Raw genomic sequence first — 60,411 nt, 5'->3', positions numbered from 1 at the left:
ATTCAATGCATATTTAAATATCCTATATAGTGAAAAAATTGGTAGAAAATAAATAATTAAAAGGTAAATGTGCAGAAGCAAATTTACCTCAAGAAGGTAAGATCATGAAATTTATTAAATAATGATGGGTGATGTTCAGGCAACTGAGGAACTTCAGATGTTTGATTAATGGAAAAAGAAGCAGAGCATTTCCAAGGGTGAAACAGTGAACAATTGAGATGCCAATAAATATGACAAGAAAAATTAAAATTAAGGGTGCATTTACTAATACATGTTAATTGCACCGTAAATCTAGATATCAACCAATTACATTGAAGTCTCCATACTTTTCATTAATTCATATTTCATAAATTATAGTATCACATTTAATTGGGTGTATTTTGCCATTACATTCCATGATCGATGCCAAATCTATAAGCAGGATGCGGTTTATAGATTTACCTTTTTCAGAAAAAAAAAGATTTACCTTTTTCAGAAAAAAAAAAGATTTACCTTAATTTCTAGAAATACAGATTTTTTTATCCAGAAATACAGGTTTATTTTTTTTAACCTATTCTCTCTTAATTTCAAAAATAATTTATCCAAAAAAATAATTAAAAGTATATTTTTATAACCATTTCAATATGAGGTTCTCACCACTATTATTAGATATAAATTTTAATTTATTTTAAGTAATATTTTTCTAAGATTTTTTCACTAAAACAATACCTTCTCAACTTTTTTTTTATACAATAATTTAATTTCTCCAAGCCCTCAACGCATATGAACTTCTTCATTCAGTTTTAGTCTCCCAATTATTTAAAATTGTTTCTTTGCCATCCCATTTGAGCACGGGCCGTTTCTGCTAGTATATATATATATTAAAGCGGAAGGGGTGATTTTCCAGAATCTTACTGTGATTCTATATGAATTGCACGTATGAACGATGCATCAAAGACAAGTGCTATGATCACTTCTCTCTCCTTCATTTTGCATGCATAACGCGTCACTTTTTTCCTCTGTCTTCCCGCTCTCCCTCTCATCTCTACCTCTCTTTGTGTCACTCTATTTTTCCATTTCTCTCCTCAGTTCACACCCGCATTCTCTCTCTCCTGATGTCAGAACTGAAGTCAATTTGCAACTCATACTTTTGTTCTTCGACTACTCGTTGCCGCCATGGTGAGATCGAGAGATCGATCCCAGCTGTTTCTTATCCTCCTCTCCGCCATGATTTTCGCCTCTATGTCTATAGAGGACGATGTGAAATGCCTTACTGGCGTCAAGAACTCGGTCGGTTTCCTTTGCAAGTTTGTTGGCGTCTCGTGCTGGAACGAGAGGGAGAATCGTCTCATCCGACTCGACCTCCCTACAATGAATCTCGCCGGGCTGGTCCCCCATTCTTTGCAGTACTGACAGAACCTCCAGGGTCTCGATCTCTCTGGTAGTCTTGGCTTCCAATCGTTTCTTTTTATTTCTTCATCTTCTTTTCTCTTCCCTGTGGCAAAAACAGGAACTTTATCCATCTTCTTCTTCTTTACTAATCTGAAAGAGTTGTCTTGGCTTCCAATCAAGAAGCGTCCACTGCTTCTCAGCTGCCAAGAAGATTGTCGTGATGGCTGCAAAAAGCATGCTCCAATCAGGTAACTAATTAATAAATGTCCTTGGTGGCGAGGACGGTGTATCACCTTCAGTCTTCAAGCATTCCATTGAAGTTAGACCAACAGAGGTCACATTGATCTTAGGAGGAGCTTGGGCGTTCACCTTAACTTGCAAACCACCAGAGGAAGCAGATTTTGAATTGATCGAATGAGTATCCAAAGTTTCCGAACCTCCAAGCATCATTGATGTTTTTGTTAAATCCAGAGATGGAGACGCCGCGGGGAAGAACGCCGAGGTGGAGAAACCCCAGTGATGTTTCTCTTTCGCGTTTCTGATCACTGCTCGAGGTTTCTTTTAGGCGTTTGAAGATTTTCTTTCTGGTCAATTCTGGGAAGGGTAGGTTTTTTCATGTGATTTAGTTCACATGCTCTTGCTTGTAGTGTGAAGACCAGATTTTGATTTGATTTGCTTTGATGACTTTTTAGCTGTCACAGTTTTGTTTATTGTGAATTGGTGCATATTTCTTGGTTGGGTTTTGTAGGGTTGTCTGGAGTTATTCATATTAGATCTGGTCCTGTTCTTTGCATCTTGTATCTCCTTAATTTTGTGTTTACTTTGTTCTCCGCTTCGTCCTCACTTTTAGTCATAGCTTGATTATGGGCTGAACTCTTAATTTTTCTGTTGTATTACTAGGTATGAGGTTCCTTTCATCCACTTTCCAAAATCAACCTTGTTGATGTGATGTCGTGACTAGAAAGATTGAATTTTTATTATGAATATTTTACGAAAATATTTTCTTTTCAATTTATTGTGTGAATTGTAGTTTCTTTCTTTCCTCAACTCTTGCCCTAATAGCTAAATAAATAATTGGCAACCTTCTCTGGAGTTAAATAGAAAAGATCAGGTTACTGCATAGTGCTAACTGCTTTGAAGCGAAAATGTCATTATGTGTAGTGTCATTCAAGATTGGTTTTTATAATCTGTTCATGTATACATGCATATGTCTTTTTTGAATATTTGGGAACTTCTGACAATGGATTTTTGTGGAGTGGGATTTCATTTAACTTCTCTGGGTTTTGCTTATTTGTTATTCTCCAAGATCTGTACTCTTTCATTAGAGATTTCCTGCCTTTTCCATCATTCTTGTGAAGTGTTATATTCATTTGGCTATAGTAGTTGTCTTAAGATAAGACGTCGATTTGAGTGTTTTGAGTGGTTTGGCTACAGCAATTTGAATTGCATTTTGGTCTAGACTAATTTGTTTCTGTTTTGAGATTTCACTTTTAGAAAGAACAGTTTCCCCCCTCTCCAGATGCTGTAGAGCATTAGTTATGCAGTTTTAAATTCATTATTGGATTCATAATGTAATGTACAGCTGTGAGTATTTAAAAGAGGGTCCTCTACTTGTGGAGAGGATCATTATGAAGCACCAATTCCTATAGTTTAAGCCACCTAAAAGTGTTTAGTACTAAAAAAAAGCCACCTAAAAGTGTTTAGTACCAAAAAAAAAGCCACCTAAAAGTGCACAAAGATTGATGCTTTATGGGAATTCCACTTTAAATTGCACAATTTGGATGTTTTAGATGCTTGGGATCAATTACCGGATCTATATGCTTGGATTTTCTCTATTTTTTCTCTCTTCTTTTTTTATTATCTAAGTGTTTCAGTGTTTGTGCTTGGATATACACAGGTTGCTAAGGATCCATCTGGCAAACAGATCAATGCACTGGAGCAGCACATAAAAAATCTTCTCTCCCCATCTACTCCTTTTTTCTTCAACACTCTGTATGATCCTTACCAAGAAGGCACAGACTTCGTCCGTTTATACCCTTTCGGTCTACATGAGGGTGTACCAACTGCTGTTTCTCATGGCCTTTGGCTCAACATCCCAGATTATGATGCTCCCACCCAGCTTGTCAAGCCTCTTGAGCGAAACACAAGGTGTGGTGTGGTCTTTTGCGTGGCAGAAGATCCCGATATGTACCCTCTTTCCATGATTGGTGTTTGTTAACCATTTTCTTATCTTTATCAGGTATGTCGATGCGGTTCTTACCGTGCCTAAGGGCACCCTGTTCCCTATGTGTGGTATGAATCTGGCATTCAACCGGGAAATGATTGGTCCTGCAATGTACTTTGGACTCATGGGTGATGGTCAACCAATTGGGCGCTATGACGATATGTGGGCTGGCTGGTGCACTAAGGTAAATCCATCTCTCGGTTCCTTCTTTTTGTTATGAGTTTTATTGTGATACTATGAAGCTAGCTCTTTGTTCTTGTATGAATTGTCTGTTTTCCTGCCTAATTAGTTATGAATTTCTCATGTTGCCTCAAAATGTGGCATAAATACAAAGAAAACTTTTGGCATAGAAAAATGTTGAAATTTTGTCCCTCTGGTTTGTGATTTTGTAGGTGATATGTGACCAGTTGGGGTGGGGTATCAAAACTGGTCTGCCCTACATCTGGCACAGCAAAGCAAGCAATCCATTCATGAACTAAGAAGGAAGACAAGGGTATTTATTGGCAAGAAGAGCTGATCCCTTTCTTCCAGTCAGTAACCCTTCCAGAGGAATGCACCACTGTTCAGATGTGTTACGTTGAACTCTCCAAGCAGGTCAAGGCTAAGCTTGGGGAAGTAGATTCCTACTTTGCCAAGCTAGCAGCAGATGCCATGGTCACATGGATTGAAGCTTGCCAAGCTACCTAATGGCACTGCATAGAGAATCTTGGTTAACGGTTACTACTATTTATCTTGGTAGTTGCCTCACTGTTGTATTTTCCTATATTTCTCTAAGCTTTTTTAGATGAGAGCTTGGAGCATTTTTTTTTTCTGCAGATGGATGCATGTAATTTATTTTTGAGTTTAGAACAATAAAATATTGGTTTTGGTATTGAAATTAAGTTTTTGCACCACTTGTTTGGTTGATAAATAAGACAATAACTAGGGCCTTGTCCTCCTCTCTCCAGCATAGTAGTTTCCTGTTTTCTGTAGGGTAGTCATTGCTCTGGTAAACTGGTAACGATGCAGAAACCTCTATCATTGTGATCCACTTGTTGGAGAGATTAACTTGGGAAGTTGAAAAAAGAAATGAGACTTCTAAAATCTATAAGTTGTAGGGGGTATTCTCCCATGTCAATTGTAAGTTCCAAAATCAAATATCAAAACCTGGTTTGAAAACAATTTGATTTTTAAAACAAAATTACAGAAAACAAGTTACTGGTTACACGTGTTTTTGCTTTTAAAATTGAAGACAAAAACGTGTTGTTGAATTTCTGGTTTAGTATAATCTGTATTCAAAATCTGTTGTTGTTAAACAAAACCAACACAGTTGGTTCAAGAATTTGCCTTTTTTTGCTGATGTGGCAATTTCAAAAACAAGTGGAAACAAAAACATTCGTGTTGCAGAAAACCTCTTTAAAAAGCAAATTTTTAGGACAATTGTCCTATGAAAATATTCAAAACAAATTTTTAAGACAATTGTTAGAATATTTATCGGGTGCTTATTGATGATTGTGCTCACAAAGCTGTGCCTACTGCTGGAGTCTGGTTTTTTATTTATTTCGCTGATGTAGGTTCTACTCCGAAAAAAAACATTTCACAAAGAGAAAGTTTGTACCATTTTCTTTGAACATCTGATACTCGAATACAAAATTAGAATGTTTGTTTTGCTGGATGTGTTAACTGCCCTAAGAATAGGGGTGGCAAATGGTTGGGTTGGGTGTGGGTTGAGTACCAACCCACTCATGTTGACCCACTGACCCATTTGCCACGTTAGGGTCACAACCCACTTTGACCCTGACCCACCCCAACCCATGCTCCATTTGACCCTTTAATTCAATTATGACTTTTTTTTACTTTTTTATATTTTAATTATATAAAAACATACAATTATATATTTCAATTATAAAAAGATAAAAAAAAAACATTTTTTCCAAATAAAGATAAAAATGCATAAAAACACATTAAATGGCAAAAAAATATGTTCCTTGTAAAAAATCAGAAATTGTAGAAAAAATAGAAATGATAAAAAAATAAAAAAAATTAAATAACAACATCAAATAAAAATTATTAAAAAACATAGAAAATTAAAGAAAATACAAAAAAAAAAATTGCAGGAAAATGCCAAATTATAAGTGGTTATTAAATCATCATCATCACCATCTAAGCCTTATCCGAATATTTTATACACACACAGCCTGATATAGACCCAACTTTTGGCACATGGAATATCCTAAATGAAGTCATGAATATTTATTTTTACAAGATGTTTTATAAAATATGCAACCTTTGAAGAAGCTAACAGTAGGTGTGTTCACGGTTTGGTGTACCTAATTTTGAAACTGAACTGGTATGATCGGTTTTCGAAAAACCCGTAATTGAAATTGATCGATTAACCAAATGATTGGTTTGGTTCATCGGTTTTTTGGTTTTTTAAGATTTACAATATATACTATAAAAGAATATATAAATAGATTATAATAAAACTAAAAATATATGTATATATAATACTATATTTTAAATAATAAATAATATATTATACATTATAAATATATATTTATATAATGTATATTTATTAATTTATAATATATAAAAAATATAAAATATATGTATACCAGTCGATTCGATTAACTATTGGTTTTCTATATTGATTAACCAAAACCGAACTGATACCTTTGATTTTTTAAAAATACTGAAACAAAATCGAACCAACCGGTTTGGTTGACCAAATTTTTTATTTCGTCGGTTTTTCATTTTTTATTGCTCACCCTAGCTAATAGGGCCATTAGAACCTTGCATAATCAATATACTTTGCGTGGGGTGAGTGAGTTGTATTGCTATGATGTGCCTTAGCAATTTCTATTCATGTTTTACATTTCAAGGGATTGGGTCCTATCCAAGTCAGATATATTGATGCCTGATGGTGAATGGAAGCTACTTGCTTCCTAGATTCCTAGAGGACCATGTTAATTATAAGAATTGTGCATGAAGAATATTTTTGTAATAGAATAAATTAGTTAATTTTATAATCACATATATTATGTATTTTTCATTTTTTTACTCTCCCAATTATTCTGTATCTCTCGCCCGTGCGCCCCTCGCTAGTTTTCTATTAAACCAAATATAATCTTAATTTTTGGGCTGGCTTTGATTGATTGTTTTATATTTTTATCTGGTTCATTTGTTTGGCATGGTCCGGCTCATCCGGCCTGATATCATTGTTCACGTATAAAAAAGTGGACATGGAGGGTGTTCTCCAATATATATGATTAATGTTTCTTAAAAATAAAATAAAAACAGCTTCCACATAAGCAGAAGTAATATTTGCAGGCTTAATAGATCCAATACAAAGGCTTAACCTATTTTAGCTTTCTAATTTAACCTAATTTACCCCTAAAATTGACATTTTGGTAAAGCTATCTCAAAAAGGCTTCTCCAAGGCAGTTCAATCAACGCAGAAGACTTCCCAAACAGCCTCCAAGGCTTTATTTCCCGGATGGTCCGGGTTTAAAAAATGGCAATTTCTATGATGCCGAAAGGGTTCTAAATTTAATGTTTTATACCGGAAGAATTTTGACCAACTAGAACCCGCTATTAATTTGAATTTTAATGATTGGTTACCACTTCTAATATATCAGTTTGCTTTTTTTGTATCATAGTCCGATTCGTTTACTGCTTTCTTCAACTGGTTATTCATTGGAAACGTTTAAACCCAAGATATTTGAAACAAGGATAATTTCCCAATTCTGAAGTTCTAACCTTGCCATTGTTTGAATAAATAATTTTACCAGAACAAACCTGTTTTTATTTAATCTTTCTTTATTATAATTTCTGCGGGCGCCCCTCTGAGATTACAGACCTCTCATCAGCTTGTCAGCATCTTCTGATTATTATAAAAAGAAAAAAAACAGAAGCACGTGAGCCTCCATGAGACTGAAGTTTGTAGACCAGGTTGTATATCCCAATCCAAACACAAGTCTTTCAAGGATCCCAGCTAATATCCTCCTGTATCCATACATTTGCTGGACCTCAGGATCAGTGAATATTATTTTGTGGGGGTAAAAACTAAAAAGAAATCTTCCTTCTTGCTTTAACCTATCAATTTTCAGTTATATTGAAGTTGGACCTTGGCAGGAAGAAAGTCCTCGAAAAAGGGTTGCGACTAGTGAGCACAGGAAGTAGACGGTCTGTGGAGAAAGAGAGAGAGATGGGTGGGGAAGCGGGAGATGAAGGAGTAATGGCCACGGATTTCTTCTGGTCATACACAGACGAGCCTCACGCTTCGAGAAGACGGCAGATTCTGTCTCAATACCCACAGATCAAAGAGCTCTTCGGGCCCGATCCTTGGGCCTTTCCCAAGGTATCTCCATTTCCTTTCTATTTTAGTTGTTTTCCCGATAATGTGAACTCGTTTTCTGTTTGGTTAATTATGAGCATTCTTATACTAGCGATTCGTGTTGGGTCTTAAATCTTCTCTGTGTGTTAAAAGTTTGATCTTTTTTCTCTCGTTGATGGTCTTTGTCATTCTGTTCATATTATTTCCTGGGTCCTTTTCTTCCTCCGGTTTTGGTACTTCTGTTTTAGAATATGGTTCTCGAGAATCTCAGATTCAGCTTCTGTGTTATTTTACCTATATTATCTGATCTTTTCTGAAACCCCATGTGAATTGATATTTTAATGTTGAGTTTTACAGTCATTCACTTTGGTTTTATCTGCAAATCATGTTTTTTGGTCTAGACCTACTTCAAATTTCATGCATTTACTGTTTTTTTTTTTCGTTGCTCTAAGTTGAGAGAAAATGGAGCTAGAGTTAGTTCTGAACATATCAATTGGAATCGATTTGCAGTATGAACTGGCATGATTTGTCATATGTTGTATTGTGGGGTCCTTCCTCTTCCATTCGGATCTAATGATTTAAGTGATTTCTATGTTTGGTTGATTTATTGTATGCATCAAGTCTTATCCATATTTCTGTTCGGATCCCTGGTTCCCTCCTGAAGTTTGATTATTTTGTTTGTTCGATCTTCATTTGGTCGAAATTTTTTCTACATTTTAAAAATTCTACGGGGAAGCTTGTAGGGACTGTCACACTGAGGCGTGAGAGAGCAATTTTGATAAATGATTTAAAGATTGAACTGTGAGATCCATTGTCTATTGATCTAGCAACCCAACTTAATTCTGTTGATTGGCTTTTGAAATGTATTTTCTCTTTATTAGTTGTTCTAGTCTCTGGGAAGTAGATCTTCTTGTGTTGTTTCTGGTGATAGAAAAGGCGAATCTCTCCATATTTGGAGATCTTATCTAGTTGAAAAATATGGTGTTATCTACAAGATTTACACACTTCCTTGCCCTCATCTTTTATGCTGCTAGTTTTTGCATCCAGCCCTGTTTTCATGTTTTAATTTATAACATTATCAATATTTATCAAAAAAAAAAATTATAACATTATCAACTTTTTCCTCAACGATATTAATGGCCATTATCATGAATCTGGCCATAGTTGTCAAGGCAATGCCTAGGCGACAAGGCGCCCTTGGAGGCTTGCCTTGCCTAATCGCCAAGCAGTTTTTTATAGCGTGTTATAAAAAACTTTTATATTCTTAATCTTTTTTGGTTATAATTATAAAATAGATATTTTTAAACTAAAATATTCATTTTGTGTGTTTATATACTAATTTATTTTTATTATTTTCTTATTTGTTAGGGTTTAATCAACACCAACATTGCTAAATGCTGTATTGAACCTTCAAAGACTTCAAAACCTGAACCAATAAGTAAGGAAGAACATAAAATGTTGTCTAGTCAACACATTTTCTTCTTTTTCTTTACTAATTTTGTGTGTTTATATACTAATTTCTTCTTCTTCTTCCACCTTTTCTTTTCTTCTTTTCCTATAACAGAAATAGGGGTTTAGCCCTTATAATTTTTGAATTTTCTTTTCTTTCTTCCTTTTCTTCTCATGAATATGTTGGAATATGTTGATTTTCTATACTTTAACATGAAGTTTATACTTTTCTTATGAAAATTTTGGATAGTTATTAAGGAAATATGATTATGGAACCTAGGGAACTACCCTAGGATACATACTTTTACTTGAAAAAAAAACAAACATCGCCTAGGTGACAAGGCGCCCCCCCTGTCGCCTAGCCTCGCCTTGGTGCCTTGAAAACTATGAATCTGGCCTATGGATAGACAGGTTATAGACAAATTTATCTAAACAAATGAAGGTACGATTGAAGTGCATTTGTTTCATCTCTCCAATGAAATGCTACTTTTGCAGGCTAAAGTATTCTGAATCCAGCAAACAAAGAGTGTTTTGAATGCTGTAATTTAATTGCAGCTGAAGAAGTATTGATTGTGGGGATTTATGTTGTTTCATCAGCTACATCTTTCATCTGTTTGGCTTATTGATTCTTACACTTGATACTCTGGTGTTGCAGATTACTGTGGTTGTTTTGCTTCAGCTATGGACTGCAACTTCCCTCTGCAATGCTGGCTGGTTAAAAATTCTAATAGTTGCCTACTTTTTTGGCTCTTTTCTAAATCACAATCTCTTCTTAGCCATTCATGAGCTCAGTCACAACCTCGCATTCTCCACTCCGGTCTACAATCGCTGGCTAGGAATCTTTGCTAACCTCCCTGTAGGCGTTCCCATGTCGATTACCTTCCAAAAGTACCATTTGGAACACCACCGCTTTCAGGGTGTGGATGGCATTGACATGGACATTCCCAGCCAAGCTGAAGCCCATCTTGTTACAAACATCTTCACCAAGTCCTTATGGGTCATCCTCCAGCTCTTTTTTTATGCGCTGCGCCCCATCTTTCTCAATGCAAAACCTCCTGGTATGTGGGAGTTCACCAACTTGGTCACCCAGCTTGCTCTTGATGCTGTTATGGTCTACTTCTGGGGTTGGAAGTCTCTTGGTTACATGATCCTCTCTACATTTGTTGGAGGGGGGATGCACCCAATGGCAGGGCACTTCATTTCAGAGCACTATGTCTTCAAGCCTGATCAGGAGACTTACTCCTATTATGGGCCTCTGAACCTGCTTACTTGGAGCGTTGGGTACCACAATGAACACCACGATTTCCCAAGGATTCCTGGGAGTAAGCTCCACAAGGTGAAGGAGATTGCACCAGAATACTATCAAGGTCTCAACTCGTACAGATCTTGGAGCCAGGTAATTTACATGTACATCATGGACCGGACTGTGGGACCATTTAGCAGGATGAAGAGAAAGGCGTCCAAAAAAGATTTTGCAGTCAAGAAAGATAACTAGTTGCTGCCGTTGTTGATCTTTTACTTATTCTTTTTTTTTGGTTTTAATTTATCCCCTTGTCTTGTGGGGGTTGTTCTTACCAAAATTCTTTTTGGCTTGTACCCTTGTACTATTATTTAGGGGTCTGTAATTTGTTTCTTTTTTTTACCCTTTAGATTGAGGAATATTTCATCCATTAAGTGAACTTTTATATGCCATTGAAGTGAGGTCAGGCATCTTACTTTATCTTCGTCTTCTGCCTTCTTTTGGGAAAATTACTGATGATTATCCTGTACTTTGGTTCCAGTGATAATTTGGTTCCAGTGATTAACCACTTTGTTAATCAGTTGTTAAGTGACATTTGAAAAGTCAAAAATGTCCTAAGAATGTCATCTAATTCTCTTTATCAACCATCCAAACATCAACAATAAAATGAGTAGTCTCAAATTCTAGATTTTTTTTAATAGTCACCAATTTTTTTTTAACAGAAGATTTTAGGATTTGGGACTATTCAGTTTTTTGGCAACATTTGGATGGTTGGTAAAGAGAATTTGATGGCATTCTTAGGGAATTTTTTATTTTTCAAATGTCACTTAACGATTAATTAAGGAATTGTTAACGACAGGTACTGGATTGTCACATTTTAAAAGTTCGGGTACTGGATTATCACAGTTTAAAAGTTCGGATACTGGATTGTCACATTTTAAAGTTCAGGGACCAAATTGTCACTTGAACAAAAAAAGTACAGTATACTGATGAAAATTTTCCCTTAAATTAAAATGACCCCATTAACAAACTCTTCCTATTTTCGTTTTTTTTCCGGGTAATACACTCAAAAGGCTGCTGCACCTTGGGACACTGAGGACCCAGGCCAAAAATGCTCACGAGTGGCAATCGCTACATCAGCTGTTCAATTTTTGTTGACAGAAATTTGACAAGCTGTGGAGCGCTCATGCTTAATGCTCCATTGTCCATACCATTACTAACGGCATCTTATGAATTTTCGGTACCGTACAAGGTCACATCTCTTTGTCCAAGATTTTCATTTGGGTGTTATCACAAACAAGTGGAAGATGCGAAATTTTATTAGACCCATGTAGGGGCAATGCCAGTGGTACATACATCAGACCAAGGTTCAAAGTATCGATATTTATCATTCTGGGACCCCTCCAATATGCCTCTACAGTGGATGTATCGGGGGTCTGACCAGTTTAGGGGGTGGAAGAGCTCTAAACCAGCCCCCCTGAACCAGTTGCAAAAATAAAAAAAAAAAACAGTATCAATTCATCCGATACACCAGTGGGGGCATATCGGACATATCAATATTTTGAACCTTGCACCAGACTGTAGTGGACGTATTGAACTGTATCAATTGTCGCTCCCTTTTTTCATTTTAGTTTAGAGAGATAGGTTTAAGGCTTATCTATCCCTAAACCGGATTAGACCCCGAAACACTCCGTAGAGAGATAGTTCTCTCTCTCTATATATATCTCGGTTCTCAGCCGATAGGGCCGAAATTTTGCACCTTGGGTTGTATGCTTGTTCAAATTCATTGAACATGTATTTGTCCTTTCGTGATTTAGAGGTCATTGACAAGCACGGCCGGTCACACTAGCATCGGTCCCCATCAAGACGCTGTTCCTGCATAGTTGTGTACTTGTGTTATAGTCTACACACGGATCATCTATGATTCAAATAAATAGATTTTGCTCCTTTTAAAATTAGGGCACAATGGCTTTTAAAGGTTAACTATTCACCAAAATGGACAAGGCCAAAGGCCACTGGCACGCCTCTTTTTTTTTTTTTTTCTTTTCTTTTTTTTTTGTTTTTGTAAATTTTTGGAAGTTTGATGAAGTGGGTACTACAACTTCATAGGAGATTAATTTGGTTACGAGATTGGGCAGAGCATGTTTCAAACACAACAGTTTCATGGTTCTGGACAGGGCCGGCCACCAATTAGCAGCTTCACTGTTAATTCCATGACTGCCAAATACAAGCACTGCCCAACAAGTACATAGAATACTGGAGGGTATTCTGTTTTTCCAGAAGAAACTAAACTACAGATATGATACTCCGAATCTTGGCATCCTGCTTCAAAAGGGCCTTTTGACCACGCCCCATGCAGGAGTTGGTTCGTGAATGCACAGATCACAATATTAGCTTCAGACTAATTACCACACTTACGGATGCTCAGAATCCTTCTAGCAATTGGCAAGTTAGGTGTTCTACGATCTAAAGGATTGCTGTCATTGTCATACGCAGAAATACAAATTGTCACATATACACCTTTGAAGCTATGATTGTTAAAACAGTAAAGCTGAAAATGTACAGAGATCGACTGTCTTCAGAACCTTGGTAATTCATGAAACAAATCTCCTTCAATTTCACATGCTCCAGACCATGAAGGTTCCGCTACAGAACCTGTCTTTTTGCACTTTGACAGCCTTCCGTTCAAAAGTCTAAACCATTCGTGAAGCCACTCTTACTTGTTTGTCTGACAAAGAACACATGTATGAGACGAGAAAATGAAATACTTGGATAAAGAAAGCTTTGGGATACCCAAGATTAACCAAAAAAACATTTTGGCTGAGACCAAAGACATCTTTATTTCTCACAAGTCCTTACATTCCAAACATCATTCTTGGGAGCATACTGGGGATTTCCAATCACATATGGAGGTGGATGAACAGGATTCTTCAAGAGTGGAAGCCTGGCTGGGGCATAATCATCATCACTATCACAGTAGCTTCCTTGATCTGGCCCGAGAGCCCTAAGAACCATGGACAATAAGATTGACAACCCCTGTACACAGAGAGTGGATGCTATCACCCAGTGTAACATAGATGATGTGAATGCCATTTTACTCAGGATGAAGTAAACAGAAAATGTACATGATGAATGCCATTTTACTTATAGGATGGTACATCGATCACAGATAAATTTTTAGACCTTTTTCTACAATGTTAAAATTCAAAATATATGGACTGTTTTAATAGTATTTACTTTGTAAGTGTCCCCAAGTCCATATTTTTGTCAGAGTCAGACACCAGGATGTGCATCGGATTCTGATTCCCATGTCCGCTGGTCTGTGTCCATGCTACACTGTTATACCTCATTGAAATCATTAGACATTCTTTTTTTTTTGACCATTAATCATTCGATATTCTTTGTTACCTAGTGGGACCAAATGAAGGATTGAAGGGTCATTCCTACGAGTATTCATAGATGACATGGGATGTAGGTTTTATGATGCATGGAAATGTAAAATCTGGCAGTAAATGATGAGATGAAAAAAAACATTGACGAATAAAAAAGCTATGTTTGTAACCTCATAATCAATAGGAAATTACAAGACCTAAAAAATATAGGGTTATCATTTTAAACTCTTCTTCACTTTTCTAACATTCCCCTTAAACTCACCCTGACTTAGTGATACATGGGGTTCAAACCTTGGAAGCAGCCAATCTGTATGTGCAAGGGTAAGGCTGCGCATATCTGTCTCTCCCCAGACCCTGCATTGGCAGGAGCCTCATGCATAGGGCTGTTGCCCTTTTATATACCTTCTTGTCAAGTCAACATTAGTGACCATACAGAAGCGGAGTTGAATAGAGGTGCATGTTGTAATCTTGCAAATGCCATTTGTATTTTAACAGCAAATGTTTGACAAGGGGGTCTCTGGGGGTTATAGAAAAGTCGGGGCAAGTTTAATAGAAATCAGAAAGGGAGAATTTCAGTTAGCAAGCCTAAAATATATTTGAGCCAAACAAACAATGGTAAAAAAGGAAGAACCTCAGAAGCATTTCCCAAGAATCTATAAATTACTGTAATCCTGTACATGTATGCCATAGATTTTTTTCCCATTAAAAAAATCTGTGCAAAACTTGGTCCACAGTCAATTCCTTTGCACTGCTACCACATGCTTAATGGCTTCACAATTAAAAGACTGATTTTACACCTTCTGAATTTAAAACCCCAATTCCTGTTTGAACACCATATTACTTCCACTGTCTTAAATGAAAAATATGCATTTATTTACCTGTGTGCACACAATAAACAAGCCTATCCACTTGCAAATGTCAAAGTTTGATTTTATGAAATCTTTGAACTCATTAAACTCCCCTGTAGGATCTTCTGGAAAATCCTGATGCAGAAGGAAGACATTCCAAACAAGTATCAACATGGCTTATCTTATGGACAAGAGAGACTGTATAGAAAGGAAAACAGGGATTTGTAAAGGAACCATACCTCCTCCCAGTGATTGTTTAGAAAAATATCTGCAGTCACTGCAGCCTCCAGTAGGAGAAGCAAAATGACAAATACCATATACTGTGCCCATTAAGGTCAGCAATAACTGATAATCAGCACAATAAAGCTTTATGAAGTTGAGAGAATTCATGTTTCCTTGAATTTGTAGTACATAAAACAAATTACTTGTCTGTAAATTGCTTTACCTTGGAAACAAATGTATATAAAACAGCAGAACAGGCATAAATAGTAGCCTTTCCTTTCAAAAGTTAAATTCTCGCTGGACTAACTAAAATAATATAATAACTATTGAAAGATCAAAATACAAAATAATCAAATATATTCTAACCCTGCATATTAAAATTGGGCAATTTATCCCCATTCCATTACATTCACATCTAGTTTGGACAGTGATCAAACATGAGAACATGACAATTAGATTAATTTAGTTTCTTGCTACTATGTTTCACAACCCTTCAACAAGGACCATGATGAACCAGTTTGACAACAATTAAAAATCGTGGGAAAGACAAAATGTTTCTATTTCATGTGGATCAGATTGGACCACTGTTGATTGTGTGGACAAGGACCAGGATATTTGCAGATTATAAGAACTGGAAAATCTCCAGAAGAATGTTGGATATTTTGAAATATCACAACTATAATATACTTCTTAATTGTACTAATTCTGTTCCTTACTTTTTTAAAAGTTTCCTCATGGATTTCTCCATGTCTATGTGTACAAAATTGTGAGAGATTATAATGAAATACATACCATTTTTGATAAAAAAATACACACCATTTTCTCCCTCAAAATTTATGTGAAGAATTCCATTTATCTCATCTCGTTCTTCCAGAGTCCAGACAGATGCCAGGCTTTCAATAGGAAGTCATTGAAGCTTATCAACACTTCTGTAAACCTCAAGATTCCTGGAATTCTCTTATGCTCAAAAAATCCATATAGACTTCATAGTCCATTACTAATTCTCTGATCTCTCAAGTAACATAATTCCACTTCCAGTTGCATGAACTCAATTAGTGACACAGGAGAAAAAATGGTTTTCAAGAATTAGAAAAAAAAAGAGAGAAAAGAACAAATAAAAAAGAAAAGAGGCAGCAGCAACTAGGAAAGATTCCTATGATGAAATTAAATGGATATCAAAAGTACTAAATGCAAAACAATATATAAAAGAGAACTCTTGAATGGAACCAGGGATCCATCCAAGAAAGTAGCAATCCCACCATCCTTATGTGGATAAGCTTTCACCCACATACTGAAAATTAGAAGATACAACATACAAAAATATCTCCAGTCAAAAGCTTAAAATGATCATGTGTGGCAATAACATTGGACCTAGTAGTGGGTGCCAGGTCCAAACCTGTTGTAACCGCACCACTTGTGCATACAAGGAAATAAATTATTATTGTCTAATTAGGTATTAGGGCCAAATAACAGGTTCGGCAATGCTGCAGAAACCCATACTCCTTGAAACCAAGTTTGTACCACTAGAAAACCTAGAGAAACAATTAGTTTATAACACTTGTAATTCAAACATATAGGTAGGAAATTCACAAAATCAATTTGACAACCTACAATAATACCTGAAACCAAATTTTATATAACCTCCAAAATTATCAGCATGCATGTTGTAATATTTCAAGAACCAATTAACACGATTCTATGTAGGGGTGGGTGATCATGGGCTAGACCAAGCCAGGCTCTGGGCCTATGCATACATATATGTGTGTATGCTATATACATAGTTACATACTATACAATACAAATTGTGGGCCAGGCCAGGCTGGGCTAGAAATGATAACCCCTAATTCAATGCAATGTTGTACTTATAACTATAGGCTCTCTACCATGTACATAGCGCACATGCAACAGTAAGCAGATTGTAGATCAGTGAACCAAACAAAGCCCTGCTGTTATAAGGTAAAATTTTCAAAGGTCATTACCCAACTGGATACAATCCTAACCTTTGGCAAAAAGATTACTGCCAAATATTCCGATTTTTAAGATAGAGATGTAAGGTAATCAGATTTAGAGTTTTAGACATTATCTTCATTCAGGAAATGACCATTCACAAAATGGTAAATACCAGAGCTTGTTGAGATCTTGAAGTGATAATTTAGACAAGGCAAAATGACCTGTATAGTAAATACAACTAAAGAAGCATAATTTCCTAATCAGAACAGAATAATGGAACTAAACACAGTTCAGAGAAGCAAGCTACTATTTTCAGCATTTAATGGATAAAACAACTAATTCAAAATAAAAGAAAAAGAAAAAGAAAAAGGATACACAACAAAGGCAATGGCCATTTGCGGTCTCTGCAGCAATATGACCAGAACATGTGAGCACGCACAAGGTGATTCCAATGCCAAGAAAAGCATAGATAAACCTGCAGTTTTTGAGAGAAAATTTTCAGATTGACTTAATATTACAAATAGATAAAGCATTTGAGGAAAAGAAAATGCAGAAAATGAAGAAAGCTAGTAATTTTCAGCAGAAGAATACCAAATCAAATAAATCAACATCTGCTCGGAGCTAAGACTACATGCACAGCCTGAACGACGGTATAGCATACTTCTACTATTTTGGGACAAAGAAACTAGAATGGCCTACTTTCCTTTTAATCAACCAGCAACTGAAGAATAATTTATCTATTCCCTTTAAAATCTGAGTAAGATGGTCGCTGTGATAAAATGCAACTCATTAAAGAAACAGAAAGCAGAAATTGCATATAAGCATCCAAAAGCAACCAATTCCTAAGTCCTAAAAGGAATGAATTAATAAATTCACTTTCCTTAAATCAAGCAGCATTCCAGTTACAAAGATAAAATCCAGACACGGCGAGAAAGGCAGAAAGAAGATTGCTTAATGGAAAGATGCTTTACCATGGGGGAGAATTGGAGTCCCCAAGAGAAAGCCCACCCATGTGCTTATGCCAAACCCTAATCATCCACAGAGAGTACAAGATCATTGCTATTCCAACCATCCCAATAACGGAGTTTGCGATTTTGAGGAGAGATTGGAGGCAACTCCTTATGATACTCCCCATCGATGCTAAACCTCTCAAGTCTCAATCAAGTAACACCTGCAGAAGCCCTATTTCATGATATTTTTTTTTTTTTTTTTTGAAGAAGAAGAAGAAGAACAAGAAAAAACAAGAAACCCAGAGAAAGGAGAGACAGGGAATCACTACTCCACTATCAAAACCTCTACCTTTTAATGGATTCAGAAACTGATAAAATCTGTGGTTGTGAACTTCTTGGTGTTTAAGCAACAAAAAGGATTCAAAAGAAATAGATCGTTTTTTAGTTTTTCTAGATGATTGAATGATTACAGAACAGCAAGAAAAGAAGAAACTTGGAAAGATTTTTAACAAGTAGCTAAGAATAAACCATCGAAGATTTTATTCTTTAAATTACAGATTCTTTAGACGCCAAAATATTCAAACCAAAAAAAAATATACTAAAAAAAAATGGAATAGAATTTAGAATTTAGAATTTAGAATTTATTTTCTATCACTGGCTGTCATGGCCGCCTCGCTGGCATGATTCATACAAGTAACCGGATTTAGTCAGTGTGCAAAGCCCGTTGCATTGGGAATATCTCCGTAATTGTGTCACCAAGATTTAAAAAAAAATAAAGATTTTTATCTACCAAAAAAGCTTTTCACAATCTTCAGATTCTTAGTAATCATTTGAAACCATATCATTTTTTACACACCACCACTGTACAAAAGGCTGTATAAACAGCGTAAGAATTTTTAGGCCCAAAGTATAGTTAGGGTGGGTGGCGGATCGGAATTGATGCTAATCGATGGATTGACTTTAGTGTATAGAGTGTAGATTTTTGAAATTTTGAATATGAGTAATTATGAAAAACTCATCATGAGTTTTCTGCCTTTCTCTTAAACTCGCCATAATTTTTTAAAATGTCTAAAATTCATCATGTCACTAATTTGATATTAAAAAGACTAACGACTATTAATATATTACTATTTTAACTTTCATAAAAAATATAAAAAATATACATATATTTTAAGATTCAGACATGTAAAAAAGGAAAAAGTTCAAAAAATATTTTCAAATATAAAATACATAAAAACACAAAAATTGCAAAAATATAAAAAATTATAGAAATTGCACACAAAATAAAAATTATTTTCAGATTATAGATATAGAAATTGAAAAGCAAAATCAGAAAATAAAAATTGTAGAAAAAACACCAAAAATTATAGAAAAACACAAATTGCAAATAAATAACAAAAAATATAGGACACTTTATAGATTATAGAAAATAGAAAAATGTAAAAAAAAACAAATTATAAAAAACATTAGAAATTATAACAAAACACAAAATGTAAAAAAAGAAAATTGAAAAATGAAAAAGACCCTTTTCCTCTAACTCACCATTCAAGGGTGATTTGGTCATAAAAATTGTTATTTATGCTGATGTGGACACCTCTATTAAGAAACATTGACGGTGCACTAACGGAAAGTGAGTTTTGGAAAATAAAAGCTTACTGACATGGTGAGTTTTAGATGTTTTGAAAAATTGTGGTGAGTTTAAGAGAAATGCTGAAAACTCATGGTGAGTTTTAGTCAATTCGCCTTTGAATATTTATAGCTCTGCAAAATCAAAAATCTTCATTGAATCTGTCTGTACTTTTATGCAACGAGGCATCTGTTCAAGAAAGACACGTGTGCGAAATAAATTCCCTATAATACCAAAAAAGTAGGGTAACTAAAGGGAAAAGTTGATAACCCATCAACAATCAGCTAGGATTCTTCCAAATTTACGAAGTACAATAGCGGCATCATAGAAAATCTCTCTCCCATGTCCAAACAGTTTATTTGGTTAAAAATCGAATCGAATAAATTGAAATTTTTAAAACTAAAATTTTAAATAAAAAATTGAAATGAAATCGAAACTGAAATTTTTAGTTTGGTTTTCAGTTATTTTGATTAAAATCGAATTTCAACACTATATATATTTTAATATATATATATATATATATATCATATATTATACAATGTATATAATAAATTATATATTTTAATACATAATGTAGGTACATGTTATTCACCATGACTAGGGGTGGATTCGAGGTGAGCCAAGCCGAATAGTACTTGACTAGAGCTCGACTCAAGACTGTTCTACAAGGCTCGAGCTCAAGCTCGAGCTCGGTTCGAGCTAGAACCTTGAGCTCGAGCTCAGTTCGAGCCAGAACCTTGAGCTTGAGCTCAGCTCGAGTAAAAAATTCATAAGCTCGAGCTCGATTTTGAGAAAAAATATTTTATAAAAATAAAAATTATATATAAAAAATTTTATTTATATTTAAAATATTAAGAATTATAATATTTTTATTATATATTAAATATCAAATATATATATATATATTCGAGTCGGCTCACAAGCCGAGCTCTAGTAGGCTCGAGCTCGGCTCGTTTAATTTAATAATCGACCAATTGAATTGGGCTCAAGCTCGGTTGAAACCGAGCTGAACCGAGCTCGAGTAGCTCGTAAAAAGCCCGGCTCGTTGCCACCCCTAACCACAACTACAATAGCCTAGAAGGTGCTAAACCAATGCTACAAAAACACCCACAACGAGTTCATAACTCATCACAGATTTGTAATAAGCTCAAAGCTTGTACAAACTTGTGATGAGCTCAAAGCCTGTACGAGCTTGTGATGAGCTCAAGGTCACCATAGACCTGCAATGAACTCAAAGGCATAGTACCGAGGATGAACTCGAAATCGCCATGGATCTGTAATGAGCCCAAAGCCATCGCAAGCCTACAATGAGCTCAAAGCCATCACGAACCTACGATAAGCTCAAAGCCATCGCAAATCAGTGACAAATGAAAAAATATGACAATTGGTCGATGTCACTCGTGACAAGACACCTAGTAGGATTAAGAGAGATACGTAAGACTAGCACCGACATCATCCACGCCATGTCAGTTTAGGATACCTACAAAAGGAAGTAGCATACGTGTATTATGAGAATCCTCAAACAAAAGGAACCTCATCCTGGAGAGATCTCATAAGGCACCTGGCGAAACCTTAGTAGTGTCCCCTTGACAAATGACACCGAATCAAAGATTCCCTTTCCAAGTGGGAATCAAACTCTTTTGACTCCTTCCTTTTAGGACCTCAGGATCTCTCCCTATAAAAGAAGACGTGAATCATAATGAACGTACGACTCTCTATCAATACCTTAGCCTACCCTTTGCTTCTAGCCTTCCTTCGTCCTTCAAAGAGACCACCGCACGTAGCCTTACCACACCACTCACATTAGAATCTCTGGTTATCCCTTGATCACAAAGGATGGTCGTCCGTAGCATCAATCTTTCTATTTTTCCCCTATTCCGAAAGAGCAATCCAATGAACACAGAAACATCAACCCAGAAGTCGGAGACTAGACCTGTTAGGAGTCCGCTGAACAGGTTGACATTGGAATCTTATCCAATAAAGTGTATGACTTTGAGGATTGTTTCGACCAGCTGGAGCAGATGCAGGCTGAGATGAGAAACACCCTACAAATGCTTCTCCAAAGGACATCGGCAACCGAGCATTCCCCATTTACCCCTGCTGGCCCTTCTGCATTTGTTCCTATTAGCCACCCCGTGAACTTGAACCCCAGTATAAACAAGCATCCTCCTAGAACCAACCCCGTGCCTGTGCAAGACTCAGCACAAAAAACTCGTTTCTCCGCCATTAAACAACCCCATGTAGTCCCACAAGACAACATGGTGACGGAGGCACCCATAGCCGCATTGAATTGAAAGAATATGTCCAGGGATTAATGGAAGAAAGCCACAACAAAGCCCAACCCGCACTTGTACTCCAAAAACCCTATTCTAACCGCATCTTATACAAACCATACCCCTCTGGCTACGTTCCACTGCAGTAGTGGCCTCAGTACGACGGGCAGAAGGGAAATCCGCAAGAACATGTTAACAAATTTGAAGATGCATTGGGATCATTTGCCTTGGATGGAGATCTAAAAGTGAGAGAGTTCTCCAAGTCTTTGACCGGACTGGCATACACGTGGTTCGTCAATCTGACCGCGGGGAGTATAAACTCTTGGGCAGAGTTGGCGAAAAAGTTCATTTCCAAATGATTCACCTTGGAGCGGAGTTTGATGATGGCAGACCTATGCAACACAGAGCAGCGTGCCGGGGAGGACCTCTTGGCTTATGTCACGAGGTTCTAGAAATTAACTCATTCAGTCTTCGATGAGCACGTGACATAGAAGAGCTTCATTGAGAAATGCGTGCAAGGAGTGCACCCAGCCTACAGAATAGGCATCGAAAATATTGAAGTTGAGACCTTCAGTCAGCTGTGGAAGTGTGTAGAAAGAACAACATGCATTGTCATAAATACCACACCTCATTCAGTCCTAGTAGCATCACAGTATACAAGAAACAAAGCGTACACCATCGACTGAAGGCCTCAGAGCACCAAGGGGCCTAACCAGAGACCTTATTATCGTGGCAACAAGTAGAATCGGCGGAATGGCCCACTACCTCCACCCGTCCCCCTTTCACCTGTAGAAAAAGTGAAGTGATCATGATAAAGAACAAGCTGGTGGAGGAGCATGTAATCGGCTTGCCACCACCACCACTCGGAGTTGACCCAAAGAAAGAAAGGCATAGGGGAGGTGGTGCAATTACCACCAGTCACCAAACCACGATCTGATGGACTGTTTTACCCTTCGACGGTTGTTCGTGCAGAAGTGGAACAGGATGATTTTGTCTAAAGGAAGTCGAACCAAGTAGAAACCAACCCCCTCCCCACAACATCCCTAAGGAGGCAATATCAATGTAGTAGGAACATCAAGAAGCGACTGTCATGTTGATCTAGCGGTTCAAGCAAAGTCTAGACCTGCAGCAGTTCCTCATTAAGCAAGCAGCTAGCGCTACGACACGGTGACTTACCATCAGGGCGCTAGTAGAGGCGTTCAAGAGGATGCTCGAGCCTCAGCGCATGGACAAGTCCCATGTGGATTTCACCCCAAATGATATGCTAGCCACAGACCCCAACCACAACCGGCCCTTGTACATCACGGCCAAAATAGGGGGATATGAGATGCGGTGCTCGTTGATCGATTAGGGAAGCTCTGTAAACCTGATTTTCCTCCACACCTTGAAGCTGATGAACATATAGAAGGAAACCGTTAAAGGGCTGCCCATGGAACTTATTGACTTTAATGGTAATGCATCCGTCATAGAGGGGTCAATTGAGTAGTCGGTGGCTATTGGACCGTTCTACATCAACCAGGAATTCCAAGTGATTTATGGTAAAATAGCATATCATGCCTTGTTGGGGCGATTGTTGATACACAACTTGGCACTGGTCTCATCCACATATCACCAATGCATAAAGGTCAAGCACAGAGGTCGCATTGTTAGAATCCCATCCACTCGTGTCCCCTTCGACAGAACGGAGACCCATCTCCACGAAGCAATCTATTACACAGAGCTCACCGAGTGGTGTGTCCGGAAGCGTGTTGTTAACCACTTCAAAACACCAGTTTTAATATTTATAAATTTCTCCATCTCTCATAACAATTATAAACGTAGTAAATGGTGAGAATAGGTCGTATCCACAGGGAAGCGAGGGAAAAATCGTTACAAACTTTAATTCGGATAAAAGAACACAAAGGGAAGTTGTAGAAACACAAAAGTTTAATTAATTAAATTGGAATTCATTAAAAGTAAAATTTGAACACTACTAAAAGTGAAAAGTGTAGAAAAATAAAGAAATAACAGAAATAAATAAATAAAAGAAACTAATTAACTTTAGATCTCTCCTTTGACCCTCGAACTTCTCGAGCTAGGCCTTCCGTCTTACTTGGCCGAATTCTAGATCTGTAGAAAAGAAAATGAAAATTAAACTGGATAAAAGTAAATTATAGAAAGGAAAAAAGCAGAACTGGAAATGAAAGAACATAAATTAAAACTAAAGCTAAAGAAACTAGTTGGGATCCGAATCCAAAAGTGGCAGTAGTGGCTTTGTCGAATTGCAAGCAGCCGTCATGCTGAGACAGCCTTCCGTCTTAACTGGGGGCAGAATCCAACCCCTTCTCAAGAGCCCTTGAGTCCTTTTTATAGAGAAATGTGATTAAAACTGGGATTAGAGAGTAAGAGGGGGTGGCAGCTGGGTTTTAGCAAAAATATGGGTGCCCTAGGGTTTAGAATGAAGGGTTAGGATGGTTCTAAGGTGATCCTAAGGCTAAGAAGAGAAGGGAAGCGCACCCAATATTATGTAGGGCTGAGATTTGGGTGCCCAAAATTGGATGGTGGAGATTTAGGCGCCTAGGATTGAAAGATGGAGATTAAAAGGAGTGGATGGCTGAGACAGAGAATGGAATAGAGGGCTGAGTGAAGGGATGAGAGATCCATCCTATGGACGCCCAAAGATTGCGGAATAAGGGGCGAATTTCAAAAATTTTATCTCTCCCTTCAACTGGGAATCGTATTCCCTATTTAGAAAATCATATTTTCAAGGATCAATCTTGAACCATAAACTGAACCAGATCTGAACCAAAAGGAGTGGGAGAGGATAATACCTGATACGGAGAAATACTATCTCCCAATGGAGGTGTTCACGCCCAAGGAAGGATCCAAAATCAGCTCCCACTGAAGATGGCGCAGTGAAGGATGGAGCAGAATCAGCAATGTTCTTCAAAAGAACTTGACCCTTCGCAAGAATCAACTGGACGGCTTGTGAGTACAGCTCCAATCAATCTTTTCCCAAAAGATTGTAATCAAGATCCAATCTTGATTGCTCCCAAGAACTGGAGATCGAACTGAAGGAATGGCAATGGCAGGAAGGTGGCGGCAGAAGAGAATTCGCAATATGCAGGAAATCTCTTAATCTCTCTTTCTTAAAGAGAAGAATGCTATTGATGTTATTGTGTTCTTCAAGGCTGCCGCCCCTTCCCCTTTTATAATCTTAAAGGGGTTCAGCTCCTAATCAGATTAGGAGTTGCTAATCCAAATCATATTTGGGTTAGAAGTCCTTTAGTGATAAGGGATAATCCTTATCTTATCTGCAGATCAGATCAGCTGTCTCCTAATCTAATTAGGAGGTTTCCAGATCTAAATCTTATTTAGATCTTGGACTCTCTGAGTGGATAGGGTCTAAGCCCAATCCTTTTAGCTGACCCACTTCAGAATTCGCCCCCTTTAAATGACTGATCAAATCAGCCCAGTTCGAAATGGGCTTAAGGCCCATTAAGGTTATGTACTCAAAAAACCTTCCAAATTGCTGCCCAGTTGGGCTTCCTTGTATGGCGTGGGACCCAAGCATTGATCTACACATCAGTTACATGGGTTCAGCCCAGCCTTTGTTACAAGGCCTGGCCGAATGCACTGCTGAAGACAGTGTACCCCCTGAAACCCATCAAATGAGCTCTATGGGCCCAACACTTACACTAAGTGGTCCCTGGGCCAAGCCACCTTGTAACACCCAGGGACTGTGGGCAGATGCAAGATTAGCCCATCAGGCATTATCCTCAATGGTCTTACACTTAACCTCTCAGCCCATAATGATCATACACTGCCCGACAAGAGAGGACCTCTCCCTCGGCTGCAAGGAACAGTGTTGCACTCTCCACTCATATGGATCCCGGGAATTAAAACCTTATTGCAAACATTTTGGAAACCATAATATATATACTTTTATATCTTATATAAAATATATTTTGCAAAACAAATCTCAACGGTTGAAATCGGCTGCCGGCAGTCTTGGTTTCCATCAGTGAGAGTGCATCCCCGATCATTACCTTTGTCCGACAAAGGGGCTGATCCTGTCACTATGATCACCCACTCAGATGAATTCTCGGACTGTCCCAACATACCCAGGTTTTGACCCCCGCTAAGGATCTCACTGATTGGTACATCAAAGATAGCCCAATCCGACACCTAGTGCAGTATCATAATCGAGTTTAGGGGTCGGGTGTAACTTTCCAGTTTTGCCCATCAATCTCCAAGGTCCAGGGCAATACTGGAAATTTGGTCCAGTTCAAAGATTCAATTAATCCTACACTGTATGTGCCTAGGGTCTCACCCTGGCAGCTGAGACAGGCCACCCCAACCGACTTGGTGGCACCACAGTGTCAGCCTTGTCAGGATAGGTCTCCCCAGACCGACCCACCGGCTATGAACATTCTAAACTAACACGAGTCTCAAGTGTCCAGTTTAAGGGTATTACACAGAAACATACCAAGGGAACATGAATCAAATATGTATCTTTATTCATTTACAATAAACTCATAAAGTACATCATTCTGATTGAAGCTAAGGGCATACAAAACTGTCTAACAGCTCCCACTTGCACTTAGGTCCAATCAGGTACTAGCCAGAGTCCCATGCTTTCCATGTGTTTCTCAAACACTTTCTGTGACAGTGGCTTAGTCAATGGGTCTACCACATTCTCCGCTGATGCTACCTCTTTACACTATCCTCCCGTAGGTCCAGCGTTGTCATACAACGGTGGAATGGGTGATGTGCTGAACTCCAAATTCAGGAATGAACACCTTCATTCATAAGGCAGCCTCACTTACGGCAATGCTTTCGGCTTGGGTTGTGGACTATTAATTTGCTACTTAGGACCCCTGTTTGCTGACATTCAGGAAACAACACACGATCCTATCGTGAAACCATATCCAGATGTAGACTTTCTATCATCTGGGTCTGACTGGAAATCGGCATCTGTATACCGTTGGATCTGTAGTGAGCTACCGTCAAACACCAGACAAAACTCTTTTGTCCTTCGAAGGTACTTAAGTATGTTTTTCACAGCAGTCCAATGTTCCTGCCCTGGGTTGGCCTGAAATCTGCTTACTACACTCACTGCCTGAGCAATGTCAGGACGAGTGCACAGCATGGCATACATGATGCTCTCTACGGCAGAGGCATAGGGAACGTCTTTCATGCCATCAATCTCCTCAGAAGTCTTGGGAGACATCTTCTTGGAGAGAGTGACTCCGTGCCTGAAAGCAACATTTCCTTTCTTGGAGTTTTCCATGCTGTATCTTTTGACTATTTTGTCAATGTAAGCAGATTGGGATAATCCTATTATCCGCTTCGATCTATCTCTATAGAGTCAAAGACCCAGTATATAGGAGGCTTCTCCAAGATCTTTCATGGAGAATTGCTGCGAAAGCCATACTTTCACCGTAGTTAACATTCCTACATCATTCCCAATGAGTAGAATGTCATCTACATACAGAACCAAGAAGGTAACCTTATCCCCACTGTACTTCCTGTAGACACAGGGTTCATCCGGATTCTGCTCGAAGTCAAACGATTTGACAGCAGAGTTAAAACGGATGTTCCAACTTCTAGAAGCTTGCTTAAGCCCACAAATGGATCTGTTAAGTTTACATACCATGTTTTCCTGACCTGCAGCAATGAAGCCTTGCGGCTGCTGCATATAGATATCTTCAGTAAGATCTCCATTCAGGAATGCAGTTTTGACATCCATCTGCCAAATCTCATAATCATGGTATGCTGCAACAGCTAGCAAGATCCTAATGGATTTAAGCATGGCCACAGGCGAAAAGGTTTCCTCATAATCGATGCCCTCTTTCTGAGTGTACCCTTTCGCCACCAGACGAGCCTTGAAGGTCTCAACTTTACCATCGGGGCCCTTCTTCCTCTTGTAAATCCATTTGCAACCGATTGCTTTTACCCCGGAGGGCGGATCTACTAGAGTCCAGACTCCATTGGTCTCCATTGAGTCCATCTCTGCCCTCATGGCCTCCACCCACTTCTGAGAATCTATGTCCAACATAGTTTCCGCGTAAGTCACGGGATCCTCCTCACTAGTCAAGGTTTCCACCAGGTAACTATTCTGGTCATAACCATAACGGACTGGTGGCCTGGATGCCCGAGTGGATCTTCTAAGTTGGTCACTACCTGGAACTTGTGGGACATCTCCCACTACTCCTGAGCTCTCCTCATCAAGAACAACTTCCTGACGATGGGTGTCCAGGATATAGTCGGTTTCCAAGAATTGTGCATTTCGACTGCAGAACACTTTCTGCTCACTTGGGTCATAGAAAAGGTAACCTACAGAGCCTTTTGGGTAGCCTACAAATAGGCAACAGCTGGTCTTAGATTCCAACTTGTCTGCACTCGTTCTTTTAACGTGTGCTGGACAACCCCAAATCTTCAAGTGTCTGACACTTGGTTTCTTTCCGGTCCAAAGTTCATATGGAGTATTCGGAACCGATTTGGTTGGAACCCGATTCAGCACGTAAATCGCAGTCTCTAATGCGTAACCCCAAAAGGATGTGGGTAACTCTGAGTGTATGAGAAGCGACCGGACCATATCTAATAAGGTCCTATTCCTCCTCTCTGAAACACCGTTAAGTTGTGGTGTAGCAGGAGGAGCTAATTGTGATACTATCCCATTGTCCTTTAAGTAGTCCCTGAATTCGTCAGAGAGATATTCGCCACCTCGATCAGATCGAAGGGCTTTAATTTCTCTCCCTAACTGTTTCTCGACCTCTTGTCTAAACTCTTTGAACTTTTCAAAGGATTCAGACTTGTGTCTCATTAGGTACACGTAACCATATCGTGAAAAATCATCTGTGAAGGTGATGAAATACACGTGTTGATTTCGTGTCCTAACACTCAGGGGACCACATACATCAGTATGTATTAGGTCAAGTGTGCCTGTACATCTTTCAGGCTTACCACTAAATGGCCGTTTCGTCATCTTGCCTTGTAGGCAAGGCTCACAGGTGGGAAGATCTTCTACAGCTAGAAAATCCAAAGGACCATCCTTTACCAACCTTGTGATTCGGTCAACACCGATGTGGCCAAGTCGGTAATGCCACAGACACGTGGGATTAACTGTATCACGGGCTCTCTTCTTGGGGTTTTCAACCGACGTAGTTTCGGTTATGTTAGTTTCTAGAGAAGGATGTAGAACATAGAGACCGTTCTCTAGTTCCCCATATGCGATGAATCTGTTATTTCTTTTAATAGTAATCGTATTACTAAAGAAGACAGAATAACCATCTGCACACAGTTTTAAGACAGAAATCAAATTTCTTCTTAAATTTTGTACATAAAGACAATCTTTCAGTACAATTATTCATTCTCTAAAATATAATTCCACGGTTCATATGGCCGCGGCTACAACAGTTGCAGTAGTCCCCAAGTAGAGTGTGACTTCTGCTTCACTCAGCCTTCTGCTTACCTTGAACCCCTACAGTGAGTTACACGCATGAGTTGAAGCCCCGGAGTCAATACACCAGGACGCAGAAGCTACCAACAAATTGGTTTCTATAACACAAGTTTCAAAGTTACCTTTCTTGGATTCCAGGTAGGCAGGACAATTCCTTTTCCAGTGGCCGGTCTTCTTACAAAAATGACAGGCATCTGATGCCTTGTCCTTCCTCTGTTTCTTGGGTTTGGCAGCCTTTTTCTAGGGCTTTCTCTTTGCCTTCCTTTTCTTGCCCGATTTGCCAGTTTCAACAAGCATGGCAATGGGCTCATCCTTTTTAATCAATTCTTCGGCCCTCTGCAACATATTGCTGAGTTCCTGCAAGCTGACGTTCAGCTTGTTCATGTTGTAGTTCATGACGAATGGATTAAAGGATGGAGGCAGAGAGTTGAGAATAGCATCGATCTGAGTTACCAGATCCAGCCCGGATCCAAGAGCCTCTAGTTCGTTGATATAGCCCATCATCCGGAGACAATGGTCGTGAACTTGTTGGCCCTTGGTCATCTGCGCGGTCATGAACTGTTTTAAGACCTTCTGCCGAGTAGAACGATTTTGTTCTTCGTACATTGTCCTAAGACTGTCCAATACGTCCTTAGCAAGTTCGATCTGATCGAACTGCCTCTGAATTGGATTGTCTAAGGAGGCAATGATATAGCAGCGGGCAAGGGAGTTTTTCTCCTCCCATTCTTGGTATTCTCTTCTTCGGGCCTCAGAAGCCCTATCCCCCGGACGATCCGGGGCAGGATTCTTGGCTACCTTGTCCAATTTCTCAGAGGTGGGGTAGACTTGATAGGAAAGATACACTCTGGCCTTTCCACACCTGGTAGACTTGATAGGAAAGATACACCTGGCCTTGTCCAACACTCTGGCCTTTCCACACCTGGTGGGGTAGACTTGATAGGAAAGATACACCCGCCCTCCAGAGGTTATTGCTTCATCATTATGCCTACAGATTACTTTACAAAATGGGCGGAGACCATACCTTTGAGAAGAATTTATGTAGAGAACATTGTGAATTTCTTAAGGAAACACATAGTCCATCGGTTTGGAGTCCCGATGAGGATACTCACGGACAATGGATTATCTATCAAGAACTAGGAAGTCTGAGACTTATTAGGACAGTATGAGTTATGGCTGGGAACATCAACAACCTATTACCCATAGGGGAATGGGTAGGCAGAGGCAACTAACAAAACCTTGTTGAAGATGGTAGTTGAGAACCAAAAAGACTGGGCCAATAAGTTGCTTGAAACACTTTGGGCTAATCGCAAAACAATTAGGAAAAGCACACGAGCAACTCCATACTCTCTAGTTTATGGCTAGGAAGTAGTCCAACCGACAGAAATACAAACAGTGTCCGCTAGAGCAGCTTACACAATGGAAAAGCGTTTTTAGACAGACGAGATGAACTAGATGCTTAGCGATAAATTAGAATGCATAGAGGAAGCCTGAGAAAAATGACTTCACCAGCAAATTAAATACAAACAACTCATGGCTTCCAACTTCAATAAACTAGTAAAGCCTTGAAAATTCAAAGAATGCGACAAGGTACTTAAGACAACACTCTATGTAAGACAAGGTAAATCAACTAGAAAGTTTGCTGCTAACTGGGTTGGACCATATGTGATCCAGGAAGCTCACCCGACTGGGTATTATGTACTAAAAGATATAAACACAAATGAACAAGATGAAACAGTGAATGGTTACTAGTTAAAATTATATAATGAATGACATGTAATTTTTTTGTCTGATTATATTATATTCCTTTTGTATATGAGATTGATGAATTATACTATGTTCCTCTTGTACATGTGATTGATTGCAAATAAATGAATTATACAATGTTCCCTTTGCAATTGTGTAATTACTGTTTAATTTATCTTGATTTACTAACCATGTCATATGCCCTGGCAACCCTGGGAAGGGCTTAGCTACCCCAGGAGCGATGCCATATGCCCTGACAACCCCAAGAACGATGTCATTTGCCCTGACAACCTTGAGAAGGACTGAGCAACCCCAGGAAGGCCTTGGCAACCCCAAGTGTGATTACAAACCCTAGCAACCCCAAGAAGGCCTTGGCAACCCCAAGTGCGATTACATACCCTAGCAACCCCTGGAAGGCCTTGGCAACCCTAAGTACAACTTTATACCCTGGCAACCCCAAGAAAGCCTTGGCAACCCCAAGTGCAATTACATACCCTAGCAACACCCAAGAAGGCCTTGGAAACTCTAAGTGTGATGACATATCCCAGAACCCCAAATGTGAAAACATACCCTGTAAATCCCAAGAAAATGTTGATATTCCCAAGTGCGATGACATAGCCTAGCAAACCTAGGAAGGTTGCAGCAGCCCGAGGACTCTAGCAACCCCAGATGCGATGACACATACCATGGCTACACTAGGAATGATGATATATAGCATAGAACTTGGTATTTCCAAATGCGAAGACATAGCCTAACCACAACAAGCACACTCGTAATTGTAATGAGCAATTTACATACCCCGAAACAACCCTGGCACCGGTTGCCAACAACGCAGGTGGAAACATAGCAATTCCTAATCACAAGCCTAGATAACTCCAAGAACAACTAAACAACAATAATCGAGGCATTAACAAGACGACAACCCGCCACTCACACACAAAACATCATCCCTCTAACTAATCATAGCTTGCGATAGCATCACATATCATAATCAACACAAACACCTCATCATAATGATGAAATTGCAATGACTTGAAGAATTAAATACGATAAGGCCTTCTAATGCTTCAAGCAACACCAGATTATTATCAACACCAATTAGGCACTCTGGTGCTCCATAAGTTATGGCCTCACAGTCAAGGCACAAACCCAAAGTAACGATTAGGCACAAATAATTGCCCAAAGTAGGCCAATGGGGGCTCAGGCCACAACCTAAGAAGATAATCACACCAATGAAGAAGCCTACCATGGGCCTACTAATAATACATTCACCACAATAGTTCCCATGTAAGCAGAAACCCATCGCATATAGCCCAAGAGGGCAACAACTATCATAGAATCAAAATAAAGGGAAAAGTAACCAAAATACATTAACCGAATAACAAAGGATGCTCACAGAAAGTATGAATATCATTCTTTTCATCAGTTTTTTTTTTTTTTTACAATATAAATGTAGAAACATTCTACTCGTCGAACCACTCCTTCCTCATTAAAGTTATTTTCTCCAAACTTTGTCGTTGTGTTTGGATGTCTATAATCTCTTGCCCCTCCTCCCGAAGTTGCAATAATACCTATTGCCGAGCAATTTCATCAATTAGAGCCTTTAGTTTCTCTTTGGTCTTGATGATACATGCCTGAACAACCTTCAGGCAATTGCGGAGGTCACTAGAGGCTTGCGTAGTTAGCGGGATGGACTCTTTATGACCTGCCTTCCAAAAGACATGTGCCATATGAGCCACCCTCTCCTCAATTCGGCCCATGTTGAAGCCCATTACAACAAATGATGCACATGTCATCAACCACTGCTCAAACAAAGGCTATGAGAGCTTGTCTATAGACTGGGACATGATGGAGTTCATCTGACCCACCACAGTATTCAAAGAAGCATTCATGACCACAGGCAGGAACTCAGCAGTAGGCAACCACCCCTTCTGAATGATTAGGGATATCGTGTTAGCCATAGTATGTGATACGACAATCTGCTCTTGCTTATGGACCCTTTGAACCACGACTAGATCAGACACCGAGAAGCCAATAGGCACAAGCTCCTCCCTCTCATATTGATCCTTCAACTCTTGGCGCAATAGTTCAAGTTCATCAGCGAGAGATAAATCCCCTAGCTATGCAACTAACTCAGTAACCTCCACTTGAACCGACTCGAACACAACCTCTGGATGGTCAGGAGGCTCCACTGCAGCTTCGAACGATGAGAGTTGTACTACTGGAACATCTTCGTGAACATCAAATGCTCCATGATCAGTAGGTGTGGTCTCCTGCTCACGCTCAGACTCGCCCACCAAATCCCTGGGGGGCTACTCAAGCTCTACAACAAAAGGCTCTTGCTCTTGCTCACAATCAACAGATACGACATCCCCGTTATGAGCAACAACTGTATCACCCACGTTGGGTGATTGCTCCTTGGGTGACTCTCACCCTTCGACAGGAGGCTGAGGAGATTTCAAATCCTCCATTAAATGCCTAATCATAGGCATCACAAGCACACTAGCCAAATCGACATTTTACACTCCCTGTGGCAAAATGAACAAGGCATCATGAACAAATTAAAAAAAAAAAAAACATATCAAAGGATTGAACATACAACCTACTTACACAGACCTCTTTATTATCAGTGCTCTTAGGTGGCACTTGAGTGGAAACAGACTCAGGGCAATCTTTCCCAACTTTCACCTATTTCAACACAAAAGACTGCAACCGCACATTTAGTCCAGGAAGATAAGAAAATACTAATCGAAACACATATTGAATAAAAAACCAAGCACACTCACAAATTCTGAAACCTACGACTCCTTTCTCCGAATGCAAGGATTGATTTTCTTCACCTGTCCATTGGTAACAGGAATTGTGACAACGATAGCAGGAGCAACTAGAACCGCTGATTGTACCAACTCCGCGACAGTCTTCTCCCCCACGTTAGGCGAAGGATTTGGGAGATCCTGAACAACATCCCAGAAAGCTCCTGTGAAACACCTTTGTCAGCAACAACCTTTTCTTCTTCTGCTTGGGGCACTATTAGATATGGTCACCAGATCATTGATGGGCCCTGGTACCATGGGCCAAAAGAACGAGCGATCCTTGCCGCTCTACGCTTCTTATATACAACAGGGTGACTACTCTCACCCTCCTCAACAATAGGCCGCTTGCCCTTGCAGTCAACGCCCAAAGGCCCCTACTCTTCCACAGCCACCTGGGCTACCCGGGGACCACTAATTTCCGAAAGGGCCTCTCTAGCTTGCTCAACCACATAGCCTGGTGGTGGCCATTACATGTTGGGGGCGAGGCTTAGTCACCATGAACATTTGCAACCCTCCAAGAAGAGCACATAAATGGCCCAAGAGAACGGAACCATGAACTTCTACATGCCTAAAGTCGGCCAGCGGAAAACGAGTGATACTAGGGAATGCTAGGCCGTAATGACGCTACCATAAAACATCTTCACCCCCTGACTTTAGAAACTACGAGCCCATGTCATCATATCCAAATTAACGAAGGAGATGATCAGGACGATATGTCATAACTTGTGCTTCTCCAGCACGACCGAGCCGAGATAAGCGACCACACTAGGTCACAGAATCAGGTGCACAACACGAATGATGGGGTTCTCAGCATCCACAACACACTGCTGGTCACCTCCCTCAGGTACATTAACCCCAATGCAGAACGGCATGGTGTGACAGACTGGCTGAGAATACGGGCGCAAGAAAAAACTATCCAAAGAAGAAAACCTAAGTTCAACCTTGGCGACCCCAAACTACTTGTCCCTCTTGGCGCCGAGCCACAGCTTCCCATGATTGACATTAAGAGACACATCCTTTATTTGGTCACCCTCTAGAGTCACCATGTTGACAGGCATGCGGGACAATCGGCGAGGAGTGACGCTCAACTGAAAGTGTTCACAAATGTACATAAATAAGAATGGGGCAAAAACATAAGATGAGCGATGCTTGCAACTCAGGTCCATGATCTGGTGGACTGTCATTCACTTGGTCATAGAGATAGCCAAGGAACATGGACGCTAAAGGTAGTTGATGACCGCCGACTGCCAAAACAAAGAGAGGAACCAAAACTGTACGGAGACCATAGTCAGGATTGCTAGGGAACAAGAACCATGATACACCATAGAGGATAAGAGCCACAAGGTGGCACTGGTTGTCGGCCTTTCGAACCATAACATCAATAGAACTCTTACCTTCAAACCAGAAAGAAATCCAGGCATCAAGAGGCCACTTCCCATAAGCAGTAGACTCATCGATTTCCTTAAAAATATTAATCTCCTCCGCCAATTCTACGTACAACTTGAAAAGAGTGTTGGGGATAGACTCAGCGTATTGGAGATGTTGGGCAAAAATAACACCACCCAACAGAAGTGCAAGTAGGGCGGCGACATCCTCCATAATGATGCCAAACTCGCTGAAGGCACCAACAAAGGTATGTGTCCGATAGCACCAGTGGGTGAGGAGCAGCATCATGTAACTAACTCCTTTTCTGCCGAGGAGGTTCAAAAAGCAATCCACGAACTGAAGAAGTCCAGCGTTGTGGAGCAATCGACAATACATAGGGTTCTCTAGTATGAAATGCACCCATGCCAAGTAATTTAGTAGTGATTTGGAAGCGTCTGTCTTCGGTTCATGGAATAAAGAACATGATGCGCTCTACACGACTATACAAGCACATTAGCTCCTTCGCTTCCACTGTGTCATATTCACCGTCCTTCCCCCGAGACACCAGCATTGGAGGCCAAAAACCGCTCCCACGATCAACCATTTTTGTAGAATCATACTTAGAGAGTAGCTTGGCGGTGTCAACATTCCTCACGAAATCCAAGAAAGGACATTTAGACTTCACAACCTTCTTTTGACCACAAGGAGCCATTGACAAAAAATAATGGAAGAATCGAAGAAGGAGAATGTTAACAGGGAAACAAAAGGAGAAAATGAACACACACAAAGGCACTAACAGGACTCGAACAAGAAAGCAAAGGCAAGCATAACAAGGGACCGAATGACATCCTTTTATAGAAACTTCACACGAGCTTGGTAGCCCAAATGGCGTCGTGATAGACTGAATGAAATGATTATTCGTCATCCACTGTTGCACAGCCGAAAAATTGGTTGTTACAATTCCACTGTTGCCCGAAAGGGTGGGACACCCGACAGACAAATTTAAATCAGTGTCACATCATGAAGCGCCAACTCAATTAGGTAACCTTCAATCCTAACATTCACACGACCCATTACACATGAATGCAAATCGACAGTTATATGTGAAGCATGATGAAGAACATGCCACACACATAGTGGTCGACCATATGCCATAACACAACAAAAGAAGAGGAAGGGACAAACTACCCTCCAACAGACCTCCCAAGAAACCAAAGCACATTGAGCCAAGCATGCTTACCAACACACATGGAGTCTAAAAACCTTGCCCAGACAATTGAAATGCCTAAAGTATTTCCTGATAGAAAATGCTCTACCAAAAAGACAGGGGGATGAAAATCAAACCATAGCCACAACTACCCCTAACAAAGAACCTCTTGTCAAGAAACAGAGGGGACTGGAAATCAAAACACTAGTTAGAAACTATCTTTTAACAAACTACTTCCTATCGAGAAGCAGGGAGGGTGAAAACTTCACCAAAAGATCAAAATACTGAAATGCTCCTCGGTAGAAAGCACTCCGTCAAAAGACAGGGGGCTGCATATACCAAAGCAATTGACCCCAATAATCAACATAGCCAATGCCAAATCTCATAGACGAAACAAACAACCAAGCGGAAGGCGGACTCAAAACAAGTACCCCCACATGTCACCCAAATAGCATCAAGATACATAAAAGACATGAATGCTTATTGATAAGATCACACTTACTAATAAGTAGGGGGGCTAATAATCTACCCAAATTAAAAATATATGTACACACAATCTACCACGCACCTTAGCTAGGAACAGGAATACTCATACGACCCAACCAAGTGAGCAAACATTTATAACCAGGAAACCCTTGTCGGAAACCATAAAGGGTCACAAAAACAAGAAACCATGATACTCATGATTCTCCACACTAATCCTCTAGTCTTAAAACAATGAGCCCAACAAGTGCAATAACCCCTTAACTCAAAACAAATCCCTCACCCTACTATAGACCTCCAAAACAAACCAACAACACAAATGGTTATTGATAAGCTCACACTTACCAATAAGTAGGGGTTAATTGTAGGTACATGTTGTTCACCTTGAATACAATAGCACATAAGGCGTTAAAGCAATGCTACAAAAACACCCGTGACAAGTTCATAACTCGTCATAGATTTGCGATGAGCTAAGAGCTTGCACAAACTTGCGATGAGCTCAAGTTCACCATAGACCTACGATGAACTTAAAAGCTTAGTTCCGAGGATGAACTCAAAGTCGCCATGGATCTGTGATGAGCCCAAAGCCATTGCGAGCTTGCGATGAGCTCAGAGCCATCACAAATCAGCGACGAATGAAAAAATACGATGATTGGCCGATGTCACTCATGATAGGACGCCCAGTAGGATTACGAGAGACACATAAGACTAGCACCGACATCATCCATGCCATGTTAGTTTAAGATACCTACAAAAGGAAGTTGCATACGTGTATTATGAGAATCCTTAGATGAAAAAAAACCTTGTCTTGGAGAGATCGCATAAGACATATGGCGAAACCTTAGTAGTGTACCCTTGATAATTAATACAAAATCAAAGATTCCCTTTTCAAGTAGGAATCAAATTCTTTTGGCTTCATCCTTTCAAGACCTCGAGATCTCTCCCTATAAAGGGAGATGTGAATCATAACAAACATACGACTCTCTGTCAATAGAAGCCTTAGCCTACCCTTTGCTCCCAGCCTTCTTTCATCCTTCAAGGAGACCACCGTACGTAGCCTTACCACACCACTCACACATAATATAATACATAATAATATATTTTATATATATTATATGTTAATATATATTATAGATAATAAAGTTCCATTAATTCGGTTTTTTCGATTAACTGAATTTCTAAACCTGAAAACCAAAACCAAAACCAAAATTTTTTATTCGGTTTTTTGGTTTTAAGTGAATAATGCTCAACCCTACTCCCATTGGAATAGCCAAATTGGATTGCCCTTCCCCAATCCTTTTGAATACAGTCTCCTTCATCCCCGGACCCTCTGCTCAGACTAGACTTTTGCATCTCCTTCCTCACTCACTTTCCTCTTGGCTCTTCTCAGTCCTGCAACTCTCATGGACATTTTACACACTTCGTAAATGGTGCCTCGTTTAATTACTAGAACAATTCATCTCTTGCGTCTTATTGTTTGGTTGCTTTGCTAAAAATTGAAGCATTGTTGGGTTGTTTGTTGAAATGGTAGAGAAAGAAGGTCGAAGTTAGAGGTGAAAATCGGGTCATGCTGCCCTCTCTTGGGATAACTTGGGGGGTTGGCCCGGCACGATCCACGACCTAAGCCCGTGCGGGCATGTGCCATGCCATGCCGTGCTACAGGCCGAGCTGGTCCGTGGGCCAAGCCTTGGTCTAGGCCGGGTCGTGGACTGGGACAAAGCTATTTATTTAAAAAATTAAAAAAAACTTAAAATTTTAATTTTATATGAAATTTGATGTATACAATTGCTAATATATACAATAATTAAATAAATTGATATAATAAAATTGAAAATAATTTTTTATTTTATTAATATATTATATACTATATATTATTATATAATTATAATTTATATATATGGGTCACGGGGGGCACGGCCCGCTTGTCGTGTCATGCTATCCTGGCCCGTGGACCTAAAACCCCAGGCCCAGCATGTCCCACATGATCATGCTGGGCCTGGCATGGCCCGCATGCCGTCATGCTGGGCCATGTCGGACCGCGGGCGGCACGACCCGATTTACACCTCTAGTGGTAGTGGTGCTATTTGGATAGACTTCTAATTTTGTACTTTTAAAACTATCAAAGTATAAATCACATAAAATACTTTTTATTTTGGTATTTTTTTGCTTTGAAAACCGTGTAAAAAATTTTGAAAAATATACTTTCCAAAACAGAAGTACATTTTCTGTTTGGCAAAAGCATGTTCATTTGTACTTTCCGTGACGATTTTTGGTGGTTTTGGGGTCTGAGACCAATGACGGTAGTCCAACTCTAGCAGCGGCAAGTGGAAGTAGGGTTGAGAGTTTTATTGAAGCGTGGTTACGTGTGTGACCACCCGTTCGCATAAAAATGAAAGTACAATTTTGCCAAAAGCATGAAGTATAAAAAAATGATTTTGTACTTTTACGGTTTTTCATACTTTTAAGCAAAAAGTATAAAATACACAATACAAACGCTATATCATGTTTTTCGAACTTTTATACTTTAAAAAATAAAAAAAAAAATACTTTATACAAATATATCCAAACAAAGCCGTAATATTTGCTAATTCTCTTCTTCCAAAATGCAGGGCGGAATTGATTTGCGAATTAGCATCACATGACGAAGTTGGGTGTTCTGTGACTGTGGCACCTCTGCCCTAGTACATCAGCTCCCGTGGTCATCCACATCGCCGTCACCGCCCGGAATGGGAGAAATAGCTGTTGGAGAGAGGGATTATTTGAATCGTGAGGTGAGTTTTTTCTTTTTACCAATTATTAATATGTTATTGGTTTATATAGAATCATAGGAGTCGCCTTGGTGCTGTGGTGTAGTGGTTATCACGTTAGTCTTACACACTAAAGGTCCCTAGTTCGAGCTTGGGTAGCATCATTTTAATTATATTTTTTTGTTTTATTTTTCAAATCACATCTCTCAAGCTGGCAATTAAACTCCTTCTAAGGTTAAGGTTAAAATGGGTAGACTACTGAATCTGTCTTTAAGAACGAACTTACACCTCTCACTAAAGATTGGAGGTCATTATACAAAAACTCATTGAATTTAAATCCTCCCATCTCATATTATAAAAGCCCCATCTCTTCATAGAAGATACATTAATCATGGTTCAAAACATTATATTTGTTCTCAACGACATTTACCCAATAGAAATCTTCAAAACTGTAAATAGAGCTTTTGCCCTAAGCAGAAACTCACCCTCTACAGGCTCTACTAGGTTTAGTAGTAGGGGTGTAAATGGATCGAATTCATATCGGATCAGGCAATATCCGAATTTGATTCGATACCTGATGGATATTGAAAATTAATTTCCGAATTTGAATCTGATTAAATATTCGAATATTCGATCGAATTCGATTAATTAATTATTTTAGATAATTAATAAATATTTTATTGATATAAAGTATATAAATATATAATTATTTATATAACTTAATTATATATAAATTATATAAAATATTTTATATATTATATATAAGAATTAAATAATCGGTCGAATTTAGATATTTATCGAATCGAATCAGGTCATATCCGAATTTGAATCCGATTAACTATTCGGCATGAATAGGATATTCGAATTCGACCGATTAGATCTTCGAATTATCTGAATTCGATTCGATTGTGTTGAATATCGAATTCGAAATCAGATTTTCGAATACTATTGACACCCCTATTCAGTAGTGCAATTCGGGCCGGTTTAGGTTGGGCTTTTGTCAAAGTTTCCGAAGTAGTGTAAAATGCTAAGTTGGACCAATTGGAGTTGCACCCATAGTAGTTAGGTTGGACATCTTATCTAAAAGAAAGGCTATTACCCAATATTGATCCTAGGTTGGGGTCTTTGGAAGGATAGATTGAATACAGACACAGTCTTAGCTATCTATTTGGGGGTTTGACTATGATATGAGAAAGATATGGTGTCTAAAAAACTTCTGACTAGTCAACTGAATTCATATACGTGGTAGCCAATCAGGTGTTATTTATCAAAATTCATGGGTGGATTTTGACTGGTCAAAACTCTTATGGTACCATGTCTTTCCTACATCATAGATTTTCCCTCTAATTTGGTTATATAGGTAAGAATGGTAGTTGTGGTTAGGAAAAGAAAGGAAAGGCTTGAGTGATATTGCAAATGTCAATCCTTGATATGAGATTCAAATACAGCACTTTAAGTTGAGATATCCTCCTAACAAAAAAAAAACATTCTAATATGTTCCAACAAGATTTGTATATGTGCATCTCATACTTGGTAGGTCGCAATGTTATGGTGAGATGTGCAAACATCTATATGTATGTATGTCTACACATCTCACCATACCGAGCAATTCTAGAGGGGTGCAAGATTCCCTCTAGAAGCACTAGGAGTTGCCACCTAATTTGGCTTATCTCCTTTTTTCCTCTCCTTTTTATTAGGAAACTAACTATCCCCCATTTTCTCCTAAATTATCTTATATCTCTCCCTAATTCCTATTTATCTCCTAAATTATCTCTAATTCCTATTCATCCTCTCCCCCACTTTTCATCTATATCTATCTAAAGAAAGTTTCAATTAAAACATTTAATAATTATTTAAATATTATAATAAAATTATGTTAATAACTTTAAAATACTTATTAAAAAACACAAAAAAAATAATTATAATAGGTTTAATAATATTCATATTATTAATAATTTTATATTTTTATGAAATTTCTAATGAAATTATGTAATAACAATATAAATTATAATTTTATGGACTATTCAATTTAATAACAAAATAATATTTTAAAAACATAAATAAAAAATTATTTAAATAACAAAATATTGAAAATATCTAAGTAATTATGTAACAAAATATTTGAAATTACATAATAATTTTAAAGAAATAAAGTTTAAATAACAAAAAAGATTAAACATTTTACATATTATTTAAATATTTAAATAATGAAATATTTAACATAACTAAATTTTAAATAGTTAAAATAACGAAATTATGTAATAAATTTTAAAAATAATCTTAAGAGTAGAATAATAATTATAATAGATTTCATAACTTTTGAATTAATAATAATTTTATACTTTACAAAATTAATAACGAAATTATGTAATAATAATATAAATTATAATTTCATGGATTATTAAATTTAATAAATAATTAATCTTTTAAAACTAGAAATATGGTATTATTTAAATAATTAAATAATATTAATAACTAAATTATATCTTATATATTATTTCAAAAAAAATAGATTAAATAACAAAATTATGTTATAACCGTAAAAAAATTATCAAAAGTACAAAAGTAATTATAACTAGGAGGGCCCCATGCAATGCATGAGATGTGGCACCCCTTCCTGTCCCTCACCACCATAGTCAAGACACTCTACCCCATCCCCGTTCTCGTCCCTAGTGGTGGGGTGGGTTGGAGGTGAGGCACCCATTCTCCATCAGGGATAGGGAACCCCCAAGTTTTCCCCTACCCCGAGGCAATCACCTAAAAATAATCTAATTTGTGGATATTTTACAAATAGGATTATGGGAATTTAGGGTATTTTAGGAATTGGATTATGACAATTTAGGGGTACTTTATAAATGGAATTGTGGGATACTAGGATTATAAGAATATGAAGAAGAACTTAGAAATATTTTAAAAGTCAATATTAAATCTACTGATATTTTACTAAAATACCATTAAGTTTGGGGAATTATATGCAAACCCCATCCCTAATTTGGAGGAAAAATATTTTCCTCATCCCTACCCTATCTCTTCTCCATCCCTATTTAAGATTTAAGAAAACTTTCCCCATTCGGAGTGGGGCAGGGTATTATTTATGTTTTATATATTATTTTTTAATAATTATTTATGTTTTATATACTATTTTTAAATGTTTTCAATATAACAAATTGAATACTAAATCATATTTTAAATATTATTTGAAAACAAAATAGATTAAATAACAAAATCCTATAGTAACATTAATAAGAATATAAAATATAAATAAATGAAAAAATAAATATTATTGAAATAGTGGAAGTAGATTAAATAACTTAGAGGTATTAAAGCTTTTTATTAGTGATTTATTGTATTTTTGTTATAAATATATTTTCAGCGACTATGTATTTTTGCTATAAAGTTTCAATAATTATTGAAGATTAAGGTATAGTTATTTTTTAGAGATTAGTTATCAATTTAGCTGAAATTAGGAGTATTTACTAGGCAATTCAGTTTGGTTGAAGATTGTCTGGTTAGCCAAACTGATCTTGTCGGTTTAGGGAGTTGGTCACTCAAAACCGACCAACCATTAGTTAATTAATAAATATTCAAATATTTAATGTTTAGCATAATTTACATTAATCATTAGGAGTGTTCACTAGGCAATTCAGTTTGGTTGAAGATTGTTTGGCTAGCCAAACTGATCTGGTCAAGTTGGGGAGTTGACCACTCAAAACCGACCAACCACTAGTGAAAGCTGACCATTGGTTAATTAATAATTTTTCACATTTTTTATGTCAAGTGTAATTTACACTAATCATTGTAATTTAATAAATTTTCATTAATTTTTTACAACAATTATTTATTCATAAAAGATATTACTAATTGGCGTAATTTACTAATTTCTATAAAATCAATAATTATAGTTAACAGTTATCAAATAATTCAGGGAAATTCTTTAACTAATAATCTATAATTTTTAAATAAATAATAATTAAAAGAATTAGGAAATTAATCTATGAAAAAGATATACTCCAAAACTATTTAAATAATAGTCTATTATTATTATTATTATTCAACTAAATAATTATTAAGAAACTTAGGAAAATTAAATTAGGAAATTAATCTATCAGAAATTGTTTCATATTTATTTAAATAACAATCCATTATTATTATTTTAATAAATAATTATGAAATAATTTAGGACAATTATTAAATCTGTCCACACCAATCTAGACCACTTGGTTGACTTCAACCACTCTTGATTTTACTTTAAGTAACAACAAATGATTTACTTTTAATTAAAATTAATGTAATTTACCATAATATTAATTTACTATAATTACATCACATTGATTAAAAGTAAATAGTTTTGGCTTAAAAAGTAAATAATTTACATTAATTTATATTTATTGTAAATAACTAATTTACTATACATATTTGCTAATTAACAACAATTTCAATAACTTTTGAAAATTATCATAAAATATTGCATTTTATTGTTATTTAATTTACTATTAATTAATTAGTTATAGAAATTATTAGAGTTGTAAGGATGACAAATTTCCCTATAAAACTAGGGCCCTACCCTACCCCACCCCGAATGGGACAAGTTTTCTCGAATTTTAAATAGGGATGGTGAAGAGATAGGGTGGGGACGAGAAAAATATTTTTGCTCCAAATCAAGGATGGGTAAGGGATGGGGTTTGCATATAATTCCCCAAACTCGATGGTAAATTAGTAAAATATCAATAGATATAATATTGATTTTTAAAATATCTCTAAGTTTTCCTCATATTCTTATATCCTAGGATTCCACAATTCCATTTATAAAATACCCCCAAATTCCCATAATCTTAATTGTAAAGTATACACAAATTAGATTATTTTTAGGTGATTACCTCGAGATGGGGAAAATTTAGGGATTCCCCATCCTAGACAAGGAGTGGGTGCCTCGCCTCAAACTTGCCCCCCCACCGGGATGAGGCATAGATAGGGTAGAGTGTCTTGACTATGAGGGTGAGGGACAGGGAGGAGTGTCCCATCCACATCGGCATGCCTCTCTGTGCTCCACTAGGAACGTATCATGTTACCCCACCCTGCATTCTTCTTAACTCTCTCTCCTTTCCCTTTCCCACCACTCCTATTAAGCCATGTCACCATTCCCAACCCAACAACCTAAAACTATTACTAGAATCTCTCTCATAAGGTATCCCCTTTAAGCCATTAGGAACGTATCATATTACCCCACTCCCCAATTAATTCCTAAAATCTCTCTCCCTAATCTATATCCACTCTCTCACATTTAAAATATTCATATTAATTAATAAGTAGTTAAATATGGTTAATATTTAATCCAACCCATATTTAATGAGTATTAAATAGTGTTATTACCAAAAGTTAATAAACATGATTAGTAAATTACCAAAAATTAATAATATTGTTATCAATTAACTCATTATAACTTTTTAAAGTATTTTGGGTAAATACTGTTATATTCATGTTAATTAACAACACATTATAGAAATTGAAAACTCTTTAACTAATTTCTATAAAATTGAGAATTATATTTAACAATTATCAAAAAGTATAAAGTTTTAGTTATTGCTATTATTATAGTTAATAACCTAATAAAAATAAATATTTAATAACAATTTAAAATAATTTTCTACAAATCTCCATAATTACACAAGTGTAATAAATTTTTCAAAAATTTTCATAAAACTACATTTTCTTAAAATAACATTTTAGAAATTAAAAGATATAAAATTTTTGAAAGTTTATTTAAAATGTATTAAATAGTTATTTAAAATTATTGTAATATTCTGGAAATTTTAGGAAAATTTATTACATTTGATAGATTTTAGAAAACTATTTAAAAATTATGTAATTTTCATTGTAAATTATTAAAGATAAATGAGTATGGGAAATGGAAAACTGTAATTTGAATCAATAATTACACAAATTATTAAAATAGATTAGTATAATATTGGAGAAAGGAAATTATTGATTAGTTTATATTAGAAAATATAAGATAAATTAGTGTTATTTTGTAATTAAACCACTTAAAAAGAAAATAAATTATTTAATTACAATTTAAAAATGAATTTTCAAAATTACACAAATGTAATAAAATTTTTAAATTTCTCATAAAATTACATTTTTGAAAATTAAAGACAATTTAGTGTACTTTTAGAAATTTACCATGTAGTTGATACTTAGTATATCCTTTTGATCATTTTTGTTTTCGAATTGAATATTGGATTGACGAGGAGTGGGTGCTTTGCCTTGAACCCGCCCAACATTGGGGATGAGGCGAGAAAATGAGAGGATTCCCTATCCTTGATGAGGAGTGGGTGTCTTGCCCTAAACTTGCGCACCACTAAGGATGCAGTGGGTAAATTCAAGGATTCCCTAACCCTAATGGGAAGTGGGTGCCTTGCCTTGAACCCTCCTTACACTAGGGTCGGGGCGGGGATGGGGAAATGTTTCTTGACTACGGGGTAGGGACAGGAATGAGGTGCCCCACCTTGTTGCCATTCCTATATAATTATTAATTATTAGTGAAATTAATAAAAATGTTAGCTTTTGTATTTAGTTTTATTTATTTAAAGTCAATAAAAATTTCATTTAAAAATAATGAAAATAATAACAGTTATTAAAATTACTACAATTGATTAATAAAATTAAATTTACTAAAAAATATTTGTTCATTTTAAACTAACAATAATTGTTTTCTATAAATCAATGTTAAATGAAAAATACACTTATTAAAATTTTAAATATTAACAATAACTTTGAATGCTTTTCGTTAATTAACAACATATTTTGATTATTAATTTATCAATTAATTAATAGTAAATAAAATGATTCAATCTTTCAATTTTTTCGTGCATCGCATGGGTCCTGTTAGTATATATTAAAATTTTTAATAAAAATATTATTTAAGTTACTAAATAATATTGTAAATAACTAAATTCATGTATATCAATTAATAATTATAGAAAATAACTTTCAAAAAATAATATTTATTAGTAATAATTTTATATGTATATTCATTATATATTTATATATATACTAAAATTAATATTTATTTTATTTTCAGTAATTACTTATTGTATTTTTTGATAAATATTTTTTCAATAGTTATTTATAAATCTATTTTTGTTTTGCTATTTAACAATAAGTTGTCAATAATTATTAGAGATTAAACAACTATTATTTAACTTTTGAAATTTAATTTGTCATTCTTATTGTATTTTTGTTATAAATTTATTTTTAGTAATTATGTATTTTTTATATTTATTAATTAATATTTATTAGAGATTAAATTATTATTTGAGATTACACTATTTATTGACTAATTTAATATATTTTCAGTATTTATTATATTTTTATTAAATATCTATTGTATTTTCATTATAAATTTATTTTCAATAATTATGTATTTTTGCTATAGGTTTTCAATAATTATTAGAGATTTAACTATTGTTATTTATTTGAAATTAGTTTATTAATTTAGCTGAAATTAGGAGTATTCAAGGATTGGTTTAGTTCGGTTGGAAGCTGTTTCACCAACCAAATTTACGTGGTTAGGTCGGGAGTTTGTCACCCAAAATCGATTGACCATTAGTGAAAAAACAAAATGATACCCATTCTTCTTTTGTTTTGTCTTTTTTTTTTTTTTTTGGAGTGTGAAGAGCAATACAATACTTCAGTCATCAAAACATTCTACTTGTTATTGAAAAGGATTGCATTCACTTCTCTGTTGTCCTTCCACTCTAACTTTCTTGTTGCATCTTGTGGATGTTTCTCAAATTCAATGTCCTCATTGCCAGTACTTACGAGCTTCACAAATTTGCTGGGAATTGGATATTCATGCAAGGTTCCACATATTGGAACTACAGAAATTCACAGCTTATGATGGAGAAATGGGGTGTGCATCAATCAGATCAAACAATTCATCCCCTGCAACAAATCCAAGCATTCTAGCCATGTCCCTTGTCTTCAACTTGGACTTTGGAATTTTATGTTGCTTCAACCAAGAGTACACAATAAAAGCTTTCCTCATTGCAAACAATTCCAATGCCTCTGGGTTGAATACAACACCCATTCTCATGCTCATCTGCCAAAAGAAACTTGGGACCTTAGGAATCTAATGAATTGTCTAACAAGCAAATAAGTTGATCGACTTAATTAGTAATTCAGTACCTGGTGAGGAACCAACATGGCTGCATAGCGAGCAAGCTCTCCGGCTCGCCAGTCCAATACAACAGGCAACCATGGATAAGAAGCATCAAGCCTCACAAACCATAGTTTTATATCTAGGAATTCAGATAGTTCACGAGGATCATATGGATCCTCTCTTGTATAATTTATGGTAAAACCAACTTTCCATTCAAGAAGCTCTTTTGGCTCTGCAAAGACACCACCTGCAGGCATTTTCCAGGTCGAATTCTTGGAAATTCCATTACAAGAGTTTAAAATATGTAAAGTTGTAAAAACAATTTTCAGTGATCATAAAGAGTTCAGATTCTTGGTCTGAAGCCTCACAGAGTCAGAAGTCACAAACGGATGCTTACTTACCTGATGAAAGTGAGCTAATTACTGGTGATATGTTGAGATGCTGAATAATATCATTGTCTATAACTACATCAAAACGCCCTTCTGTGGGAGGCATTGGGGGTTTAAATCTAGTGAAATTCACAGATTCTAATATGAGTCTCAGTAACCCTTAATCTTCTGTGTCATTTGACATTGTTATTGGATCTGTTACAATTCTGTGTAAGCCTAGTAACCTGACCCAGCTTCAGACATATGAAATTATAAATTTATAGTTGCTTGATTTATATTCGGCTTGCACAGAGCTAATATCAAACTCAAACTGGGAACACTGTTTTAATCATTTTATAAAATTGAACAAAGCAGATCTATGTTTTAAAACATACTATAAGAGAGAGAGAACTGAGAGTAGGTACCCCAGAGTTGCATATATGTGCCAATTACACATGCTGCCCTGCTTGAAATGATCGATCAATTATGACCCTCTAAAGCATCCATCCTTTAGAAGGTCAATACTATTTAAAAAATTTTTAACTTCTCAATGATCTTGGTCATGGAACGAATTTGGTTGACGTTGAGAAGAAGAGCATTGCATTCCTTCTCTTTGACGGCTTTCTGAATCCTTTTTGGGTTGGTAACCAAGAGATCATCTCCCACAATCTGCACTTTTTCTCCAATTTCACATGTTAGCTTGTTGTAGTGTTCCTAGTCATCTTGGTCAAATGGATACAGTTGGGTATTTAGAGACAAATGATTTGTAGAGATCCTTGAGTGCATCTCCAGAGATCTTCTGTGACCCATTATTGTTATCTTCCTTGAAGTTTAGGTCATACGTTTTGTCCTACCGATAAAATTCAGAAGCAATAACATCCATGCCAATAACAGCCTGGACTGTGCTACCAGATTTAGCAATGGTTGTATTGAGCAACTCAAGACCTTGTTCTCCTGAATGTTAGGAGCAAAGCCACCTTCGTTACCAACATTCGTGGCATCTTGACCATACTTCTTTTTTATCACACCCTTCAAATTCTGATATACTTCAGAACCCATTATCATGGCTTCTTTGAAGGATGAACCAACCAATTGTTAATTCCTGAGCCAAATCCTTTATCTAAATGGTATGCTGGAGGACTACCATCCAAACAAACTACAAAGAATTGTGAAATTCAAGGTAAAATATAGTAACAACCAAAGAGAGGGAAAAATTCTTTAAGAGTTCAATCCCTTTACATATCACCATTGAAGGGCAGGAAAGGAGAGAGGAAAATAAAAGAAAAGCATTAATAAAGTTATTACCTCACCCTGTGCACGCCAATTGAAGTCAAAACAGGGGAGATACTATGAAATGCGAAGTATACACATTTCAAATAAACATTAGAGAAAGAAATCGATCATTAAATGTTACTCCTAAACCTGCTCATTCACTCCTCAACCCCACCCTTGAAGTGTCAATATAATGTAGCTTTTTCCCCAAAACACTATTGAAAAATATGAATTGTTAAACTATTATCACTAAACCTACCTTGTTCCCTCTATACCTGCAACACCAATTGGGGGAAAGGGGCATTTTAGTTTTTACCATTTTATCAATAGAGAAAAAGTCACGAAGCAAATTGGAACAAAAAGCTATCTACAATGATGATTCTGAAGAATGATGATATAGAAAGGCATTCTATGTGTAGGAAACATAGTTCCAAGTTAAATGTCAAACCCATATACCAGTTTTAGCATAAACAATTTGGGTCTCTTGCAACTTCATGGACATTTGGTATTAAATTTACTATAGATAATATGGAATTGATAAATTTAAAGAAACATGCAAAAATTTTCCTCAAGAGAACTTGGTTTATTTTTCTTTCCTTTTGTATTTGAAAATTTATGGCTTCTAGCATTAATCAGAGTAAGTCCTCTAGATGCAAAGCACCAAAGTGATTCTTCAATAATCAGCATCCTCTTATCTGGCTCCTTGCATAGATTTAAGAGGGCTAGATCTGCAAATGGGTTCTTTTACCTTAAGACAAATTAAAGTTGCAACCAACAACTTTCATGCAGCAAACAAGATTGGAGAAGGTGGTTTTGGATCTGTTTACAAGGTACTCTACTTAAACAGCCTATACAATGTTTGGTAAAATATCAGTTGGGTTTAATTTGTATGTCATTACTCCTTTCTTCCAAATCAAAGCAAGGAAAGAGTGAATTTGTAAATGAGATTAGCATTATTTCTGGATTGCAACACCCAAATCTTGCTAAACTTCATGCTGTTGTATCGAGTAAAAGACCATTTGGGGAATTTCTGTCCCTCAAAATTCAAATTTTCTCTTGGGTGGTCACAAGGGAGAAGTACCTCACAAAGGAAATGCTGATAAAGAAACGCTTTATTACTCCAGACCTGCTCTGTCTGCTTTGTGGCCAAGAAACTAAATCCTCAAACCATCTACTCATCCACTGTAGTTTTCTTGCAACAGTATGAAGTCACTTTTAAACTCGGTTCATTTAAACTGGTCCAAGGTCGGTAAAGGTATTAAAAAGGTGAAAGATTCTAGGTATGTCCAAAAAAGGAAGACTTATGTGGATAGATATTCCAATTGCAGGATTTTCGAGCAGAAATGGCTGGATTTTCGAGCAGAAAGCAAAGCCAGAGGTAGGGGTGACTAATTATGTAGTAGAGGTTCTAAAGGCCTGGATGTCAACATATAATGTATATAAAGATGATATCTTTTGAGCGTCGATTTTTTTAGGGTTAGTAAATGGGTTTATATTTGTGCAGCTTCTTACTATACAGGATATGTAATTTTTGACACTAATACAACAAAATACAATATACTTTACATTCTCTCAAAAGAAAAAAAGTTATAACTTGCTTGCTAGTTCTTTTAAGAATTAAAATTGTTGTAAGGCTTAAGTGTTCCTTGTAACTGATGTTAGTGAGACAGTTTCAGCTACTAGTCCTTTCTTTCTTTTTTTTTTTCTTATTGTTCTTATCCTAGGATATGCCGTCAGGGGCATACTTGTAATTTTGTCTTTTTTATAAAGATTAATATAAATAGAAGACTGGCGGCTGCCAGTACTGAGTTTGCTTTTCTTTCTATCATTCGTACCTCTCTCTCTCTCTCTTAATCACCACAAGCAACAACATGGTATCAGAGCGGAATTTCTGGGCTGGAGAAGACCTACGATCCTAGCATCAGCCTTTCTAAAGAGGATTGGACGTAGCTACTTTTGTATCAAAAAAAAAAAAAAACCTAGCGGCAGCTGGTCTCGGTTCTCTCTGGCGGCTGCACTTACAGAAACCCTAGTGGCGACTTGTGTTTTCAATCTTCTCTGGCGATTGTGCTTGTAGAAACCCTAGTAAGTCCTGTAGCTGTACTTCTGCTGAAACCCTAGTGGCCCCAAGCGACAGTTACTGAAAAACCCTAGCTGTGTCTGGCCATGGGATGGTGCTGGTCTGCTGAAACCCTAATCGGAGGAGGGTGTTGATGGTGCAATGAAACCCTAGCAGGTTCTGATCTAGTGCTGAACAGGTGTGATTTTGTTTCAGTTTATCTCAGTATTCTTTATCCAATGGTGCGTAGGGCTTATGCCTTGATTATATGATTACTAGTTTGAATAATTGGATGGTTAGAGTGGGGGAACCACATTTAGACTGACAATAATGTCTGTATTGGTGGTGCTGAACCGATGACCGGACTATTTATTGTTCTGTTTGGACGTTGTAGTGACTGATCTCTTATTCTCAGCAGTTCTTGTGCTCTCAGCAATATTCAATAGTTTGTTCCTCACATTCTAAGAGTAAACCCTGAGTTGCCACATTCCAGTTGTGGCAGCTGTGCTGTTATGTGGCATTTGGACTGGTTGGTTGTAATATTCAATGGCAAGTCATGAACTGACCTCACCGGGGAACACCCCAACCCGCAACACAGCAGGTATGGGAGGTGAAACCATGGTTTTTTCCATGCCAATTACCCCCTTGAACGGTCTGAACAACCCGGAGTGGGCTAAGAGTGTAAAACTCTATGTAACGGCAAGGGGTAAGGCCGGTTACATCAATGGAAGGGTGAAAGAACCCAAGGGTGAGATGGCTGAACATGATAGGTGGGACCAAGAAAATAGTATGATGATGTCTTGGCTCCTCGCAGCCATGGAACTTGATGTGAAAAAGAATTTTATGTGGGCAGACACCGCTAGTGAGATCTGGGAACATGCCAGAATTACCTATTCTGAGCAAAGGCATTATGCCAAGATTTACCAACTACAAGCTAAGTCCTCAACATGTAAACAGGGAAACTGTAACTTGTCCTCATATTATTCAGCTCTTACCTCCATATGGAAGGAGTTGGACCATTATCAGGCCATAGAGTGAAAGCACGATGATGATGCTAAGGCCTACAGGAAGCTGATTTCTCAGCAACGAGTGTTTGCTTTCTTGTTAGGGCTGAACCCTGTATATGAACCATTAAGGGTGCAGATTCTAGGAAGCAAAGAATTGCCTACAGTACACGAAGTATACTCCCTTGTCCAATCTGAAGAAAGCAGGCGAAGTGTGATGGTTACAGCTGAGGGGGAGCAACAAGTTGCCTTGGCTGCGATGAATAACAGCTCAACAGGGAAGAAAAGTGATCCTAAGAAGGCAGATGATAAAGATAAACTCTTTTGTACCCACTGTAGAAGGTCACGGCATACACATGACACCTGTTGGGACATCCACGGGAAACCCAAGTGGACAACAAAGAATCAAGAACAGGGTAAAGGTCACTTGAAAAGAATGAGTGCAACACATGTGGCAACCCAAGATACTCAGGTTGCCGGTAGTACCCGGGACCCTCCTAATAAGCCTGACCCCAAGGAGGATATAATGAATTCATTCAGAGAGCATCTGGAATCTTATGGTAGGGCATTGCGGCAATTGGACAGCTCAGTCACTGGTACTCCCTCTACCTCTTTTGCATCTACTTCAGGTAATGTGGCTTCTGCATTCCATGTCACTCCCACAGATTCCCCTTGGATTATTGACTTAGGGGCCTCAAATCACATGACCGGTAAGCCTAACCTATTCCATTCTTATAGCCTTTTGTCAGGAAGGGATAGAGTGAGACTTGCAGATGGTTCATTTTCTTCCATTGCAGGTCAAGGATCGATATCCCTTCCCCATGGCCTTAACCTAAATTGTGTATTGCATGTCCCTCAACTTCCCATAAATTTGCTTTCAATTAGTAGCATTACAAGTTCTTTAAACTGTAATGTAACCTTTTTTGCTGACTCTTGTGTTTTTCAGGACCTAACTTCTGGGAGGACGATTGGTAGAGGAAGCCTGGTGGACGGTCTCTACATTCTCGACAACAAAGCTGGTCTCTCCGTGTCATTCTCAGAGTCACATAGTCAGTCAAAGAAGAGTCAAATTTTGTTGTGGCACAGTCGTTTAGGTCATGTTTCTTTCGAAGTAATAAAATGTTTGTTTCCACTTTTATTTAAGTCGTGTTTAGTGTCAGAGTTCATGTGTCAAACGTGTCAATTGAGTAAACAATGTAGAACAACCTTTTATTCAAGCAATAAAAGATCAAATGTTCCTTTTCATGTTGTGTATTCTGATGTATGGGGGCCTACAAATGTAATCTCTGAGGATGGATATAAGTATTTTATTACATTGATTGATGATTACTCTCGCTATACATGGGTAATCCCTATGCGTAGCAGAGACGAGGTTCCAAAGATAGTGAAAGACTTCCAGAGGATGGTGTTTACACAGTTCCATGTTGAAATACAGATCTTCCAATCCGATAATGCGAAGGAATACTTCCATGGGGAGCTAAATGAGTTCTTCGCCTCCCATGGGTCTATTCATAGAAGCTCATGCGCCAGAACACCACAGCAAAATGGGGTTGCAGAAAGAAAATAACAGACACCTCCTTGAGGTAGCCCGCAGGATGATGTTATACATGAATGTCCAAAAAAGGTTTTGGGTGGATTCTATACTTACAATTGCGTATGTCATCAACCGCATGCCCTCCAGAGTATTGAATTACAAGGCCCCTCATCAGTTACTATACCCTCAGTCACCTTTATTTTCCATCCCCATGAGAGTCTTTGGTTGTCGGGCCTTTGTCCATGATTTGTCTCCAACCAGAGGTAAGTTAGACCCTCGGTCCATTCCTTGTGTCTTCCTGGGGTACCCATCCTCTCAAAAGGGGTATTGGTGTTTTGACCCAGTTAGTCATAAATATTTTGTGTCTATGGATGTGTCATTCTTTGAGTCCGAGCCGTTCTTCCCTCCTTCTCCTCAGGGGGAGAGCCATAGTATGGAAGAGGAGAAGCAGGTTCAGGTGTCTTCTATTCCGGACCTTACTCCCTTCCGTGTCTTCCAACGTACTCGTCAGAAAGATCGGTAGTGTGATAGAAATGTGGAGCATTCAAACACTGAGCAACTGACATCATCAGAATCCCAGGAGGTAAGTCCAACCCCTAACCCTACTCCCACTGTGGACGACCTAGACATCCCTATTGCTCAACGAAAGGGAATCAGGTCTTGCACTACCAAACACTCCATTACCCACTTTGTTTCCTATGACCACATCTCTCCCTCGTACCGAGCCTTCCTATCGGCAGTTGACTGCATCCCTGTTCCCAAGAATGTTGCAGAAGCCTTAAAATACCCTGAATGGATAGATGCTATGAAGGAGGAGATTGATGCCCTCCACAAAAATCAGACTTGGGAATTGGTGGATCCTCTAGAGGGGAAAGAACCCGTGGGGTGCAAATGGGTGTTCACAGTTAAGCACAAGGTAGATGGAACAATTGAAAGGTACAAAGCAAGACTAGTAGCCAAAGGGTACACACAGGTATATGGAGTTGACTATGATGAGACTTTTGCTCTGGTGGCTAAGATGAATTCGATTAGGGTTCTCCTATCCTTAGCTGCTAACTTTGAATGGGAATTGCATCAACTGGACATAAAGAATGCCTTCCTGAATGGTGACTTGGAAGAAGAGGTATACATGGTTCAACCTCCTGGATTCTCTGCCAAGGGAAGTGAAAACAAGGTGTGCAAGCTATGGAAGTCTCTCTACGGTTTAAAACAGTCTCCCAGAGCCTGGTTCAGTAAGTTTCGCATGGCAATTCAAGAGATGGGGTTCCAACAGTGCTAGTCTGATCATACACTTTTTGTGAAGAGATGTCAGGAGCAGGTTGCCGTATTGATAGTGTATGTAGACGATATCATCATTACAGGGAGTTGGAGTTTAGAGATACAGAAATTGAAACAATTCCTTGCATCCAAATTTGAAGTGAAATATCTAGGACTCCTAAAGTATTTCCTTGGGATCGAAGTTGCCCGTTCAAAAAGGGGTATCTTTGTCTCTCAAAGGAAATACACCCTTGATCCATTACGGGATACAGGTAAATTAGGTGCAAGGCCGGCAGACACTCCTATGGATGCAGACCACAAGCTAGGTGACTGTATTGGTGAACCTCTGAAAGATGTAAAGCAGTTCCAAAGGTTAGTGGGAAAGCTGATTTATCTATCCATGACCCGTCCAGATATTGCCTATTTAGTTGGAGTTTTGAGCCAGTTTATGCACTCTCCTAAGAAGCCGCACATGGAGGCGGAAGAGAGAGTCCTTAGATACCTGAAGAAACATCCAGGATCAGGCCTATTATTCAGTAAACACAATCACCTAAAGGTGGAAGTCTTTACAGATGATGATTGGGCAGGAGCCGTGGATGATAAAAAGTCCACTAGTGGGTATTGCACATTTGTGGGAGGAAATCTGGTGACCTGGAAGAGCAAGAAGCAAAGTGTGATAGCAAGATCAAGTGCAGAAGCTGAGTATAGAGCTATGGCACATGGGGTGGCTGAAGTCCTTTGGCTAAAGAACCTCCTAGGTGAGCTTGGAGTTGCTATTCATAATCCTATGTCTCTTTACTATGACAACAAGGCTGCAATAAACATCGCCAGCAACCCGGTCCTACATGAGAGGACTAAGCATATTGAGGTGGATAAGCACTTCATAAGAGAGAAACTGGAAAAAAGGGAAATTTGTATCCCTTATGTCAACTCTAAGGAACAACTTGCTGATGTCATCACAAAAGGACTTCCGTGTTTGCGGCACAATGAGCTATGTAACAAGCTGGGCATGATAGACATCTTCAGCCCAACTTGAGGGGGAGTGTTGTAAGACTTAAGTGTTCCTTGTAACTGATGTTAGTGGGACAGTTCATCTACTAGTCCTTTCTTTCTTTTTTTTCTTATTGTTCTTATCCTAGGATATGCCACCAGGGGCATACTTGTAATTTTGTCTTTTTTATAAAGATTAATATAAATAGAAGACTGGCGGCTGCCAGTACTGAGTTTGCTTTTCTTTCTATCATCCGTACCTCTCTCTCTCTCTCTCTCTCTCTCTCTCAATCACCACAAGCAACAACAAAAATCAATCCATACTACCATTTCACTTGGACAACTGAAGGACCTAAAAGTATGTGGTATGCAGTTGACAAACATGCATTGTTCTATATGTCATTTATTTTCGGGTCTGACATAGACTAACTACAACATGTAATTGGGTTTAAAATTCCAAATCTTCAAATGTCCAGAGGATATTAAGACTTGTTAAGATTAAGTTCATGCTGTATTCAATTAATGATGTATCGGAAGAATATATGAAAATGAGACTAAAAAGATACTGACTGCCAAAATTTAATTCCAGAATTGATTACAGTAAACAAAATTAAACCCCAAAGCATTTTAAGGATAGGCTCCATAAGGACAAAGAAAAACCACAATGTATTAAGAGGTGATTTGACAATTCTAAGCATTCATTGCATAGGGACAGATATCATTATTCAGTATCATTCCTATTCTAATCAGATTGACATTGTCAAACATTTATCAAGTGATTCTATAGGTTATCCCAAGGAAAACATGCCTGCAGAACACAGGACCCACAAGGGTTCCTTTTCAACCTTGAGAAAACTCGTTGGGTAAATAGATGGAACTTTCTAATAGATGGTTCATTGGGTAAAGAGAGATTTGAATGAAACATGGGGCAGGTTCTTTGGGGATACTACAGTACACTCTTGCAGGGTTTCATACAGGGAGATTATACAGTACACTCTTATGCTGCAGTGAGATTCAAATAATTTAGTCTTAGCAGGGAGATTATACAGTAGACTCTTATTCTGCAGAGAGATTAAAATTACTTGGAGTGACACTCCTATGCTGCAGTGAAGAACAGAGAGATTGATAAGAGGTTGTATTTGGTACCATTTACATACATAGGAAGAAACATGGGGCAGGTTCTATGGGGATACTACAGTACACTCTTACAAGGTTCCATTCCCTGTAAGAGTATGTGTGTTCCATATATAGTGGTATTCTTTGGAAAAACCTTGTACAGGATTTTCATTATTTTTTTGAAGGTAAAGTATTATATTGAAGAACAAACAAAAGTACATCAGCCCATGTACAAAGAGGACCTCTACAAAGGGATTATACAAAAAGATCATTTAAAAAGAAGGTTCAACTTGTACAATCCCAATGGTAAAGTTGGGATTATACAATCCCATTGTACAGTAGCTACTGTATAATCCCTCTGTACAATATACAGTGGGATTGTTTAATCCCACTGTATACAGTACCTACAGTGGGAATATACAAGGTTTTCATAGACAGCTACTGTATAATCTCATTGGGATTATACAGCTACTGTATACACCAACTTTACCATCTCATTGGAACCGATTCTGTGATAAGCTCAAATAATTTCACTCTATCTGATGTGGGATCTGACTTCCGAGATGTTATTGACCAGTCACTTTTGTTAATAATGCAGATGTACTACCGTATGAGCAGAATATGGAGGAACAAGAAGCAGCCAAGAAGGAGCTTATAGAGAGTCTGAAAGTTTTACAAGGATAGCTTGGAGAGAAGCCATACTTCGGGGGTGAGACCTTTGGCTTTGTGGAACTGAGCCTTGTTCCCTTCTACAGATGCTTTTACTCCACTGAGACCTGTGGGAACTTCGGCATTGAATCTGAGTGCCCAAAGATAGTGGCTTGGGGGAAAAGGTACATGGAGAGGGAGAGTGTCTACGAGACTCTTCCCCACCACCACAAGATATACGAATTTGTATTGCAACTCAAAAAGAGGCTTGGGATAGAGTAAACTATATATAGACTTCTCTCTGAGCAATATAGTAAATATATACAGGATTAATATTTGAGCATGCATGTACGTACCGAAAATTGCTGATGTATTTGGCTATATATGTGAAATAAAAACTTAATTAGGAATTACTGATGTGATGAAGCCATTAATTAGCAGGCTTATATGCATATGATGAATATAATAAAGCATCTATTTTTTTAATGTTTGCTATAGAAAGCAATAGGAAGGCTCCCAATTAGGTAGTTACCTCCCAACATTAGTTGTACAAGATAGTTGCATGTTTTTAGTTCATACGGAATGTTAGTAGACAACATATTTGACCCAAGGCTTAGGAACATAAACTTATGGCATTTACAAAAATTTGCAGCTATGGTAGGTACAAGTTTGTTTTCAGACATTTGCCCCAATAAGAGGAGGAATGGTACCTTCAAGCTTATTGTCAAAGAGTTGCAGATCCTCCAAACAGGTAAGGTTCTGTAACTCTAAAGGAATTTTGCATGGCATATTTTTTATGGACAATTGTACATTCCTCAACTGTTTTGACCTTCCAAGCTGTATAGGAATGCTTCTATAATTAGGGCTGTTCACGGGTCGGTTTACTGGCGTTTTTCCAACCGACCTGACCCGGTCGGTTTACCTAGAAATGAAATCGAAACCGATCCAGTACTAAGTAAAACCGACCTAGTCGGTTTGAATCGGTTTGGGTCAGTTTCGTGAATGATTCTCTTGGTGTGAACGGTAAAGGATTCAAGTCTAAGTGTCCAGTTTAAGGGTATTACACAGAAACACACCACAAGAACATGAATCAAATATGTACTTTATTCATTTACAATAAATGTCATAATGTACATCAATCTGATTGGAGCTAAGGGCATACAACTGTCTAACAACTTCCACTTGCACTTAGGTCCAATCTGGTATAAGCCGGAGTCTCATACTTTCCACGTGTTTCTCAAACACTTTCTATGTCAGTAGCTTAGTCAATGAGTCTACTACATTTTCCGCTGATGCTACCCTCTGAATCAGGACGTCCCCTCTACCAACAATCTCTCGCAGTACATGGTACTTCCTCTCGATGTGTTTCGACTTCGAGTGGGCTCGTGGCTCCTTAGCCTAAGCAATCACTCCATTGTTGTCACACAACAACGGGATGGGTGATATGCTGGACGAAACTTTTCCCAATTCGTAAATGAACTTTTTCATCCACACGGCTTCCTTGACAGGTTCACTTGCGGCAATGTATTCGGCTTCGGTTGTGGAGTCTGCCGTGGACCCCTGTTTGCTGCTTTTCCAGCAAACATCACACGATCCTATTGTGAAAACATACCCAGATGTAGACTTTCTATCATCTGGATCCGACTGAAAATTGGCATCAGTATACCCCTGGATCTGTAGTGAGCTACCATCGAATACCAAACAAAACTCTTTTGTCCTCCGAAGGTACTTGAGTATATTTTTCACAGCAGTCCAGTGCTTCTGCCCTGGGTTGGCCTGAAATCTGCTTACCACACTCACTGCCTGAGCAATGTCAGGACGAGTGCACAGCATGGCATACATGATGCTCCCTATGGCTGAGGCATAGAGAACGTTCTTCATGCCCTCAATCTCCACAGAGGTCTTGGGAGACATCTTCTTGGAGAGAGTGACTCCGTGCCTAAAAGGAACATTTCCCTTCTTGGAGTTCTCCATGTTGTATCTCTTAACTATTTTGTCAATGTAAGCAGATTGGGATAATCTTATTATCCGCTTCGATCTATCTCTATAGAGTCGAATACCCAGTATATAGGAGGCTTCTCCAAGATCTTTCATGGAGAATTGCTGTGAAAGCCATACTTTTACCATAGTCAACATTCCTACATCATTCCCAACGAGTAGAATGTCGTCTACATACAGAACCAGAAACATAACCTTATCCCCACTGGACTTCCTGTAAACACAGGGCTCATCCGGGTTTTGCTCAAAGTCAAACTTTTTAATGGTAGAGTCAAGCCGGATGTTCCAACTCCTAGAATCTTGCTTAAGTCCATATATGGATCTATTTAACTTACATACCA

General features: G+C 37.8%; 2 protein-coding genes, 1 non-coding gene and 1 pseudogene across 7 annotated transcripts; 3 read left to right on the top strand and 1 right to left on the bottom strand.

The window, feature by feature from the left end:
• The first annotated feature begins 3,097 nt into the window (after positions 1-3,097).
• LOC104586467 (putative UDP-arabinopyranose mutase 1) lies at positions 3,098-4,488 on the top strand (annotated as a pseudogene). Its single transcript, XR_016082507.1, has 3 exons — positions 3,098-3,519; positions 3,611-3,779; positions 3,988-4,488. The product of XR_016082507.1 is annotated as a putative UDP-arabinopyranose mutase 1 (transcript).
• Positions 4,489-7,676: 3,188 nt separating this feature from the next.
• On the top strand, positions 7,677-11,081 carry LOC104586429 (sphingolipid delta(4)-desaturase DES1-like). Its single transcript, XM_010243666.3, has 2 exons — positions 7,677-7,934; positions 10,015-11,081. The coding sequence occupies exons 1-2, from the start codon at positions 7,782-7,784 to the stop codon at positions 10,852-10,854; spliced, it is 993 nt and encodes a 330-aa protein (XP_010241968.1). The 5' UTR covers positions 7,677-7,781; the 3' UTR covers positions 10,855-11,081.
• Positions 11,082-13,032: 1,951 nt separating this feature from the next.
• On the bottom strand, positions 13,033-18,685 carry LOC104586428 (Tetraspanin family protein). 4 transcript variants are annotated; one of them, XM_088894335.1, is made up of 7 exons: positions 18,311-18,671; positions 17,983-18,182; positions 17,387-17,486; positions 15,079-15,159; positions 14,870-14,974; positions 13,459-13,635; positions 13,033-13,327 (listed from the first exon to the last, which is right to left on the bottom strand). In XM_088894335.1, the coding sequence occupies exons 2-7, from the start codon at positions 18,144-18,146 to the stop codon at positions 13,316-13,318; spliced, it is 639 nt and encodes a 212-aa protein (XP_088750461.1). In that variant the 5' UTR covers positions 18,147-18,182; positions 18,311-18,671; the 3' UTR covers positions 13,033-13,315. The 4 variants fall into 4 exon arrangements, with proteins under 4 accessions (XP_088750461.1, XP_010241965.1, XP_010241964.1 ...); XM_010243663.3 differs by having other exon boundaries at positions 13,033-13,635; positions 17,983-18,193; positions 18,311-18,685; XM_010243662.3 differs by having other exon boundaries at positions 13,033-13,635; positions 18,311-18,684.
• A 21,069-nt stretch (positions 18,686-39,754) lies between these two features.
• Positions 39,755-39,827, top strand: TRNAV-UAC (transfer RNA valine (anticodon UAC)). Its single transcript has one exon. It is a non-coding gene; the product is annotated as a tRNA-Val (tRNA).
• Positions 39,828-60,411: the final 20,584 nt, after the last annotated feature.

This window comes from Nelumbo nucifera, chromosome 1, assembly GCF_055504915.1.
Source record: "Nelumbo nucifera cultivar China Antique chromosome 1, China Antique-T2T, whole genome shotgun sequence".
Lineage (NCBI taxonomy): Eukaryota > Viridiplantae > Streptophyta > Magnoliopsida > Proteales > Nelumbonaceae > Nelumbo > Nelumbo nucifera.
This window is presented reverse-complemented; position numbering and strand designations above follow the sequence as displayed.

Coding starts and splice junctions, on each gene's coding strand:
- LOC104586429 (XM_010243666.3), top strand. CDS start 7,782: ATGGGTGGGGAAGCGGGAGATGAAGGAGTAATGGCCACGGATTTCTTC. Junction 7,935..10,014: donor ATCCTTGGGCCTTTCCCAAG/GTATCTCCATTT, acceptor CTGGTGTTGCAG/ATTACTGTGGTTGTTTTGCT.
- LOC104586428 (XM_010243663.3), bottom strand. CDS start 18,146: ATGGGGAGTATCATAAGGAGTTGCCTCCAATCTCTCCTCAAAATCGCA. Junction 17,487..17,982: donor GACTCCAATTCTCCCCCATG/GTAAAGCATCTT, acceptor CAAAAACTGCAG/GTTTATCTATGCTTTTCTTG. Junction 13,636..14,869: donor TGTTTATTGTGTGCACACAG/GTAAATAAATGC, acceptor CTCTGTGTACAG/GGGTTGTCAATCTTATTGTC.